The 72089-nt window shown below is 34.7% G+C and overlaps 4 protein-coding genes, 1 long non-coding RNA gene and 1 pseudogene across 10 annotated transcripts in view; 2 read left to right on the top strand and 4 right to left on the bottom strand.

Moving 5' to 3' along the window:
- Positions 1–7374, bottom strand: part of LOC113699170 (uncharacterized) — an 8312-nt gene extending 938 nt beyond the window's left edge. The window contains exons 1-6 of the mRNA XM_027219315.2: positions 7030–7374; positions 6786–6925; positions 3140–3492; positions 779–875; positions 413–700; positions 1–291 (exon numbers count right to left, since the gene is read on the bottom strand). The exon at positions 1–291 is cut by the window's left edge and continues 938 nt beyond it. Coding sequence (XP_027075116.2) covers positions 1–291; positions 413–700; positions 779–875; positions 3140–3492; positions 6786–6925; positions 7030–7168 — 1308 coding nt within the window. The 5' untranslated portion in view covers positions 7169–7374. The remainder of the gene's footprint in view (positions 292–412; positions 701–778; positions 876–3139; positions 3493–6785; positions 6926–7029) is intronic.
- A 500-nt stretch (positions 7375–7874) lies between these two features.
- Positions 7875–11617, top strand: LOC140010203 (uncharacterized). The gene is made up of 4 exons (XR_011817477.1): positions 7875–8295; positions 9349–9541; positions 10059–10394; positions 10912–11617. It is a non-coding gene; the product is annotated as an uncharacterized lncRNA (long non-coding RNA).
- A 13596-nt stretch (positions 11618–25213) lies between these two features.
- On the bottom strand, positions 25214–26137 carry LOC113699677 ((-)-isopiperitenol/(-)-carveol dehydrogenase, mitochondrial-like; annotated as a pseudogene).
- A 263-nt stretch (positions 26138–26400) lies between these two features.
- On the bottom strand, positions 26401–32572 carry LOC113699399 (probable N-acetyl-gamma-glutamyl-phosphate reductase, chloroplastic). The gene is made up of 13 exons (XM_027219749.2): positions 32210–32572; positions 30301–30462; positions 29758–29865; positions 29549–29635; positions 29317–29367; positions 29154–29225; positions 28799–28918; positions 28052–28112; positions 27879–27959; positions 27654–27733; positions 27477–27566; positions 26855–26983; positions 26401–26727 (listed from the first exon to the last, which is right to left on the bottom strand). The coding sequence occupies exons 1-13, from the start codon at positions 32264–32266 to the stop codon at positions 26620–26622; spliced, it is 1206 nt and encodes a 401-aa protein (XP_027075550.1). The 5' UTR covers positions 32267–32572; the 3' UTR covers positions 26401–26619.
- A 19225-nt stretch (positions 32573–51797) lies between these two features.
- Positions 51798–52178, bottom strand: LOC113699676 (mitogen-activated protein kinase kinase 5-like). Its single transcript, XM_027220040.2, has one exon. It carries the CDS (start codon positions 52176–52178, stop codon positions 51798–51800), a length of 381 nt encoding a protein of 126 aa, XP_027075841.2.
- Positions 52179–60582: 8404 nt separating this feature from the next.
- The window catches only part of LOC113697936 (ultraviolet-B receptor UVR8), a 14865-nt gene continuing 3358 nt past the window's right edge, over positions 60583–72089 (top strand). For 2 of the 6 annotated variants that reach the window (XM_027217560.2, XM_072058355.1), the window contains exons 1-13: positions 60982–61450; positions 61578–61654; positions 63907–63985; positions 65097–65156; positions 65819–65920; positions 66066–66159; positions 67516–67558; positions 67680–67725; positions 67825–67871; positions 68001–68103; positions 70471–70525; positions 70660–70726; positions 71588–71624. In XM_027217560.2, the coding sequence (XP_027073361.2) occupies positions 61156–61450; positions 61578–61654; positions 63907–63985; positions 65097–65156; positions 65819–65920; positions 66066–66159; positions 67516–67558; positions 67680–67725; positions 67825–67871; positions 68001–68103; positions 70471–70525; positions 70660–70726; positions 71588–71624 (1105 nt within the window). In that variant the 5' untranslated portion in view covers positions 60982–61155. The other 4 variants (XM_072058356.1, XM_072058357.1, XR_011817951.1 and 1 more) reach the window with 4 other exon arrangements.

Below are 72089 nucleotides of genomic sequence, written 5' to 3'. Positions count from 1 at the left end.
AGCTCGTTCTTTGAGAGACACGATCGTGGCCACAGTGGCAGGCATGTGCTGGATATCAGCTATTTTTGCCAAAGACTCAGCAGCAACTTGGGGGTGACCCGCAGCAGCTGCAATCTGTGCCCTTGCAAGCAGGATAACCTTGGACTTCTCAGGGAACTTTTCTGCGAACTGCCCCAGTATTTCCTCAGCTTTGCCTGCCTTATTTTCTCTCACATGCACAGCAGCTTGAAGAAGAACAGGCATTACACTGAGAGGAAACATGCCAGGCAGCGCAGTAACTAGTTCACGAGCCTGCAGTTTTTCAACTAATATGTGTTATACAGATGATCCGGGAACCATTAAATGAACAACACGTGTAATTCATTATGCTGTTAACAAGAATCTGATCAATGCAAGTTCCTAAACATGTTACCTGATCCAACTTATTAGAATGAAGCAGTAGCAGCATACGGTTAGTGTATAATGCCTCTCTTTGCATTGTTGAGAGCTTTAGGTCAAGTCCATGAGTAAGCTTATAGCTTTGTGTTCCATCACCTTTCTCAATTAGCCTATCAAGTTTTCTCAGTCCATCAGACACATCTTTAGGACCCTTCAAAGCAATAAGATTGTTTATTGCCACAGCAAGCGATGATTCATCTGCCAGGTTTCTTTTGATAATATCAGTATAAGATACAAGCGCGTCTTGTGTGTTTCCTAGCATCTGTTGGAGAATACCGAGTTACCTTAATAGATGTCTCTACCACAGAAAAATCAAATACTTCTCTAGAAATCATCTTACTTGCTGAACATATGCTAATTGAACAGCTATAGGTGCTAACTCATTTTCTATCTCATCATCAGCAAAGTTCTCATCCATTAGAGTTTCTTGCCCAATTCTGCGAAAATGAATGGACAAATTTAGTGGAACCCAAAGTACTTAAAGTAAACACGATATCAGATGAAAAATGAAGTGAAAGCTACACAAAGCCACAGCATGCTGGTACAAGATAAGGAAGATAAGACTTAAATGACTATGCAAGAATCAATGCAGGCAAAAGGTACAGTAGAGCTCAGCATATTCTATCCCTTCCCTGCAACATAAATTACAACAAACACAAGCAATACTTGGTGTATAGCTAACCTTGCTCTATACTATCAAATTCAGCCACATAGTAAACCTTCTGACTCCACATAACCCTAATTTCAAGTAATGGATGCTAGAACAGTGAACCTAAAACAAATTTTACTGTAACAGAATTATGCCATATAATGAGTTGTGTCTTCATTTGTTCACCAAAATATTTACAGCATAAGTTAAGCTATTTGCACTAGCCTACAAGCCAGTACAAGCAGAAATGAGACAACTTTGTAGAAGCAACTGCAATAAAGGGAATTCAAGGAACAAAAAACCTTCTCAAGAAAATGGATCGCTAGAAACAACGATGCCAACGAAGTCTCAACAATAAAAGTATTCCAAGAACATAATAGATACTATCAATTATATTGCAACTGTAGCTCCTATACAGCCTCCGACGGCTAACAAATTATAGAGCAGCTATGTAGGTGATAATATAGGAAAGGTAACCAATTCAAGTGAACTTGCTTCTTCAAAAGGATACCTCTTATGAAAAGAAATAAAGAAAGAAAGACAAAATCTTAATCAACACATACAAGGCAATAAAAAACAACACCAGATAAAAAATTTGGTAGAAGCAAGCGTACAAAAGGGGAAATTGCTAAATTGGTGTTATACGTTTTCACAATATTTCTGATTTTAGCCTATTTAAACATTTTGGGGGTAGCAGTTTGGCCAAAATTTTCAAGAGTCCTGCATGTATGAATAATAAAAAAGACAGATTTCTGACTTATAGTCCTGATCTAGAAGTCAAATAAATCAGTATGCTTTTTTTAGCCTGAAAAGTCACCAAATCTAAGTCAGCATCTAATTCAATTTTACTTTTGCGAACAAAAGAATTTCATGAACACATCAGGAACTATTTTGGCAACATTAACACATAAAAGTTTAAATAATTACAGATACAGCAAACTGTTTCCTAAAATAGACAGACCCTTAAAAAGTCTTTGAAGTGAAATGATAAACCACTAGAAAGGATGATTAGCAAAATCTCATCTAATCTGTTTAGAAACAATTACAAAGAAGAAAAGGCTCAGTTACAAAAAAATCAATATACAGCCTTGTGATTTCCTACCGTAGACAATTTTAAACAAAATGTCCACCCATTAAGAAGTCTCAAGTAAAAAGGTAAACCCATAGAAACCATGATTAGCAAAATCTTGTCATCTCTTTGCAGACGAAATGAATTTAGAGCAAACTTTGGCATCTTTACACTCAATCCATAGAAATCATTACAGCAAAACTATCCATCCATACCAAACAAGCATCAATAAATCCACAAAAAAGAAAAAGATTATTGCAATCATAACCATCAAGACAGTGCAAACACAAAAAGCAAGGTAGTTTACTTTCTTAAATGCATAAAAAGAACTAGATTTTACAATGTTTCATGGTCTCTGCTACAGTCTCTTCATCACTCGTGTGGAAAACTTGATAATGGTATTGCGAATTTGCTTAACAAGTGGCAGACTAACATATGAATATTTTAGTCTGGCTTGAAAAATATAAACATTACTAATCCCTCCTTTCCTTTTCATTTGTCATGGTTAATTTAGCACACTACTTTACACACTTCTTATTTGACCGGCTAGCAACATAATTTTTCTGTGATTCCCCCTCAATCTAAATTCAGATACTGTTTGTTGCTCTTGGAATTTTAAACGTGAAAATGGTTTGTTTCATTTTTTTGGAAACTGAGTCTAATGTTCCTTTTGGAATTGTATGAAGGACAAAATTAGAATATTTGTCTATATCTATGTCCCTTCTAAACCATGACAAATAATTTGGGACATAAAATACAAGATATCATAACTAATAAAAGGGGATAGACAATCCTGCTTAAGCTCTAGATCTTCATTTTACCACTTAGGTCAAAGCAGATTTTGATCCACAAACACACTGACAATAAATAACTAGCTTCTAAAGGCATAAAATATTGAAAGAAAATATAGACTCATGGAAGCAACTTCCCTCTCTATTGTCTAATTGAGAAAATGAGCTTCAGAATTGAGAAAGTGACATGACCTTCTAGCTGATAACAGGAGTTGCTCTGCATCCTTATACTTGCCTCTTTCAATCAATGAGCAAGCTGTGTTATATGCCAACTCAAAACTGCTAGTTGCTTTAACTCTGAGTGAGTCCATCACTCCTTCCACTTCATTAGCTTGACCAGCAGAAACCAAACCCGCTATAACATTTATTTCTAATGACTGAATTTTGGACTTAAGGAGCTTCTGATAAACATCCACACAAGCATCAACTTTCCCCAGACGATATAAAATCTGAGATTCTAACAGCATAGTCTCAGTACTCCCTTCCAGTCCTTTCAAGGACTCCAATGCTTCCTCCAGCTTATTTTGCCTATACAAGCAGTATGCCTTTCCAAAGAGAAGAAGCCAAAAAAAAAAGGATCAGTAAAAAAGGGCAATATCTACCTTCAGAGGAATATTGAAAATTTAGAAAAAAAAAAAAAGGGGGGGGCTAATAATGCCATCTGAACAAGGAAAAAGATATCATCGTCCATCCACATACTAAAAATAACTACACAAAAGATTTATCAAAGATGTACTACCAGAAAAACAAGACCTAAAAGCAAAAAGGTGAAGCATTACACAAAATTCATTGTAATTTACAGCATTGACTCAGTCCCTTTTACATATTTAGCATCCTCTCTTTCCAGGAAAGCAGAATATCCCCAGTTTAACTGAGCCCACAATTATCTTAAATAATTCTTCATCAACCAAACATCTATCTTTAAAATGGTACCTAGTTAACAACATCGTGTACCTGCTTCTCTATTCTAAAGTTTTATGCCTCCCCCAGCCAGAACCAAAGATGGCAAAAGTCTGAAGTAAAGGAAACATGTAGGCAAATTTTGACAGCTACAATAGTAATCGGACATAGAAAGGGAAGAATAATAAAGGCCCAAAGTTTAACGCAAAACACTATTTCTACAATTAACTGTACTCATTGGTTTGAACTTGCAGATGTATCCACCTAAAATTGGCTTGACTTGCTTAAAATGGTTCTATGTATTTCCTTTTCTTGCCAGATCATAGAGATTTTACCAGCTTCCCAACCCGCATCTCTGTTACAACACTCCAGGAGTTAAAAACTAATGAACATGGAGGGCCTTGATGTGACTCGGAAACTTGATTATAATTACTTACTCTAGATATGAAATCACTTTCAAATGGCTAAATTCTACCTAGTGCATCAATTGAATCACTTGTTTATCTAATCAACATAAACCAGATAGAAAAAAAAAGCCCTACTGACAATCTTTCTAATTTCCCGATGCAAAGGTGCAGCCTCAACTCACTGAAGCTCTCAGTACATTAGGCAAATCCAAGAGACATTCAACCCGGTTCAGTGGAACCCACAAAATCTTGAAATATCTAAAAACATAAAAATTTCAATGGAAAGTTGCCACTTTAGAAAAAATGATGTTCACAAAGAACATCCCATGCTCAGATAATCTATAAGAACCAAGTGCAAAAAACTATTCCTGAGAATTAAAAGGAGATAAATCACTTGGCTGTTAGCCGTTAGGAGGAAATACAACAGTGAAATCTTGTTAGAATTGTTATAAGAGAATCTATGCAATAATATACAGCTTATAAGCAATGCTTTTGTCAATTAAATATGGGATATAATCCTGAACAGACATAGAAGGACAAGAGAAAGAAGAACAAACAGTTACTTGTACAGCTCAGCCAAGTGACAAACATATGAAGGATCAAATTTAAAATTTCCAAATGAAGGAAAAGCCAAGAAATATACTCAGTTTGCAGACAGTATTACCATCTGTATTTCTTGTAATGTTTTAACAATTTTTACTCCTTCAATCTCATTAAATTATCATACTGATTGTGCAAAATTATCAATTCTACCCTCATATTAACTGCTATGAGTTGAAATGTTCTCATAAAGAAAAAAGTCAGTGGCACCAATATCTAGAGCTGCTTTCCAGAAACTGTAGGATTGCCCTGTGCAGGCATGTAACATGATTGGCATGTTTATTCACGCACTCACAATATTGTTTCAGGTTGGACCGGAAATGAAGGTATCAAATTATCTATCGGGCTGACAGAGTATCTAAGTAAAAACTCTGACATTATGAGTTAACCTCAAAGTATATCATCCTACAAGTTATTCTCCAAAGGGGGAAGAGAAAAGGTTTATACTCCGGCCAATAACCCCCTCCCCATCTAACCAAAGCTACCTAAAACTACATGTCAATGCTGAATGTAACAACCACCAAATATTGACTTATGCAGACTCGCGTCATTAGCTCATGCAAGACACACAAGGTGGTCTTTACTAATATGCGTTATCCATATTAAAAATGTAAATATGAAGCCAACAAAGTTTAGGAAGACAGACAGGACATTATCATCCTAAATGCAGTCAATCTAAGTAAACTTGGACCCGCGACAAACTGTCTGATCTTCCATCAAGTTTCCCTCTTCCTCCGAAAAAATTGAGATGGAAGTTAATCTAGCCAATCAGAAATTGTCATCTATTTCTTCTGTTCTACAGGTAAAACAAAGTTGTTTAAACGTTTCCAGAAGTTACAAGTAACGTAATAAGCATAGTCAGCCACTCCAGTAAATTGTTAAGAAGTTTAAAACCGTCAGGTTAAATAAAATTAACAGTAAGCCAACATTGGCAAGTTATGTTTTTTGAACAGTAAAGAGTTAAAGACCAACTTTTCCAGTTAACTGCAGTTCAGCATATAACTATTCAGGACTCAACAGCAAAAAATTAGAATCCACTGTATATAGAATGACATCTCTTCAGGACTCAACAGAAAGAAATTAAAATCCGTTATATATAGAATGACATTGAATATCAAGACTAACAGCATCAAACTTACCCCATCCAAAACAGAAGAGCAAATGAAGCAAAATATCTAATTAACTGAGGAAAAAAAACCTTAAGCAAGGCCAATACCCTGCATCAATTCAAAAGTAGCTCCTGAATCCAATTCTTATATATGAACCTTCCAAAACATAGAACTAAACATTTGCATCATTTCATCTTCTCACTAATTAATTAAGTCACATTTTTTTAATCCCTCTTTGAAAAGAAAAGAAGTCGTTTTGTTACGTGTATACACACTTTCTATGAAAAGTGGCATAGACATAGTGGACTGGTTGTCTAAGGAGATACCACACATAAGAGGAATCTCCCTCAGGCAAGTCACATATTGCATATTCACCACTTGTTTTATAATTTTAAGAACTTGAATTATACTTTATCAACTTCCATTTTATATTATGGTTGAGGCCATAAAAATTGGTGAAGTTTACTATTCCTTTTAGAAATTCGAGAAGTGCCTGTGGAGCTCCTGTTTCTGGTTCAATCAATTACTTCTTCGGAATGTTTGCTAATGATTTTATTAAAATGTAGCCCACATCCTTTTTCCTGGATTGATTTTATGCTTTTCTTTCAATAGATACCAAGTTCAGATTGAAATTCATGAAAAGTCTAGTAATTAGATCGATGGGACATAAGAGCAAAGAAATTATTTTAGATTGATCGAAACAAATGCAATACAAATACATACAACAAATAAATCGTACTGGGAGCTATGTCAACTCCACCCACTAAAAGAAGCTGAAGTCACTGGAAAATTTAGACAAACTGGATAATGCAAATAAATTACCTTTAAAAAGCTAAAATCCACAGGAAACTTCTTGGCAGATTCCTGAATTGTCGTCAAGGCTTGATCGATCTTATCATTTTTTATCAACGCCACAACTTTACATCGCAAAGCATCCTCGTCACTAGGTGCAACCGATAGCACTGCATCAAAAGTTAAAAAAATGATAAACAGATCGAAGTTCGAAATGTTCCATAAATATCAGCATTGCATAACCAACAAAGGAAAAAAGGAGAAAAAATTGCACCTTGATCTGCAACTTTGATGGCTTGATTAAACTCAGACCGCTGGATGTGGCGATCAAGAGATGTGAAAAGATCCTCTATCGCGATTGTCGGAGTCGCCGCTGCCGGCGTCGGCTTCATCTGCTTCTGCTTTGGAGCCATTTTTGAATTCTATGCAATTTTTCTTGCTTCCTGAGACTTTTAATAATTTTAATTATGCAGTTGTATATTTGAGTACATATATTAAGTACAAGAAAAATACATTTGATTCGTTGGTAAAATATTTCAGAGAGAATCAAAGAGATTTTGGAGAGCTGTTGGTTTCTTCTGCATTTTCAGACGAAAGAGGGAGAAGGGTTTTTTGCTTTCGGATCCAAATTTGGGCTGGGGTCTTGATGTTGGGCCTAACTTAGAAACAAAAGGCGTTCGGGCTTTTTAGTGCTTGCTGTACCAAGAAACCAATACCATTTGGTCAAAATGACTAAATGAGCGCTTGCAGGAGAATGTTTGTAAATGGAGCAAATCATCCGGTTATGTATCAAACTTTTGAAATGATATGGTTTGGCCATTCCCAATAAAGGAGTTGGCCACCACTGTATATAGTGGGGTGGGAGGTCAAGGGTTCAAATCTTGCCTCCTATTAATGTGCCTCAATATGAGGAGTGTTCTAAATCCATGTGGATGAGTGTTCTAAATCTGTTTGGATAGTAATTTTGGTTAGCGGAATTTACTACAGCAAGTTAATTTTTGAAATTCTTGTTTGGACACCTCAGACTACAAGTTTTGGTTAGCGGCGTTGGTTGACCCCACAAAAGTTTTTAAAGGAAGAGAAATTCTTTCATTCACGTGAAATGGTCAGAAATGCGAATTTAATATCCCATCAAGGGCCAGACACCCATGCTTTGTCTGCCCCGTGATCCGTTCGTTGGTCTTTCTAATAAAACGACCTGCAAAACCTTCGTTTAACTCTTTTCTCCCCCAAAACTACTCTATGCAGCTCTCTCCTCCTGCAGAAGCATTTCACCCCAAAATCTTAAATTGCCTAACTTGCTTGTGCGACCAAGTACCGAAGAAATATATTTGCAGAAATCGGTTGGCTGTCACAGTGGGTTGATTAAGCGCTTGGTTTGTTCTAAAGGGTTTGAACGAAGAAGGAGATCGTCTGGGTTTTTAAAAGCCATAGGCGCAGACGGCGTTGTGGATACCGAACGCAGAAATCAGAAATCCAGAAATCTTTTGCGGAAAATCTAAAGGCCAGATTTGTATAAAGTTAAAATCAGATTTGGCAGGTATAATTTTGATATTATCATTTCCTGTCTGAGATTGGTAATATGGTTGTGCGACTCAATTTCATGATTTGGCCGGGATTCTTAAGTGTGTATTTTGTAGGTCTCTATCCCAAAGCCCCTCCCTCGTTTGCCCAATATACATTCACCCGCCCTTCAAAATTTTTTCCTTTACGCATATATTCGGACATTCCCAAATATTCACAGAAAAGAGACAATTTGGAAGCCATCCCAATTCAGTTTTCTTCTTAATCTGGGGCCCTTTTTTCTTTAATTTATATCAGGCCATTCATACGATCTTCAAAATGCTAAAAATGTTGGTGCTATTGCTGGTATCCGTACTAATAGTCTAGAAAATTACGACTTACGATTTCATAGATGTTGTCAAATAGGTTCCCTTTATATAATTCAGATCCGGATATAGGATCTACTAATCATGTTAAAATTTCATATTTTAAAATTAATTCCCCGATCACCTAGAAGTACCAGTGAGCATATTTGATTCTGCCGTGCTCGTTACTTTTTGGTTGAAGCTGCTGGTACAACTTTTATTATGCGATTCTCATTTACCCTAAACTTCCCCGGTTGTCTTTTGTCTTTCATTTCCTTCGGTCTCATCTGGTTTTATGATGAATTCAATAAAGAGTAGTGAAGAGGTTAGAATATTCCTCGGTTATAGCTGCCCTAATGTTCATCTGTCATGCTTCTTCATGCCTTTGTTGTTGATGTAATCCATTTATCACACTTGATGGTTACAACTATATCCCAATATTTCACACTCAACCCCTTATTGCCTTCTATTGCCTTCTATGTAATCCACTCAACTATATCCATTTAACGTTTTGAAGACTTTGCCTTCTATTGCCGGCCATATTAATAATTACAAAGCGACAAAATAGTTTCCCAACTGATCCAAAATATCGAATGGATGCATAGGGAAATATTTGAAACCCAGTAGTAGTTCCCGATCCTTTCTTTATAATAATTTGACATTCTCGGATATTACCTCCACATGTAACAAAAGCATATCTGCCTGCTGCAATAAATATTCCTCAGGTGGTTTATGATCTAGTCTGAGGTCCATACGTGCCATGACCTTTTGACCGAAGTATAGCACCAGTAAATGCCCAACAAGCGGAGGAGATCACTGTCCGGCCCTACTACTCCACCCCGTCTTTCTGAAGCTTCATCCGTCCACTCCGTCACAGACTCGAACGACTACATCCAGTCCCTTATCAACTATTTCAGAGTAAGTTTGGACTCTATCCAAGTTAACTGGCCGTTGTTCTCAAATCAGTCCATTCATCAATCCCAAATAAAAATTTTTGAGTAGTAAAAGCTAATTACCTGCGCTCTTATATTCTTAGGCAGACTAGATTTTATCTCGAACCATTCCCGAGTCCATGGATAAGTATTGCTATTTGGTGTATGCGACCATGATCTCTATAATTGTTACCGTATAATATAGTTTGTATGAGTACTTGTACACCAGCTTTTTTAAGCCTTAATATTCTTATCACTTTGTCCCATATTTAAAACATGTCTATGAATTATAATGGGTTCAAATTTATAGAGATCGTCTCACTGGATAAACCGTATTTCTGTTTCGGTGGGCATTGAAATTCGTACTCTAGCTTTGCACTTGCTTTGCTGCAGTGGCTTTGATAAACAGGATGAATTGCCATGATCTTGTAATCTGTCAATTGTTCTTCCTTCAACCAGATTGTTATTAATGCTTAGCAATCCATTTGGTTTCCTTTTTTCAGATGCCACGAGACCACACCACGGCAAAGGCCCATTGGGATGAAAATATGGAGATTCATTTCTGTATGACATTCGTCGAGTGGAAACGGAGTGGGGAGTGAAATCCAAACGTTGCATCAGAGGCCAATTGGATGAAGCTTGCTGCGCACTTGAATGCCACCTGGGGGAAGCAATATGCATGGACAGTGTACCATTCTAAACTCGCACGGTTGAAGAAGATTTGGCGCTGCTTTGTCAAGTTAAAGGGTCTGTGACAAACTTCCGAAACTGGTATTGGTTGGGACGAGAATAGGAGGTGCTTCTTGGGAGAACCCTCTCAATGGAACAATTTGTGCCTGGTATTTTTTCCTTTCGACGTAAAATTCAGTTCCAAAGCAGAACTAAAAACTTTGGCCAATTCTTTTTGCCATCATTCACTATTCGGTTACCTGTCCATGACATATTTTTTCGCGTATCGATGTATGTTAGACTGCATATTCCATAATAGGCTGTAAAAGAATAAAGTCACGACAGATTCATCTTCGAATTGTGCTCAAAAGAAGTCGTGACCATGCATTTTTTTCTGAGTATTCGTCACCTAATCTATAATAGTATTCTTAAAAGTGGCGAAACTTACTTCTGGACAGTGTAGCTGCATGCGTGCATATCATATGTTAAGGCTGGATTATTGTGATTTTGTCTACAATTCTGTTCCAAAAAAGGATTTTTGTCGAACTCAAATTCTATCTATTAGTTGATTAAGGAAACATATACTACTCTTGAAATGTACCTGTTGTCCTCTCTAGTTTAAAAAAACCAGTTTACATCAGATTTGTATACTCTTGTTTCTCAGTCCTTGTTTTGTCTTTGATTCAGGAGAACAAGGATTATGGATACTTTAGATCCGGCCAATGCGTCGACAAATACGCAATCCTGCACGAGGTCTTTGAAGCAAAAACCGCCACAGGGAGTCAAGCTTAAGCATCTTCAGTACCGCCTTCAATTTACAATCCACGCAAACGAGTTGGGCAAAGTTCTGGGCAGGTTTTCTCATCGCCCCTGGGAGATGAAATGTACAATGCCAGGCAGGGGACTGGTTTCGATGAAGATGCTCCAATTGCTGGAGTGAAGCGAGGTTCAAGCAGCCAAGGGATAACGAGCTCGGGCCCGAGTGCATCCCAGGGAAGCAAGTCAAGTAGAACTACGTCTGATCCATTCGTCGAGTGTGCCAACTCGCTATCCACCCTAGCGAAATCTAAGCTGCATATCAGGAGTCGCCGAAAATCTGAAAAGGAGAAATTTGGACCGGAAATGGCAGCCCAGGTCGTGGAATCGTTCAAAGAGCTGGACAAAGGGGTGAAGCTGGCTGTAGTTTTGGCACTCCAAGATGACAAGTGGCGGAAGACTTTCCTGAGTCTCAGTCGCGAGATGCAAGAGTTTTGGTTGGAGACTCTACAGAGTGCCCTTCCTAAGGGACCCGATGGAAAGTAGACTACACTTGGCCTTGCTTGTGTCCCTTCGGCTTAGCTTACTTTCGACTGAGTAAACTGGAATGAAATTGCGCTATTTCATTTGACTCTAATCACCATTGAAAAAAGATTTGTTTGGGACTTTTGGTACCAATGCAATTGATTTTCTATCTACTGCCAAATATTATTTAGTTTGTATAATTTGTCGATGTTGAGTTGCCATTTTCCCGGTGGAATGAATTGGAACTGTTTCGTTTAAAACTTTGGCTTGGAGTTATATATATTATCGTTACTCTTGTATTAAACATTTAATAAGTAGCTAGTAGTTGCAGATTGATTGCTATGTACAGGAGTAAAACACGAGAGCTTGCCGGACTTGCCGTCTGACATATATATACTTGGTTCGCATATGTAGAGAAGTCAAATACATATATACATATCATGCCTCTGGCAAAGGAAGGAATTATGGTTACTCAATTGCCGGTTACATTCTTTGCCAATTTTCATATACTACTCTTCTACTGCCAAATATAGATGCCACGAGATTTCGTTCCTATCCTGGTTGGAAAAAAAAACTCTTGAAATGTCAGGACTTGGTACGCAGGAGAAAATAGCAAATGAAGCACGAGTGATTTGTAACAAAAGCAAATGAAGTCATGTGTTATTTTTTTTTACTCGATTTTTCATATAAATGAAAAGATCTTCAACATATGAGTCAAGCATATGTAGAGAAGCTCTGCACATACTCAAACGTTACCATATTCATTATGCAAGGCCACCATCTACACAAAAGTCCAAAAGGGAGGAGCAAGAAAGTAGATACTCCCAGAACGCACGTCAATTTGTGCCTGGCAAAAGCTGCCTACAGGTCATTTTTTTGGCATCCAAAGATGACTTATCGACACGGTGAAATAATTGCAGACAATTATTCACGTGATGTTAGGCCATTGGACCCCATGCAAAAAAGACCATAGTCCGATAATATGCTATGCCTTTAAAAGGAACTTAAGAATAACAAAAAGGAAAGAGAGCATGTGATAATTCAGACCTCACACAGCTCTCATATAGCATCCTCTATTTGGGCTAAGCACTTGTTCCTGGCAACATATTTGGTGGGAAAGGTTCCAAATGAGCGAATTCGGGGATGAGCAGGGGACCAGCTCGTCTTCGGACGAAGAGGATGTTCTGTTTGCTGCGGGTGCTGCGCTGCTATTTGGACCAAATGCAGAACCATACGGAGGTCCAATCCAGAAGGTGCCATGCAGGACGTCTGCGCTGTCAGGACGACACTGGGTTGAGGAAGTACTGTCAGGCCACCATACCCGGATCATAGATGCAACAAGGCTAAACGTTGATTCTTTCATGAGGTTGTGCCAACTTTTGGCCGAATGCGGATTTGTTCCCCAAAATTATCAGAAAAGGGTTACAATAGAGGAGGCACTTGCGATGACATTGGTCATGATGAGCCACAACATGAGAATGCGTATGATTGCTGATCGATTTAACCATTCGACGGAGACAGTGCATCGAAATATTCACGAAGTCATTCGGGGCCTATGCACCTTCGCGCAATTCGCAATTACTCCAAGATGGCAGGATGAAATTCATCCGAAAATTCTTAATGACACGAGGTTTTATCCTTGGTTTGAAGTACGGTGACATTCAAAATCCTATCTCGTTGATTCAAAAAATCCTTTGTTCCAAATGCTTTGTCCTCTATATATAAAATTCTTTTTTTCAAGTATGGTGACATTCTAATCTCCCAACTATTTTATTTATTCATGTTCATAGCTTATAAATAGACATGAATATTTTAATTTACGTCAAGGGAACCACCTAATGTTGTTGTTAAGAATTTCTACTTGTTATTGGTTGGATATGTAATTCTGTCCTTAATATTTTAGGTCATCAAATAATTAACAAAATAAGGAAATGCCATATCTTTTCTTGTTTTCGCCTGGTTGTGGAATTTTTGGCTTGAAATTTTGTCTAACAACACTAGGAGGATGAGCACATCATTTTAAAACCAAATGGGGGCTACTAGTTGGCCCTATTATCCTAATTACACTCAACCATAGCTATTACCCTTTTTGATGACTTTACTTCTCTATCCAAGTATATGCCTTATTTTTTACTCTATGAATATACTTCATGAATTGTCTCTATAGCCTTCTTGACAGTGTTAAATGCCTTTTTTTTCCACACGTAATAGAACTAAATGCCAATTTTTCACACTGTATACCCTTCTTTTTCCTCTTATGCATCCTCATAGCTTTCTCACTTGTCCCTCTTTGAACCTGAACTTTTTTCTTCTTTAGCCCTTTCACCTATTCCCATGCGTTTGATGAACTTTGGCCAGAAAAGAAAACAAAAAAGTGATACAGGAAATCTTTTGTTCAACGTTTGGGGGATTCTTGATGTCAAAAACAAATTGGGTAGATTTGTTTTGACGCTGCAGTAGAGATAAGTCTTCTGTCAGAAATTTTGGGTGTGACATGGACGAAGAGTATGCCACTGGAGTGTTTTTTTTTAATGACATTTTAATGCAGATCCATTTCAATGAATCACCACAATATGTCCATTTTAATAATTTATAATTTCAGGACTGCGTTGGAGCTATTGATGAGACACATATACCTGCTTATGCCCCAAGAGAACAGCAAGTGGCATACACTAATCGACACGGTGTACAATCGCAAAATATTTTGGTTGTGTGCGACCATGATATGCGATTTGTGTACGTGTATGCCGGTTGGGAAAGAAGTGCACATGATGCCCGAGTCTTAGATGGGGCTTTGACCGGCCCAAATCACTTCCCCATGCCTCCTACAGGTAATACAAGTAATCCCTCCCTTCACGTAAATTTGGAAAGCAATTGCATATTTTTATCCCAATCCTTAGCAGACCGAATGATATATATATTGGATCTCTTAAATTGCTGTCTTAAATTTGGCTTAGCAAGTATATTTGTTTTGCCTTTTTCAATTGAAAAATCTGGCGTAAATGGACACTTCAAATTGTTTATCAAATCGTACCGATATTCAATAAATTGTACGAATGATCCGAAAGTTAGAAATGGTCAAAACTAATTCGGTCGTATCTCATAATTGACTTAGGAAAATATTATTTGGTTGACTCCGCGTATCGAAACTTGCCCGATTTCTTACCACCATATAGGGGACGCTAAGCTAATGTTAGTGGTCGCAGGAGGGGGAGATTTGCAACTGCGAAAGAGCTGTTTAATTACCGGCACTTTGCACTACGGAATGTCATAGAGCGTAGTTTCGGTGTCCTAAAAAGGAGATTTGCCATTTTAAGGGGAGCCGTTCCGAACTACATGATGACAACACAGATAAATGTAGTTATTGCTTGTTGTGCCGTGCATAACTTCATTAGGGATCAACAGCCGAATGATATGTACTTTGCTGACGCGGAGGAGGGAGATCTAGATATTCATGGTGCAATTCCTCCTTATCCCGAGATACAGCCATTGCATTCTCCGCCTGAAGTTGTTGAGCAATGGATTGCCATGAGAGACACACTGGCGACGCATATGTTCAATGCCTATAGAAATAGACGACAACGTGCATGAAACAGTTGAACCCATGATTTGATATTCGCTAGAGGCTCCTACAGTAATAAGTGTACCTTTAATAATTTGTCATGCCCAACTATATATCTTGTGATGCCAAATATGGTTGTTGTCTGTCGTTGTAATTCTATATTTGTAATTCTATATCCCGTATGTGCCAAATATAGTTGTTGCATGTCGTTTGCTATTTGTATCAGCAAGTAAAGAGTTTTATATGTCGGTCTCTAGACAAGCGTTGCTGTAAAACTTAGGGCAAATTTTCCTCGACTCAGACACCTTTCCTAATTCTTTTAAAATTGTTTAATAGTTACAAATTAAATAAAACAACGCGTCAATTGTTTAACTCATGCTTTAAGCCGTCCCGCGAATTATAGGTGATTGCAAACAAAAAAAAAACCGAAATCATCAGGGTGTGGCATGGGCCGCGCATACTAGAGAATTCCAGCATTCTCCTCCATAGATGGTGGACAGACTTGCCCGAACGTGGAAATCCTCTGCACCTGGCCGATTTTTCATGTTACTCATAGTATATATCGTCCTTTGTAAATTTGATGGGTTTCCCCCAGAAACCGAATTGTTAAATTTGACCACTGCAAAGTAGCTCAACAAAAATTCATCAGGTGCCAATTCATCAGCTGCCAATTGCCGTGGATTGTCCTGTCACGTTCGTAAAGTGAATTGAAACTGTGGGACCCGGTCAATTTCATATAATTGGCCCATACACACCACTCTGGTGAAGTGCCAAAAGCATTCAAGAATCCATCTCTCTCCTGTAGTGGGACCGCACTCCAAAATTTGACTAAGGAAGTGAAATCTGTTTCATTCCTGACAATTTCATAATTACGCACTAAATTGTACTCCCTCCGGACTGCCACAATTCAAATTACAAACATCCAAAACAAAACATCTTCACATATTACAAATCATACAAAACAAATTTGCAATCCAAATCACACAAATTCTTCCTATCCAAACAAACTATTTTGGAGAGCTGTTCGTTTCTTCTGCATTTTCAGACGAACGAGGGAGAAGGGTTTTTTGCTTTCGGATCCAAATTTGGGCTAGGGTCTTGATGTTGGGCCTAACTTAGAAACAAAAGGCGTTCGGGCTTTTTAGTGCTTGCTGTACAAAGAAACCAATACCATTTGGTCAAAATGACTAAATGAGCGCTTGCAGGAGAATATTTGTAAATGGAGCAAATCATCCGGTTATGTATCAAACTTTTGAAATGATATGTTTTGGCCATTCCCAATAAAGGAGTTGGCCACTACTGTATATAGTGGGGTGAGAGGTCAATGGTTCAAACCTTGCCTCTCATCAATGTGCCTCAATATGAGGAGTGTTCTAAATCCATGCGGGTGAGTGGTGCACCCGTCTGGTCAGATGGTGGTTAAATCCCCATCAGATTCCCCCGACTCAATTGGCCCATTCCCTAGAGTCGCTTCCCTTAAAAAAGTAAGTCCCCCCCCCCTTAGGAGTAGGAGTAGGCTAGGCTAGGTTAGAAGTTGCTGCTAGTGGAAAAAAAAATTTTAAGAGTAAGAAGTTATTAATTCAACTTCCAAACATGCATATTTTTGGGTCATTAATTCAACTTCCAAACATGCATATTTTTGGAAGTTATTAATTCAACTTCCAAACATGTTTTGGGTCCTTCTATTTGTTTTCACTGTCAAATCTACATCTGAATCTCGCTTATGTTCCATGATTTATGAGAATTCTTAGATGTGACAACTTGATGGTGAAATAGATCGAATGACTCAAAATATACATGTTTAGGAGTTGAGCGAATAACTTCATGTTCTTAAAAGTTGAGTAGCAAAAACTTATCATTTCAAAAGTTAGGTGAGTTTCTCGATAATTTGATATTATATATATAGAAGTGTTGCTTGCATTTTACCTACCTTAGGTTTGGCCAAATTTTTTTAACCCTTACTTTTTTTCCATCAAATCAAAAACTAATAATTACTTTCAATTAGATTAGGACATGTGGATGAAAGAAAGATAAGAAGAAAATCATGTTTGAAAATAGGGGTGTTCAACTTTCAGGAAAAAAAAACCGAATAACTAGCCTAGGTCGGATATCAGATATTGGTAAAACCGAATTTTAAAAAAACTAATTTATATCCAATTTTTAAAAATTAGTAAAATAGTTTTGGAAATGGATATTGAAATTTGATTCTTGAATTCTTGAATTATATACACACACATACACATATATTGTGTGTATATAATATTTATATATGTGTGTGTGTGTGCACGTGTGCGTGCGTGCGTGTACACACTTATATATATATATATATATATATGTATGTATGTATGCATGTGCATGCGCAAGTGGCACATTTAATTGAAGAGAATTAATGGGTCAATGAATACTTGGAATTTACCTATTTTTCATCTAACTCTCTTCTAATCAATTTTACTTAAAAGTAATCTTTTTTCTAACAACTTCTATCTTTTTTTAATAAATTGAATTAATCTTTTTATCTATATATGGTAACTTTGATTAGTGTAAATTTAATCATTACATAGTAAATCTATTAAATTTGATAAAAAAAAAGTAATAAAATATTTGTGTAAAAATATGTTGCTGCATTTTTTTTCATCTTGAATTGAAAATGAATATGAATAGTTTTATAATCATATTCATGAGAAAATTTAAATACTACCCCAAAGAATACCTATTATTTTATTTTTTTTATCATTATATTATATAATGAATATTATCACATTGTAATAAATTAACATATATAAGTCTTTAAAGACTAAAATGGGAATTAAATAGTTGGAATGCAATAGTTTCATGACGTAAATATGAATAATATGTAAAAACATCATCGATGAATTATTTATATCTTGCACTGATCATAACTAATCACAATTAAAAAAAAGGGTGATACTAAATTCATACCTCTATATCCTAAATCCAAATCTGATGTAACTTTTAACACTAATAACACAAGTTATCAATGCTCGTGGTACAAGTCATTAATGTATTAGGGTATGGATTGAAGCTATAAACATGTGACTTTAGTCCATTACAAAAAGAATATTTCATGATAATGCACATGCCAAATACTAAAGATAACCAATGGGATAAGAATCGTATCTTACTTTTTTTTTTCAGCAATAGACAGTATGGAACTTAAGAAATTGGTAAGAGGGCACGGGAATTTGAATTCAAGATCTCTAATTGGAATGATTTCATAGAACTTCATTTGATCAAGAAGAGAAGAAGAGTGAAAAGTCATTGAATGTTCTTTGAATCCTTTTATTTATAATACTCCGAAAGGCCTTTAATGAATTAGTATCATAGATACATTTAAATTGACAAGGACCTTGCCATTTATAATAAAAGATGTATCTCCTTAGAATTAACCCCTATCAATAATTACTAATAGTTAAAATATTTATGTTAAAGTCATAAAGGGTCTGTCTAGCAGGTGCATATAGTACAGTCATTAAAATATATTTCAATTATCATATTTTTGAAAATGTAAGATTAATTAAGGAAAGTATATAAATATAAAAGCGGGTAGATAAGATTAAATAGGAAAAATATAGAAATACAAAAGAATGTAATAATTGTTAATATGTGTATATACATGATAGTTTAGAACTTTAGATGAATGTTAGGTATATTAATGGGTGCCCTATAGGCACCTATTAGAAAAACCTAATCATAAATATTAATTTTAGATTTTGAAGGCCCAAGACCCAGAGTGCCCCAAGTTCCCATCTTTGAGCATGAAATAAAGATTAATCTAATGGTCAATAGAAAATAAACCAATATGAAATTTTGGAGTTTCTTTTCAACATTTCTCACCACCATGATTGAATGAATTGGTGTAATGTTTAATATATATCTTTTCATTGCCTCGTAATTTTTCAAAGCAGGATTTTTTTTTTTTAAATGATAGAGGATTTTATTGAATTAACTAAATTTTATAGTATTTGAGCAACGGTTCAATCATCTTTACAAAAGTGTACCTTGACATTTAAGGAGTAGCAAAAATTCTCTCCTTATCTCTAAATATACCTAATGCATTTGAATTGAATCTATTACATAGATCCATATTATCAAAAATTCCTACACAAAAAGTAGTACAATTGAAACAAACTAGTTAATGCATTGATATCTACCTCCAATGTAGACATTTGGATGTCTTTCCTTGTTCTTGCACTTATCAAAGCAATGAGTTGCCTTTTTTCACATATAATTCTAACCGGCTGCGACTGCTACTCTCTTAATTTAATCAGAGCTAATCTTATTGCTTCACCCTCATTTTTGCTTTTAGTTTTGAGCTTCTCTCCACTAGCATTCTGCTAGAATTTGATCTCAATTCTGCTTAGCTACAATTCCTATTCTCAACTTATGTGCCTTTTTGTTGTTTTCAGTAGCTACCTGGAGTTCAGTATTATCCCCTTCACTATTTCCTTCCTTCTCCACTTTACTATTTCCTTCCTCCTTCCCCTTGTTTCTATTGTGCTTCTATTTTCCTTCTTTTTAACAATTTCTTCTTACTCCATGCATCCGTTTACTACTTGCTCGTTGAATTATTCTAATTCCTTCTTTTTGCTTGCCATTGAATTCTATGTCATTTATGTCCTTCCAATTTGCCACAGGATGTTAGCAGTCAGGGCCAAGTGTTTTTGGCCATCCCTTCTCCTTCTTGCTTAAGCTATTGATACCCACCATTTCCTGAAATAGTCAGTTTGGTTCTGAACTCCATCCTACTGAATTGGTGCTAGTTGCTATGTCTACTTGGCTTGATGGTAGTGAAACAGTGTATGTTCTACTGTTTCCAATTGCTCTCCACATCTTGCACAAATTAGAGATCCTTGCTTTATTCTCTTGAATATTACCTCTCTTTCTGGCAATGTATCTGTGATATACTTCCAAATAAAGATCTTGATTTTGTGCTTTGTGTTCAGTCCCCATACAGCCTTCCAAATCTATGCATTGGAATCATCAAAGCTTGTTCCTGCCTCCTCTGTTCCTTCTTGTTGCTTCTCCTCCTCTTTCTTCAACGGACCTCTATAGCATGATTTCACAGTGAACTCCCCTTTCCTATTGTGCATCCAATGGTGTTTGTTTGTCCTTCTTGAAGTACTAATTGGAATCTTTAGAATATTCTCAACATCAACCCTATTGAATTGGTGATCAGCTCCCCCACTTTTTGCTTTTCCCAATCCACTGGTCTCATAGTAGTTGGCCTTCCATTTGGATTGCTAGGGATCCAATTGTCTTTCCTGCTATTGATGATCTTGCCTATACCTACTCTCTTCATTGTTCCTTTCTTGACAATGTCCCTTGCTATCATGATACTTTGCCAGAACCAAGATGAATTTTTTGGGACTTTACAATCAAGAATAGTTCTTGGGGAAGTATTTTGCTTTCATAATCTTGCTAACCAACGAATTTGGGTATCGAATCAATCTCCAAACTTGCTTTCCAAGAAGAGCTTTATTAAAACATTGAAGATTTTTGAATCCAAGTCCTCCAATCTTCCTTTCTTTTTATATTTTAGTCTAGAAACACCAGTGTATTTTGTTCCTCCCTCCTATTTTTCCCTACCGGTAGTTTGCTATTAGCCTTACAATTTTTTTGCATAATTTTGCTATTAGCTTGAAACATGACATTGCAAGTGTTGGCATTGCCATAGTGACGGCCTTTAGCATCACTTCTTTCCTTATTGTACTGCGAAGTCTGTTTTTCTAGTTGTTCAGCCTATTCTTGATGTTGTCTCTTATAAATCCAAACACCTGTTCTTTGGTCCTTGTAACCACCATGGGAAGACCTAGGTATTTACCTTGCTTGATTGGTTGAACATCTCTCATGATTGCACAAATTTCCTCTTTGATATCTTCCTTAGCATTCTTGCTAAAGAAGATTGATACTTTTTCAAATTGATCATTTGACTAGACTTCTGCTCATATTGGTGTAGTATTCCCATCAATTTCCTTGTTTCCTTCTTGTTTGCTTTGCAGAAGATAAGTGCATCATTAGTAAAGAAAAGATGAGTAACTGCTGACCCGTTTCTACTTATCCTTAGACCACTTATCTGTCCTTGATCAGTTGCTTTCCTTAACAGATTAAAGAACCCTTCAGAGGATAGCAAAAAAGGTAAGGTGATAGAGGATCACCTTGCCTTAATCCTCTGGAATGGTTAAGATATTCCTTTGTTTCTCCATAAATGTTAAAAGAGATGAAATAGAATTGATACAATTCATGATCTAGTTCACCCAAGTCTCATTAAACCCCATCTTTTCCATCATTACTTTCAAATAGCCCCACTCCACCCTGTCATATGCATTGCACATATCAAGTTTGATAGTTATATGACCATTCTTACCTTGTCTTTTGTTTTTAAGGAAATGCATGCACTCATGGGAGATAATAATGTTATCCAAAATTTGTATGTTTGGGATGAAGGCTAATTGATTCTTACTAATGCAACATTCAAGCATAGGTTTGATCCTATTTGTTACAACTTTAGAAATGACTTTATAAAGCACATTACATAGGCTCATAGGTTCATAGTGTTTTAGATCAGTAGGGATGCCAATTTTGGGAATAAGGGAGATGGTAGTATGATTCAATGCTTTAAGCATGTGGCCAGAATGAAAAAAACTTTTACTAGCTTTTACCATATCCTCTTTGATTAAACTCCAGTATTTTTGAAAAAAGAGAGAACCCATCCCATTAGGCCCTGGGGCCTTGTTGGGATTCATAGAGAATATAGCAAATTTTATTTCATTTTCTTCCACAAGTCTAGTTAAATTTTCATTAATCTAAGAAGTAATTGTTTCAGAAATACCATCTAGTATCACATCTAGACTAACATGGCTTGTAGAAGTGAATAACTGTTGGTAGTACTTTGTAATTTCTCTTCAGTAACTATCTTATTCTCATTAGTTGTCTGGAAGCCATCTTCCTTTTGTATATTCCCTATTTTGTTCTCCTTTCTTTTCCCTTTCACAACTGCATAAAAATATTTCATATTCTTTTCTCCTTCTTTAAGGCAATTCGGTCTTGCCTTTTGGCCCCAATACTGCTCCTCCTTCTTATATGCATTAATTATTCCTCCATCTTAACAGTGCAACTCTGCATGTCTCGGTCTTCCTTATTAGTCTGAACATTCTAGACCCCACAACTCTCTCATCCCAAGACATTTTGATAATTTCCCATACTTCTTCTCTTTGTGTCCATTTTTTGTCAAAAGAGAACCACTAGGGTTGTTTGCAATATCAGCATACTATGATCAAAAGCCATGCTTTGCATATATGTGCTTTTGGCTTCTCAAACAAGGTGGTCCATTCTCCACTACTTAACCTCCATCCAGTCTTTGCTTTATTTCCCCATTCTCTCAATAATTAAACCAAGTCCATGGATTATCTTCATAAATAATGTCTACCAAACGATTATCATGGATAAATTGTCAAAATCATTAAAGCTCTACTTTTCTCTGACTCTTCCATCCTACTTCTCCTCATTAGAGCACAAATCATTAAAATCCCTATGATTATCCATTTCTACCCCATTATTCTTTTCTTCTTTTGATCACTTTCCACTGGTTCCTTTTAATTTGATTAGCACATCTTGCATAAATACCAATAATGCACTACTCATTTTTCATTTCTTCATCTTTAATCAATGCTTCAATTGTGAATGTTGAGTGATATATTTCCTTAATTCTGGTTTTATTTTCCACATCAAGGTCATTCCTTCAGATCTGTTCATGGCCTTCATCACAAAGCAGTTATCAAAATTCAAAATCCTCTTAACTTTCTCCATATATTTGGCTTTATTTTTAGTTTCACTCAAGAAGATAACATTTGGGGAGTGGATCTCATTCACTTCCTTCAGGTGGGAAATTATCAAGGGGCTCCCTACACCTTGACATCCATACCACAGCTCTTATTGATTCTTTAGGGACCAATAAGGGCTAGTCCATTCCCCCTCTTGTATCTCACTACATTCCTTCATGTTTATGTTTCTCTTGCTTTTCTTAACTTGAGCGTCTTGCCCCTCAACTTCTGTCATAATTTCATCCATGAGTTGGAATTTCCTCTTGATTCCATTGAGATCATCCATGAGTTGTAATTTCCTCTTGATTCCATTGAGATCCTTTAGTGTTCTTTCTCTTTTTGAACTTTGAGCCATTCTTTCTTCCCTTCTTTGTTAATGCTATCCTGGTTCTCTTTCTTATCAATGTCCATTGTGATTAAAACCTCATTTCTTACCACATCTTCCTTTCCACCTGTTCCTTCCACTCCTATCTTGATATTGTTATTCCCCTCTTCTCTCACTTGCTCTTCCTTAATTTCCTGTGACCCCTACATTTGTATGGATTCTGCTTTTTGTACCTTGAATGTCTCAATTGTTCTTCCTTCTCTAGATCTTGCCACCCGTGTTCTGGCATTCTCCTTCTCCTTCCCCTTTCCCTTTGTGTCTCCCTTCATATGTTCTATTTGTTGCCTCTCATTCTCCTTACCATTCACCAATGGAGGAGTTTCACCTTCTATTGCTTGATTCTGGACCTTTCGTAATATCTGGTTTGTCCTGCTACTATTCCCATATACTTGCCTAGTCTCTAATTATTTTGATTGGTTATTCAAATCCTCTCATCTAATCAGTTCCTCATCCTTCACTCCCTATACATGTCTACAAGGAGTCCAAAGTTTTTGACTACTTTCTTTTTGTGGAGATCCTTTACCACTCATAGCCCTTAGCCAAGAACCATATTGGTTCTAGTTTTGACCTTCTTCACAACTATAGGATCCTTACAATTTCTCTCACTGTGTCCTACTATTCCACAACTATAGTTGAAGTTTGGATATTTCACATATTTAAAGGATACCCATTTGGTCACTCTATTCATCTACACAGTAGTCCCTCTCAACAAAGGTTGGCTGATGTCTGCCAACACCAGAATCTTCATATGCTTTCCTTTTTTTTCCAGCTGTTTGTAGTATTATAACCTGCCTCACCTCATTAAAAATTGCTCCAATTTTCTTCCCTGCTGGTTTTGATATCCAACATGTTGCGAGATTCCAAATTTGCACCCACAAAGGAGCCAAATTAAAAGCTGTTTCATTTTCTTCTATACCTGCTTCCCACTCTCTAAAGACTAGGATTTGGTTGTCTAATCACCCAAGGACCTCCTACTAATATTCTCTCCTTCTCTTGTTCATCTAGTATGGTGAACTAAAATAAATTTGGTCCCAATTCTGTAACTTTCAATCCCTTTGGGTAGCTACAAGCCACTGTGGCAAAGTTATTCACCCTTTGTAGTTGACTACTTTTCTCACCTCATATTTTCCCATTAAGGCTTGCCTGACATTTTAAAATGCCATCGTTCACATCTCCTAAATCCAGTTGAGTACCACATTTCTCCTTGTTTGAAAGTGCAAATTTCTGCATTATTTCTTCTAATTCTTCTACCATGTTGTCTACTGAGTGGTAATTGTGGTATACCTTACTACCTAGAATACTACTAATTTAGCTAGATCTAGGAAGAAAAACTAAAAGCATATATATTCTCTAGGTAAAAAATCACTCAAACAGACAAACAGTTAAAGAAAAGAAAAAAAAAATGTGAGAGGAAGAAAGGAAGGTTGGAGAGAAGGCAACAAGTGATTATAAAACTATAAACTTACTCACCTCAGCACCTTTCTCTAGAATCAATCTGTTTGTGGATTCCTACCAAGATTTGAGCATATTTAATGCTTTCTTGTAGGTCCCTTCATGGTGTATGACTACCAAGTTCCTCCTTAACTCTCTCTACGTTAACTTTGTCTACCTCATTGACTTCTAACAATTTATGGAATTCAGGCTCTTACATCTGATGAATGGATTTACCGGGCACTTTAGTATTTGGAAGTTCGTTCATTTTGCTAAAATTTGAAAGCTTTTGGCTGGTTTTAAAAAAAAAATTGGAACTCCCATCAATGGGGACCAATTCTCTTCCCAAGAGAGAGGAAAACCCTCTGCCACATGAGAGGACTCATATTTTGCTTAAAGTAGGATTTCATTTCACCATGATGTTAATAAATGATTAAAAATACCGAATACACATTTTTTTAATATTTTGAAACCAAAAAATAATGATAAACTATTAATAAAATAATACCAAAACTATGGCTGATACAAAGAAGGTTTTCTGAAATACCGATCACAAGATATATTTAGATCCCAATACAGATCATGACATCAACTTCATTTGCAAACAGAATCAATCGATTGTTTGAACCAGGGAGACTAAACAATCCTCCTCCACGGACAAATCAAGACCAGTGATGAATGCAACAGCACTGCTTCTGCAAAGTCTACTGTCAAGACAACTCCCTTCAAGCTAGTAAGCAGCCCGTATACATTCTCAACATCCTTTTCACTTGTCCTCAGCACACAATTAGATGTCAATGGCTTTGCAATGCGAGAAGTGGAAACGCTGTTTACTCTAATTCCATGAACCCATAGCTGCTGACTTGCGAACCCGACAAGTCCAAGAACTGCATGCTTAGCCATTATATAATCAGTCCAAGTAACTCCTCTGCTGGCTGCCACACTTGTTGTACAAACAATGTTCCCCTTCACCGCTTGCTCCACCATTACTCGTGCAGCGTGCTTTACGCAGGCAGCCATCCCACGAGCATTGATATCAAACAAACGATTGAATTGTGAGATACTGAGGTTAAGTATGGTCTAATCAGAGGGACTTGCTATGCCAGCGTTACTAAACATGATATCAAGCTGGCCGTAGGTTTGGACTGTCCACTCCACCAAGGGCTCGACTTGTTTTGCATCACTAACATCACAATAGAAATTGCTACACCGGTGTGAACATATGGATTCAGTGACGAGTCGGCCTTTGTCATCTTGGATATCAGCAACTACAACAGCCTTCACAGCATTTTCACCAGAAAGATGTGCCGTTGTTGCTTCCCCAATTCTGCTGGCTCCACCGGTTACTACGGCTACTTTGCCTTCTTGCTTTTTTGTTGGTAAAGTCGAAGCTGGTTCTGTCACTTTCTTTAATCAGGATAGGCCTTTTTTGTAGATGATTGTATGTTCCACATGCTTTAGCTTTTACAAATGATCCTACTAGGTTTTCATGGGGCAGATATAATGCGTCCAGATTCAGATATCGCAAAAAATTTCTACGGCAAGGCAGGTCCAAGCCCCTCCCTTACGTCAATTATATTGGTTTGTGTCAAAAGTATGGGCAGGTGCAGTCGTTTAACATTGTTGGATCCAGTCATTGTGTCCGTTTGATCTAATATTTGGCATACACTTGAACATAAGTTAAACCAAAATTTGATCTAATACAAGTCGAGTCGACCGTCGAGCATTATTCATGAACGATCCAACCCGTTAACAAACTCTAGTTTTGATGTCCAACTTAGATTGAAAAGTTCGGCTGATCATACACTATGAAATCCATGCTGCCTTTGACATGAACAGTATATGAATTACAACTTTATATATTCTTCATCATCAAAATCAAATGGAAAAACAATTCAAGGGAACAGAGGCTGGTAAAGGAGCCCAGTGTTCTCAGGAATTCCCATCATCAAATTAAGGTTCTGCAGGGCCTGACCAGAAGCTCCTTTTACAAGATTATCAATCTGTAACAGGGCATTTTGATTAAAAACCAATGAAAATAATTGCAGCAGATGGCCTCCAGTCAAAGTAGCATCAACGGATGAACAAAAATCATGAAGGGAAAGGGGGGGCAAGAATTAAAACACTTACCACAGATACAATTATTGCTCGTCCTGGAATTCGGTCTGGGAATACATTCAGAAGGCAGTAGTTGGATCCCCTGACATGTCGAGTATGAGGAACTTCGTTTTTCTTCAGCAAAATTACAAATTCTTCATCCTGGAAATTGGAAATGGATGCCTTATCGATACAAACCATTCTTTACAGGAAAGGACAAAAACGGCTAAAAGATATTCTTCTAGTGAGCACAATGAAAATTGTGTGCCATTTGCGTGTGTTTTAAAGGAAATCTTTAAAAACCTCCATACACAAGGAATGTCCACATTCCCCAACCTAATCTATGCCCATACAAATGCCAAGAATGAACAATCTGTGGCAATTTAATCACCTGGACTTTACTGTTGGCTCTGTGTGGCAGATTACACCCATACAGCCCACAGTACAACAAAAGGCTTAATTTTGAGTAAAAAAATGTTCTCAGTCCTTCAAGCCAGTTGCAAGCCCATTGCCACTCACAATGATTGCTAAGATATTTTTATACGTTCTTTTCTAGTTTTTGGTAGTCAGGAAGAAGGCAGTTAAGGAAGAAGGGTTTAGGGACCATGTTGGTCAAATGCTATACCCTAGGAATTCCAATCATAGAATGAAGTACCTCATAGAAGCTCTTTAAGTGCTGGTACAAATCCATTGTAGACACTCCAGGAGCCATTTCCACATACATGGTCGATTGCATACCCCGGCTCTGTAAGATACAACAGTAATGCCAAAACATAGTTGTCAATGGAAAAAGATAGCAAGTAAAGGACACACAGTACTACAAAATGGTTACCATTGGCATTAAATGTGGAGTAAAGCTAACAGTCACTTTTGAGTTTGAGGCATCTGATAATCCTTGTTCAATCTCTGGAACTGGAAATGAACAATAGGAACCATGTCATTGATCTCGATGTCAAGTCTATGTATCCTTACATAAAACTTCCTACTTATGGCATGAATAAAAGGCACCAAATCGTGTATCACCAACAAAATTGTTTTACCATGAATCCTAGCTCACCATGCCGATGCCTGGTGATGCCATAAGAATGTACTCCTTCTGCTACTTCAGTGTACAAATTTGCCTCCTTTGCGCCACGTCCTACATGGCAAGCCAGGTATCAGAATTTAAAGAACTACTCTTTAAGTAGAATAGAGTACGAATCCACAAAAGGCAGTGAAAACAGTTCAAACCAGCTCCGCTAACACCCGATTTTGCATCAATAATAATATTTTTGACTTCAATGAGACCTGCCTGCAACAAAGAACAATACTAGAAGTAGGAAACTGCAGAAAAACATGTGAAAGTTAAAAGCCAAGTTGTCGCGCTCTTAACTCAGGCAATTTAAGAGAAGATCTTCTTCAGTACTAATTAAGCATGAACGGGAAATATTCAGCCTATACACAAAAGGAAAAAAAAAAAAGCATATATGAGCATTAACAGAAATTATGTTAATGCAAGTTATGAAGACCATATCTATAGAAAATTGACTATTCAGCTTTCCATTTCTAATAATCTAGAAGAAAAAAAAATACTGCATTTGATCTTCAGACCGTTAGTCAAGAATAGTCAGTGATATGAGCACTAACAGAAATTATGTTATGCGAGTTATGAAGGCCATAGCTATAGAAAATTGGCTATTCAGCTTTCCATTTCTAATAATCTAGAATAAAAATACAGCATTTGATCTTCAGACCGTTAGTCAAGAATAGTCAGTGATGTTCTGCTAACCACAATTTTCAAAGCTTAGATTGCCTAGATAGACAGACAGACATATATTCTATGCAGCACAGTCCATTCATCACAGTAAGAAAAGTTTAGGCATGCTTTATTCTTATACGTTTTGCTTTGAAAACTTTAGCTCTTTGATTCTTGAAATATGGCAATAAATTGTAAATGGAAACACAATACGAAATAAAATGCTCCGAGCACAAACCAACCTTTAACAATGGAATAAGAGGAAGCTGAATAGAAGTCGGGTAGCATCCAGGATTAGCAACTAGGCGTGCACCTTGAATTTCTTTCCTAGAAATCTCAGTCAAACCATATACAGCGTTTTTCTGCATCCAGGCAACAGTAGTCTTTCACATCTAAACTTGTACTTTAAACACTTATAATGATGTTAGAAATAGACTTAGTGTCAGGAAACGCTACATGGAACTTGACCAAGAAATCAAAGCAGTGAAAATATTGCACTCCTGATTCTTACAAGCTTCACAGAGTAATACATGTCATTGAATACTTACGTGCAGAAGTTCTCTTAGAAGTTGACATAACAAGAAAGAAAAATCCAACCTGCAACTCTGGTGCCTGGTGAGGCTGACCATACCATTCCTCATATTCACCAATATCTCGTAGCCTAAAGTCCTGCACAATCATCATGCAGAAATGGGTAATAATAAACCACTAGAAGTATAGCAGAACTGCAAAACTGCTACGAATTCACCAGTTAATGTACCGCAGAGAGATCAACAACTTTTAAACTGATTGGAAGACCTTTAATGATTTCCTGGCAAAAAAAGTAATCAGCCAAACATGAGCACACCCCTAGGAGCTCATCAAGCAGCATCTTAATTCTTCGATTGGTAAAATTTGAAAAGATATCGGATGTTAACCCCAATAAGTACATTGCATCCAAAGCATAGATAGTGTCAAGTGTGATTGTATGAGATGGACAAGAATGTAGAGACCTGAGTGGTTCCATGCGGCAAGCAACAAAATACTGCATCAACACTGGAAAAGTCGGCATCTTTAACAGCAACCATATCTGGCAAATCCTACAAAAGTTTATTAATATTTTGCTTACTTCAGATTTGTCATTTAAAGGCTATGACGCACAATAAACGGGCTATAAAAGAGCACAAGAAAAGACAGATTGGGAAATCATAAAAATACATGCCTGTGTAACCAAATGAGGAAAAACTGATCCGATTGGTTGACCAGCTTTCCTGTCCGCAGTCATTAGTGTGATTTTAAAGTGTGGATGATTTGCAAGGAGTCTGACAATCTGCCAGTTTAGAAAACAATAATGCATGTTTATCTTCCAAAACATCCATAAAATGAACAAAAGAACCAATAGAAAGCTATGTAACCATAGAAAAGCAGGCAACATTGTCCTATCCAGCAACATCATCAAGAAGGGGAAAAACCGAACATTGCACATTCTCAACATCCAGCTATTTATGAAGCGGAGTATTGAGTAGGAAACATTGATAACTAGCCAACCTCATTTCATTATTAACATCCTTTCTCCCAAAAGTCATTAATGGCCTCCAATCTTCATCTCCACTAGTAATTCATCATTTCATCCAAACCATAAGGATAAACCCAGAAACCATTTACCCCAATATATAGCCACCCACACTCTTTCCCCATAACACCACCATCCCCCCCCCCACACACACACACACACACAAAAGGTTGTAGATGAATTTTGGCATACCTCAGAACCAGTATAACCACTAGCTCCAAGCACACCTATTCGGAATTTGTCTGACTTGTTGTGAGCTTTATTTTCTGCAACCTGCAAACTTTGTGGTGGTGCTGACGAAGCCACTGAAGCCCTGATGCAAAGGTTTCTAACTGTTGCACATTTCCTATCATCCTGCAAATATAACTTATCTCAGAAGTATATATATACACACACACACAAAAAATATATTACTACATAATATTACACTTTCCTGCAAGTAATCAATAGTCATCTACTCCAACGATACCAAAGGAAAGGGATAATTACACTTTACCCTTGAAATTTGGGAGTAGTCATACTTTAACATTACTGTGATTATAAAGGCCCCAACTGCCAAAGCTACATTGTTCCTCAAGTGCCATACAAATTTGCGCTTTTTTCATTGGCAAATTGTTACTTAGCGGACTTGTCAAGAAAGAAACAAGTAACAAACATGATTATCTCCGGCGATCCCAGGTACACTTTTCAAGAATAGCAACCTAGCAGGATCCTAAAAGAATTACCTTAAGAGATGGAGATGACTCCAGTGCTACTGTTCTCAAGATCCAGCAACAGCAGCACCAACAAGAAATGGAAGAAAAACAAAATATAGTTTCTTCCCAAGGGCAAACTAGGGCAATTTGCAAATGAAAGAAACTGCAAATGCAGGCATAGACAAGTATTTGATAACTGATAAGGTAGTGTAAAGAATGAGCTCAATGAAACCGTCAAATGCTCTATCATGAGGGAAACTCTTGACAGGTTGCAGAGAACCATCTCAGAGTTGTTTACCCTTGTCAATAACATATCAAATTTCAGCTTTGCAGACTCTCCTGAATCTCCAGCACTCATATTCATTGCACACAACATTTGGGGCTGGGTAAATTTACATATCCCTTTTGGCTTGACACTTACAATGTAATTTTCCATCCGTCTGCATGATAAAAATCCCTATGTAACGTGTAGGATATCATAGCCAAAAGCCACATTTATATGTCAAATGGACTACGCTAGAGGTATAGGAACAAGATGTTCCAGAGCCGCTTCTTTTATTTGAATTAATACATTACTAATGATGGAACAAGCAAGGAGAAAGATTAATGTAAAACCAAAAGTTCTGTCATCTTACTCATGTGAGCATCACCAATTAAAACTGTTATTTACTGCCAAACATAAAAAAGCTGTGCTTTTCCAACACAAGGAGAACATACATAAGTTTTGTCATTTAGGGATGTGGGATTTCAGTGCAATCTCTTGTCATAGGAACTGCACAAAATGGGGGCCAAAAGCTTTTTGTCCCCCCCCCCCCCCCGGGGGGAAAAATGGTCAAGGAAGACTAAAAGGTGATCTCTTAGCAGCTGAACAAAATCCTAATTAACCAATCAGAACTCGAACAAAGTATCACAAATCACAGACAATACATTGAAACAATTCCACCAAGCTATCCCAACATTTACAGTCTGTGCAGTAATCAGCTGGCATTACTCTCATCATACATTTCTTATCAAGTTCCTATAAATTAACCAAGAAGGCAAAAGAAAAGGAAAAGCTACTGCACATGGTGCCATGTATCTCAAATTTGACATAGATTACACTAAACCACCAAAGAAAAAAGTATAGGACTTTGGAAGAGCCCATTTTATCCTTCAGAATTTAGAGAAGGAAATGCAGAGAAAAAGAAAATAACAAAGCAAAGCAATTTAAGTAAAACTACACTTAGCCCAGTGAAAATGGGACAGCTTTTAGAGTTTTCTCCACTGCCAGGTTCAGATTCGATTCCTGACTTTGTCAGTTGGAGGTAAGAAGGGTGTGGAAAGGGCTGGAAAGTTAAAATAATAATAAAAAATAAATAAAACTACACTTGAGATAGGAAGAGGAAAAACTGATAAGGTGGCTTCACCTTGGAGGAAAACGCGTGGGTTGTAGGAGGATTGAGTTTCAGAGCCATCATCTTCATTCAGCATGCCCTATTACTACTACAATTACGCGAAAACACCCCACACTCAAAGAATGATTTGTTTCTACTCTTTAGCAGGCAAGGAATGAAAGACTAGGCAGAAACAACACCCACGCACAGAGGAGAGGAGAAGACAGTCGGATAGGGGAAGGAAGATGGCAAACAAAAGTTAAGCACCTTGCAATTAAGCCCAAATGATAGGCTGAGAGTTGGGGATCGGGCTAAGGGAGGCGGCGTTCGGTGGGCACAAGCCTAGTGCAAGGCACTATGTACAATCCAGATCTGTCAGTTTCGGCCTTTTTTTTTTTTTTTTTTTTATTCATGTGTTCTTTATGGAGTTCAAAACAAAAAGAGCATTTTATTTATCAAAATTATGGATAAAAGGTTATTTGGGAAAATTGTGTACCAATAATAATATCTCAAATAATATTTCACTTGCATCATAAACACATTTTCCAACTCATCTTTTTATATTCTCAATTACCTTTTTATCTCACATACATCACGTCACAAAAAGTGCTACAGTAATTATTCCAAATAATATTTCAAATAATATTTTATCCAAACAAAGGATAGAATATTATTTGAAATAATTACTGTAACACTTTTTGTGATGTGATGTATGTGAGATAAAAAGGTGATTGAAAATATAAAAAAGTGGGTTAAAAAATATATTTATGATACAAACGAAATTTTATTTGAGATATTTTTGCTATCAAAACACTATTTAGGAGTTCAAAACAACAAGAATGTTTTATTTATCAAAATTATGGATAAAAGGTTATCTAGGAAAATTATTTACTAAAAAATACTGTTTCACTTTTTACGATGATGTATGTAAGATATAGAAGTAGTTGTTGGGAATATAAAAAGATAATTGAGACAAAATGCTTACGATAAAATCAAAATATCTTTGCAAAGAATAATCTATCCAAACAAAGATAATTGAGACAAAATGTTTACGATAAAATCAAAATATCTTTGCAAATTATAATCTATCCAAACAAATCCAGATTTTTTGTGCTTTCCGAAACAAGCCTCATTCTCATGAACATATATATATATATATATATATATATATATATATATATATATATATATATATATATATTAAGAAAAACAAGAACAATATCGATAATCTTTTCTTCGGCACAAGGTACGAAGCTAGAGATGAGTGGTTGAAAAAAAAAAAACCATGGAAGAGAAAGAGAGCCAAATTGGGGGAAAGAAAACTATCAGCAAATTTTTTTAAAAATTTTTTACGCGGCAAGGGCAGTCCAATTGGGTTTCTATGGGGTTAGAGTAGATGAGACAAGTGCCCTACTGCACTCTCTAAATTTTTTGACGAAAAAAAAGTATTATGCTTCCCCTTAATACACGAAGCCATATTTAGAACAAATTAATTTTTAACAACAGTAACAAATTCACATTGTAATGTCATAGTAATTAATCAACTACACATAAAAAATTAAATAAAAATATTAGTTACCTTATTTTTTGGAATATACTTTTAAATATTAAGTAATTTAAAGTTCTAGTTTGCTAATATATTTTTAAATAATAAAATTGCTAATGATATACACTTTTTGATTAAGACAAACATATATTTGTTTTCTAATAATGTCAATAACTAAAACAAGAATGAAATCATGAATAAAAGATAATTACAATATTATAATAAGCATGGAATTAGTAATACCAATAGGAAAGTGAAACAAAATAGTGGTATAAAAGAAGTAAAAAGAAAAGAAAATAGTAAAAAAATGGAAAAATAAAATATAAAAGAAAGTAGTGGAAAAGATAAACAAGGGTGACTACAAAAGAAACAAAATCAAATAGTAAGGGTTCTTTTGCCTTAAAATATTAAATAGGAGAATAAAGTGCCTATTTAATGAGTTCAAGGAAACAAATTTGTATTATGAAATTGAATTTATATATTTTTTAATTTAGAAAAATTTGTATTTGAGTAATTTTCAATTTTTATCAAGTTATCTAATACACATATGGAAAGCATTTCCAGAGTATAAAAACTACTCCAATTAGCTTTGCGTTTATTCACAGTCAATGCCACCTTTTTCGTCCATGAATTCACACCAACTCCATGAGCATCTTTTTTTTGAAGCAACTCCACAAGCATCTTTAATTCAAGTAGACTCGACAAGTCTTGTAATTCATTTCCAAGTTGTAAAAAAAGTGACAAAATAACAATGATTAGCTCATTAGTAAATTTGGTCCTTAGTTAATTGTACGTGTTCTGTTTGGTCCTTGGCAGAAAGTAACAATGATTAGCTCTAGAGTATACTATTTTTTTTTTTACGGAACCGTTAAAAATATTATTAATATAAAAAACAAACTATACAAACTTGAGTGAAGACTCATGCTGAACTTTACTATAGTATTCCTCATCTTGCACTAATTTAGTAGCATAAGAGCTAATCATTCAAGTATACTAACAACAATGATTAGACAAGATAGAAACATTCCAAATTGACATCTAGTTATTAGTTTGAAAACTTACAAATATCAAACCTTAATTGATTTTGTATAGATATTATATAAGGTAAGCTTGAAAAGAATAATTATGCATTATAAAATCGGTCTGTCTAACAATAAGGCATTCGTCAAGATATATTTCGTGTGTTATATTTTTGAGATATAAAATTAATTAGAAAAAATAAATAAATACAAGAAAGAATAGGCAATATTAAATAGAAAAAATATATAAATGCAAAAAACGATAATAATTATCAGTATATGTATATGTATGGTAAGTTAAAATGAAATTTAGATTTGTTAATGAGTACTGGAATGGCACCCATCGGAACGACCGTATAGAATTTTGTTAATTTGATATATATTCTACATAATTATTGCCATATCATTATTCGTTAAAAATGGGAAAGTAAACCTTGTTCCATGTCATCACTCTGCATAGGTCATAGGCGGTGATAAACCGGTGATGTACATTATTGTTCTACATTAAAAGGTCCAAAACAAGCCTGCATACAAAAATAATAGGGCTTTTTTGAAGGTATAACTGTTTTGTAGTTTAGTTAAAAAAATGTTTTGTGACTTTTATTTCGGATAATTTCAGAAACCTCCCTTGAGTTTTTATTATCATATCACTTAGCACCTCTTAATTTTAAAAATTATCACTTACCTTTTTTATTTTAACTTTTTTGATAACATTGTTAAAAAATTCCTAAATATATTATTAAAAACTTTTTTTTGGATAAAGAGTATGTTTTCATTCCAATCTTGCCATTTTCTTGTGAACCCTTTTATTTTCATAACAAACCAAGCTAATTCCCTAATTTTTAAAAACTTGGTTGATATGGTTTTTTAAATAAGAATTATAAGAAGTTAACAAGGTTGGGGAACCTTTTAATAGTTTCCATGTCATCAATATGCACTAGAAATATAATAAAATTTAGAAATTCTAAACAATTTCAAGAAGTCATAAAAGTCACCTGAAAAAGTTTACCATGATGAAACTAACATTTTGCACCTTGAAAAGCACCTGAAATAAGTTTTTACAAATACAATTGAGAATTTTATCTTTTATTAGTTTTCAATCCATTGATCTAAACAAAAATTAGAGCCCTCAGGGGCTTGGTCTGATGGTTGAGATTGCTGAAGATGGAGCCTCAGGTCCCTGGTTCGAACCTTGCTGCCAGCAAGTTGCTGAGGGTGGTGAATAGTCTGCGGGGTCCACTCCCTGCGGGACACACCTAAAAAAAAAAAAAAAAAAAGATCTAAACAAAAATTAGAAACTTTAGAAAACTTGTACACAATTTATAAATCCTTGAATTCATATGAAAATAATTTCCAATAAAAAATAACTTCTTAGTCTTTGAGAACACCTCAAATGAGTTTGTAGACATAATTTTAAACATTTTGTTCTTTTTCCTAGTTTTTGAGCCATCAATCTAGATAAAAAAAAAATAAGAAATTCCAAAAATTCTAAAAATTTGAAAAAAAATTCTAAATTGACCAAAATCACTTTGTAATAACACAATAATCTTTTTTGGCTCGAAAAACCTTAAATATAATCTTTAAAATAAATTGTTTGTACCTTAAAATACCTACTACTATATTGTGTTCTATTAGAATTACACATTTGCATAGTTTGTCTTTATTTTCAAGCTTTTATTAATATACTTTCAATTTTGAAGAAAACAATAGAGGACAACAAAGTGCATTTTTGGAATGAAAATGTCTTCTCCATCCAAAAATTAGATTTTTGATAATATATTTTGAAATGGGCTGACAGCTTTCAAAAAATTAGAAAAGGAAAACTTGATATTTTCAAAGTTCAAAAGTGCTGAGTGACATGTCAGAAACCTCAAGATAGGTTTCTAAAATAATCCTTAAAAAAAACAAAAGACACATAGCTGACGCATTTTACTTATACATCGACCATATATAGCATTAAAAACATGGAAAATAAAAAACCAACTACTAGATATATGGGTTGAAAACAATAATTGTTGCATGAGACCATTGGTCTTAATAACCCTAAAAGGCTAAAACCTAATGGCAACCCTAGTCTCAATTTCAGCTAGTAGATCAAGGCCTTCTGGACTATGTTACTTTTAATCTATCTTTTAACATGCAATTTTACTTTCAAGTCAATTTACATTTACTTCTAGCTCTACTATTGAAGACTTTATGGTTTTGATATCTGACAAATAATAATGTGAAGTATTAATGATTTAAGCTAAATTTTTTTTTCATCACTGTGGGTATCCGGGTCTATACCCGACTAATCCCACAGCGCTCCAGCAGAGCGGACCCGACCGATGCTGAAGAAGATAACAACTGGGTTGCTATCCGGAATCGAATCCCCGTGAAACTCATTTAAGGAGGTTACTTCTACCAGTAGACCAACCCAGCGCGAGCAATGATTTAAGCTAAATGATGCATTAGATGAACACGTGACCATGTCTATAGTTTATTATTGTTATGACCCAAGTCAACCTAATAATAAAAGGGCAAATTAGCTGCCTGCTTGGTTCTCACCAAGGGTTTGAAAACTAAAACCCTACTGATTTACATTTAAGAGTCTAAATTTCTTAGACGAATCATATTCCCCAACAAACTATAACTACTCAATTTGAGCTAATAACCAAAATTTTTTATTATTGACATATATCAATAAATAATTTCGGAACAAAATCAATAACTTGACATTTTTTTCGGATAACTATACATTTGAACTACTCCTTGAACGTTTGGCTAATCAGATCAAATTAGTGAACTTCAACCATCTTAAAAAATTTTAAAAATAAGGTGTGAGCTAATAAGCCCAATTAGAATCGTGTGCGCATTTGCAGTTAATTTTTTTTTAAAAAAATTATAAATAAGTCATTTTCTTTAAACAAAATTTGTACATATAATAAAAAGATATTTACGAATTCTATGGAAATTCAAATAAATTAAAAAATTCAGCAACTATCCAATCATAACTATATAAACGGAGGTAAATAACTTTTACCATTGAGGGCAAAATATCGTCCTTACTTTTCTTGACAAATTTGCATGCATGACTTGCTCAACCTATTAACTTTGCTTAGGGATACATAGGTCAACATTGATTTAGATCCTCCATTAGTCCGTCACTTTCTGGGCGGGGCCATGCTAACACTCGACGAGAGTCTAACCTCCCCAAATCTACTTTGGATTCACAATCTCCCCAAATATTAATTTGGGTTCACAACCTCCCCAAACTTAATATTGGGTTCGCGAGAATCACAACTAATATACAGAATAACCAATGAAAAACATAAATCCTATCATTATACTAAGAGTGCACAAACACAAATGTGTGCAAATAATCCAAAAGACAAGTTGCAAAACTTAAAGACCAAGACTCATCTCAAACTGACAACCAAACAAAATTCACCAAGGAACAAGTTTACACATCAATTAGAATGAATTTGTGCTAAAAATTATATTATTTTCTTAATCTAATGGTTTTGATCATCCATCTTTTCTAAAAAACGAACGGTGTGTTTCGATATGTGATTATTTGGAAAAAAAATATTTAGAAATAACATTGTAACACTTTTTATGATATGATATATGTGAGTTACAAAAGTGGCCGAAAATTGTAGTTATGATGTAAAATATTTGATTTTTTTTTTGAAGTTATGCTAACCAAACACATCTAAAGTATCCACTAGCTTTAAGATCGATTTAAGGTTATTAAATTGTCAAAAAATTTCTGTAAATTAATTTTCCAAGAAATTTTTTCCAATTGTCAATGAAGTAATATATTAAAACGTAAATCATAGATAATAGTAGAAAAAAAAATCTTTAAGTGACAAAGCATTAAAATTTGGTATAAATACATATTGATAATATTTCAAAAACAAAGAATAATTTTGAGTTGGTAAAATAAAGATTTTGCTATTCCAAAAAAAAAAAAGATTTTGCTACTTTTCTTTTAAAATCTTTTAGAGAAGTTCAATTAAATTTGTAGTACTCAAGTTGGGAAAATGATTTTAAAACAAGTACTCTAATCACCTTTAATAGTTAATCAGAATCATTCTTATGAAATTGAAGGTAATATTTTCCTTGTCTTGAATGCTGAGGTTTAAAATAGATTTTAATTAGTTAGGTTCATACCAAAAGATTGTACTATAAAAATATGCAATTCCAACAAATATCTAAAAAGATGGAACATTAGTTTGTACAAAACAATCGTGAATAATATCAAATTAGTTTCAAGCAAACTAAAATCTAATCTACAAAAGTTTTTCATATTACTGATTTTTGATTAATTTATTAATTTCAATCACTATCCTTTGTTGAATATTTTAAAAATAATTTTGAAGTGAAAGAATATTAAGTTACAAATATTTCTCGAAAGAAAATTTTCATCTAGAACTTATCTAGTTACATTGAAAACCTTTAGCTTAAGACTCGTAAATCTTAAAGTCAGAATCATACACAGATTACAAGTGCAAGGTTTCAGCAACAACCTAATATTTCATTGGCATATTTGCATGAAACCAAGTTGAATATAAGTTTGAACAATTTGCTTAAGATTTCATGAATACTTATACATCTACAAAAAAATCCTGAAACCAATAAGATAAATCTCAAAAGTTAGCTAATGAACAAGATCTAAGTTTATAAATTTGTTTTACAAAAATTTAACTCTAAAATATGTAGATATCTTGTAAAAAGAACATATGTAAGATAGAGAAATATCAAATAAAATATAATAAATTTCCTAATGACCTTATCATCAATAACAGGACATAATGGGATTGAATTAATAACTAAATCAAATAATAGGAGTAGAAAAATAGTAAAAAAAAAGTGACCAATTGTAAAGTTCTGTAATCACAGATAAAAGAAAGAACCTTGTGATTGAAAAAGAGAATTAAAACCATGAGTTGATTGATTGATTGACTAATTGATTAAATAAGAGAAAAGGTATAATTAGCACAAACATATAAAGAGCAAGAGAGTAATATATTCGTTGGAACTTGGAGAACATAAAGGTATAGTAATATAAGATAGGAAAAATAGTAATATATGATTGGATTGATCAAGACGAATAGGAAATTAAAAAGGAAAGTTATGAGTTTATTGGAAAAAATAAAGTCATAATTAATATAAATGCATATAAGGTAGGTAATTGATAATTGATTGAAATTTACTATAAATAATAAAGTGAAAAGGAGCGGTAATTAAATGTTACCAAAAGAGAAGAAGAATGAAATTCACCAAAAAATATAAACAAAAAATTTTTTTTGCACATTTACTTTGTAGAACGTAGATTCATCCAACTTAACAACCTATCATATAGAAGTTGGACATTATACATACATATGTGTGTGTGTGTGTATATATATAATGTGTGTGTGTGTGCATATTATATGTATGTATATATCATACGATGAATTGATGTAGCTAATAGCTCTAGTGCAGCCCGTTCCTGATAAGTGTGTTGGATAAGCACGTTGGAAATAGTTAGTTATGTACTAACATTATAGTGATATGAAATTCAACAATGAAAAGTTACAAGAAAATGAAAGGGCATAATTTAAAATTTTCACCAACTCGATTCAATTTGGATGGGGAAAAATTTTGAAGAGGAATTCCCAAATTTCATATCAATTTGCTTTCTATTAAGTATTAAATTAATCTTATATTTAATGCTGAAAGATGGGCACTTGGAGCAAAATTCAAAATTAATTTTTGTTAATTTCAACATAATTATTTTAACAATTAGCAATTATTGTTAGTGGTTGATTTTAAGAAAATATGTCTCCTTGTTTATCATTTACTCAAACAATTTCCTTACAACAACTTAGAATATACTTGGACAATCACAGGCAATGTGAGAGCCCAATTAAATAATAATTATGACACCTCAAATTTTTCTTCTTTGAATTTTTAGTGTATTTGTACATTCTTTTTTATGATTGCAAAATTAGTATGCTTATTAAATCAATGTTTAGTTTTCCAGAAATACAAAAATTAAAGTAACTTAACTATTTACTTGTTAGTTGACAAGGTGATTTCTAAGCGGACGAGCCATGTTGACAGCATGAGCTCACATGCCAAAATGCAAGAGTGGCTGAGGTCTTGTTCCCCAATCTCACTTTGATGCTAAAGTCAATTATAGATCGGGGGTTAATGGTATGAATAGTTAGGTGGATTGTTCTGTGTACTTAACTTGCAGATGATGAGGAGTATTTATAAGGGAGAATTCAAAGGACAGGATGCGACACCTACACTTAGCTAATGGCTAGATGACATGTTATGGCGGTGGGTTTAAACATAATCCTGACCACTAGGGCGGTAAGCAGTCATATCAACCTGTCAACCACTAGTCGTCTCTTCTGCCAAAACATTGTATGTTGGGGTCCATAACAGTGCTCAAGGTATGAGCGAAGTTGGGTTAAGCAGTCGAGGCGATCATTCATTTTGAGACAATGAAGACGGTCCTTGAAGAAAATAAAGAGTCAAGACAATCACCTCGGTATCAAATAGTAGAGGTGGTGACCACAATAAGCCCCCCAACCTCGGGGACGGGAGGCTTAAACGACTCCCTTCTCGAGGTTGAGTTATACGGTGAATGAGGGACACATGTTGCGATGCTAAACGATGAGAGGCCAAATGTCAGTCGAAGGTAACTGATGGAATATGTTCTGAAGGGACGTTAGATGAATCGGTGCACATTAATGAAGAGAAAGGAAGGCGGGTGTTTTAAAATTCGAAATGTCTGCCTTTTTACCTTTCATCCCCCCTATAAATAGGAGATTTTTACAATTCATTTTCACCGCTAATGAAAACCATAATAGCAAATCCGAGATGCCCATCTGAATTGTCAAAACAGCCTTCTTTCGATCTTGTAACTCAGAGATAAGAAGACAGTAAGTCACCTCTCCCTCTTTAAATAAGATACGTAGCTAGGGTAACTTGGATGCATAAGGAAATGGTTAGATCGGATTTCGAGGAAGTAGGGAGGCCGACCATCAAAGGAAAAGAGATCGTCCAATTCTGAAGGAGAGACCTCGGGGGATTTAATTGAAGCAGCTAGCGAGAAGGCAATAGTTCCTAGGGATCCGAATCTACTAAATCGGAGATATTATATGTCAATACTTTTGGCTCAGAAGTTCCCCGAGATGAAGGGGTAGTAGTTCCTGTAAATCCACCCAACCTCGATCAAATAGAGTTTGGCGAGTTTCTTCTCTTCAAGAGCACAATTGGGGAACTTAGTGGGAAAGATCTGCTGCGAAAACATCCTTTCTGTCGAGGCTACAGCATTAATTGGGCCAAGACAGACCAATTAGCAATTGTTCGACCAAGGTCGCAAGTGATAGTGTATGCTAACTAGATGGAGGCCGGTCTAAGGATGCCGATGATGAGGTTTCTCTAAGATAACCTCCGATACTGGAAAATTCGGATAACTCAACTTGTCCCTAATTCCATCGAAATTCTCGTCAGATCTGAGATGCTGTGCTGGAAACAGGAGGCTACTCTTTCGACGATTTTATACTATCAAGAATAGTGGAAATAAAATGGGGTGGTTTTACTATGGGATCTGAAACAAAAATATGCCAAAGTTAGTGGTGGACTCCCCGACTTCAATAAAGGGCTTGAAGAATAATTTTGATTTTGTCCCAATCAAAAACTTTTCTAAGGGCTTTTAGTGGAAGCCACATAATACCCCAATCGATCCATCCCCAGAATTTGTCGATAAGCAAAACTTCCAAAAGATTAAAGGGTTGGATTTCAGGATCTACAGTTTGTTTTACTCGAAAGTGGTTTTAGTCGATGAAAAAAATCAGCTGAACTCTCTTCAACCCCAAAAAAGCCCTTACTTCTCTCTAAATTTAAGAAAAATTATAATATTCATTTCATCGCTTTTGTATCTTTTTTGTTTGATTAAATAATAATGCATATCTTCTGTGTAGTGGTAAAGGTATCCGACCTTATTATTTCGATGACCAGAACAGTAGTTAAGAGATAGAAGTGTAAGACCTCAGTTGAGACATCAAGAGCGCGAAAGAAGAAAAAAGATAGCTGGGCTACCCTCTGTCTTCTAGTAGACGGCTCAACTCATGATTTCATGCCTCTTCAACCTCCTGTGATCATAGTTGAGAAATGAAGTTCAGATATTCACAATATTTCATGAGGTGTGACTATCCAAGGTGTTACAGTGGCCTCGACAATGCACGGAAGGGGCAAGTCACTATACCCCCTCCTTCAGTTATAATGGGAGCGTTTCTGTGGAATAGATATTCGATGGCATCGCATCCTACTATTGACGAGATAAGACATCCTAATGAGCACCACTGTTTGGATTGGGACATCAACGTGAATGATCGATATCAAAATTTGGAGCTGTCTCGGAAGTTACTGGTGCATTCATTCTTGCCATGGAATGTGGAATACACCAAGGAGCTACCACCTTCCAAATTGGTGGACCATTTAGCCATTATTTAGGCATTGACGTTAACTTTCACTCCCTAAATAACCAGACACTATGACTACCTGCTCGAGACACATCAGTCCACGGCGGAGTTTCATGAGAAGATATCCCCTCTTGGGAAAAAAAGGTTGGTGGTGGCCAATCACGAGGAGAATCATACCTGATAAAAATGGGATCAGGTCGTTGTCGAGGCGAACTCCTATAAGACAGTCCTTGAGGAAGAATAAAAACAAAGGCACCGAAAGGAATTGTTCCATAAGGAGGCTCTCAAGAAGACAAGGACCTCGACAGTGGAGACCTTTCTTAAATCTAAGAAATTCAACAAGGATCTTGGTGAATTGACTCTGCTGAGTTTTATGTTCGATTATACCTCAACTATAAATGAGGTCGGTCCCTTACTGTTTTGAGAAGATCTTAACATATTCAAAACCAAGGACAGTTACAACAAGGATGCTAAGTAGTTATATGACTACATGACTACAGGCATCGAAGAGGAGCGAAACCTGATCGAGAATTCAATCAGTGGCTGATCGAATTTGAAATTCAGGAGCCCGAATTTGAGGGAGACGAAGAGGGCCAAGAAGATACCGAGCTCGTAGGGGACGCCAAGACAGTTAGGGGTAATGATGGGAACGAAACAAAAGATACTTAGAAGTGTTCCTGAATTCGGACTTTTGTACTTGAATACGACTTGTGTAGTCTATTGTTCCATTATACTATTTATAACATAACATTGCTTTCTTTATTATTGAATCAGTTCTTATTCTTGATCATATTTATCTTGTCTGCTTCAACCCCCCCATCTCTCTTTATTTTTGATAACAATAGTAAGTATTATTTTGAAAATAAATCTACCATCATAACATTACGGATGATACAATTTAAGATTTTATCATGTCAAGTCCGAAACGCAAGGGTACCATCTCAGTAGGTTAATTTATAATAGTTACCAAGGATAGATTCGATGACATGGTAGAATCCTTTTCATTTAGGAATTAGTTTTTCCTTGGATTCGAATCAGCTAACTGAGTTCTTTTTCAAGACTAAATCGACTGGTTTAAAGCGAATTTTTTAACCCGAGCATTATAATAATGAATCAGGATATTTTATACAAAGTGAGTCTCATTGCCGCGGCTTCCCTTTTTTCTTCCAATAAATCCAAGTCCGCTTGCAGTTCTTCGTCATTTATCTCAACTACATAAACAGTCATTCGAGGATTTGGAGTGAGATCCATAAGTTAAGGAGAATGGTGTTTTTGGATTACCGACTTTGGAGTAGTTCAATAGGTCCAGAGAACGTTGGACAACTCGTCCGCCCAAGCCATTTCGACTCGGTGAAGCCGTGTCTTAAGATTATGTAGGAGAGTTTTGTTGAAATTCTCGACTTATCTATTAGATTGAGAATAACCTGCCGAGATAAAGTGTTATTTGATACCAAAATTTTTGCACCAATTTTTAAATAGGTTGTCGGCAAATTGCTTCCTGTTATTTAAGATGACAACTTTCGGCACTCCAAATCTATATACTATGTTCTTTTGAAAGAACTTCTGGATGGTCTGATCCGTAATACTGCTCAACGGCTCGATCTCCACCCATTTGGTGAATTAATCAATTGTCGCTATCAAATAGGTGTAGTTACCTGATATCCGAAAAAAAAGTGGTTGATTAAGTTTATTCCCCACTGCTCAAAGGGCGAAAGAGATGTGATAGAAATCATGGGATTGGTAGGACGGTGGTGTTTAGGAGCGTGAAATTGACAAGAAAGGCAGTTTATTACAAGAATTTGAGAATTTTGTTAGATAGTTGTCAAAAAATATCCGAGTAATAGGGTCTTTTTAGCCAACATCTGAACTCCGACATGAGTTTCACAGTCCTTTATGGATGTTGTTAAGTACCTGCTCCCCTTATTCAACAAGAATACACCTTATCTATGGTTTGAGGTAAGATTTTTTGTACAGTGATCCATCGTGTAACGTATACCCAATTGATCTACACTAGACTCTTCTTGCCTCAGATCGGTCATCAAAAAGAATTTCTTGATCAAGAAACTTGATGATAGGATCCATCTAGGTTTTCATTGAATGTATTGGATATACTTTCTTTTCTAAATAACCAGGCTCGATTAGAATCTCAATTGGGATTGTTTTATTCAACGGAGAGAATGAGATAAAAGCCAACTTGGAGAAAGCATCTGCCCACTTGTTTTAGGAACAAGGTATGCAGTGACTTGTAAATGATTCAAAAGATTGGCTAGTTTCTAAACTTGCGAGAGATACTTCTGCATGGTATCTTCTTTAGTTTTGTATTCGTCTAGAACTTGTTTGACCATCAATTGAGAATCACTGTATACTTGAATTTAACGAGCTTCCAGTTTCCGTGCTAAATGCAAACCAATGATCAACGTGTCATATTCAGCCTCATTATTAGAGGCAGAAAAACTAAAACGGAGAGTATATGAACACTCCTCTCCGCTTGACCCAACGAGAAGCAATCCAGTTCCTTTGCCTTTGTTATTGAAAGAGCCGTCTACATAAAGGGCTCAAGTCAAGGGCATTCAGGCCTTTTTAGTGACGTCTCGATTTACGGCAGGGGTAAACTTGGCTAAGAGGTCAGTTTAAACCTGTCCCTTGATTGTCGTTCTAGGTTCGTAAATCAGGTTGTATTCTTCTTATTCAATCGTTCATTTTATCAAGCGTCCTGAGGCTTCAGATTTGGTTAGAGTCTGATGGATTGGTTGATTAGTTTGAACGCAAACGAGGTGAGTCAGGAAATAAGGCTTCAATCGCCGAGTTGCATGAATTAGGTATAATACTAATTTTTTTATCTGCGGGTATCCGCTTTCAGGCCCACAGAGGACTTGGCTGACATAATAAACAGGTTATTGGATGCCACCCTCCTGCACTAGCACAACACTAATCGCCTCTTTAACCGAGATAAAATATAGATTGAGAGTCTCTTCAGACCTTGGTGAGACGAGGGGTTGAGAATAGATAAAGATAGTCTCTCATTTGGACGAAGGTTACTTTTATTTATGATTCAAACAAATGTATGTAATGGACCAATTTACTTTAAATGTGCTCCAAACTTTTCAGTAGAACTTTTTAGTAGATTTAACATATCCACATGTTTTGAATTCAGTCATATTAGATATTCATTTATAAGGTGATGAATTTGAGAAACATACAAAGAATTTTGCTGTAATCTATAGAATGTATTACAGGCCTTTATCTTCACAATTAAATCCAAAATTTATTATGACTCCTACTTTAAAAGAAGCATTATGTGGTTTAAGGAGAAAAATTTAAGAGAATCGAAGTTTATGATATTCCTAAATATAATGAAGTGAAAATGAGACATTCAAGAGCTATTGTTAACATTAGAGAAAGATGCTTTGCAAAAAGAAGAATGATTGATTATACTATATTACAAAGAGAATGGGCAACAAGAATTAATGGAGAAAATGATGAGTTGATAAAAGGACACAATGAAGAAATCAGAGAGAAGAAACAAAAATTGAGTTGTATTATTTGTTAATTTTGCAGGATTATGGATTCAAAATCAGGAAGTTCTAAACCAAAGACTCCTCAAGACTATAAGATGAGTCTTACTCCTGTAACTCAAAATAGATTTCAACTATTGCAAGACTTTCCAGCATTGACTTACAATCAAGCTGCTCGTATTCCTACTTCTTCTCAAATAAGACTAATTCAACAAATTCCAAGAACCCTAGAAAAATTCAATGAAAATTCTTATTTCACGAAACCATTTACTCAACATATTATTTTAACCAAATTCCAAGAAATATCTCTTTACAATGCACTTAATTCTTTTACGTAAAAACTTTTCCCTTCAAAATATTTCTGGTAGCTAGATGATCCATCAAAAAATTTGGATTATTATGAATTGATTCTCACTGATACTCAATTTGTTAAGATTTTCCCTATTCCAGATAAAAAAAATCCAGATATAATTAGCTATTCAAAATGCATTATAAAGAAAGTTTGTTCTCCTAATAAATGGACTTCTCTTTATTCAAGAAAATCCTTCTCAGTCAGATTCATTCCAGATGGATGGCATGGTATCGTGCTTTTTTGTATAGATCATTCAATCATTCATGATTTTTTACATTTAAAGAAAGCTGTATTAGAGAATTCCCAATTTGGTTCAATCATTGGTGGCAATGGTTTGGTCCTCAAAAAGAAATTCTACCTCCAAATGTTCTGATGGGATTCCAAACATATCTCAAAAAAGCGAGGGGGAAAAAATATACAAGACCAATAATATTTCACATGAAATTCAAAGTACCATGGATTTTTTACTGGAGTTTCAAAGTTCATCAAGAACTAGAAAAACCACTTCCAATGTCATTAGTAAGAGAATTTAAGATCAAATGGTGGATATGATTCAATCAAGAGTTCTGCGATTAAAAAAATGTTTTAAGATTTTTAGAAACAAGAGAAAAGCTCAAATGGATAAATCCAAATCCGCAGACTACAAAAAGAATTAATACCCCAACAACTCCACAGAAGAAAGAAAAAGAAAAAACAAGCAGCTCAACATCAGAAACAATTGCAAATGATTTCTTAATGAAGAAGATGATGCAAAATCCGGAGATACTCAAAGAATATTTGAATTATTTGTAAAATCAAGACAAAAAAGAAGAAGACAAAAAAGATGAGTCAGTTTGATTATCATCGGAATCTACCTTTGATCCTTTTGGTGGTCCTTGTGCTCAAAACCTGACAGACTTTTGATAAAGATGTTGGCCAATTTCAAGATGTCAATTTCAACATAAGGATAAGAATCTCAAAAGCCACCAATCAGAAGAAGATAAGGTGTCAGCAAATGAAATTCAAATGAAAGAGTCGACAATCAAATGAAGATGAAATTTAAAGATAGAAGACTCTATAAATATGATTCAAAAATAGAAGAAGGGTATTGAGTTTGAAGTCATCTTAAAAATCTCTTTATAAACCCCTTCTTTCTCAGTTTTTAAATTTTCTTGTACGTACTTTTATTCAACGATATCAATGAAGATTCAAAATTGATTTGGCTTTAAGAAGCTTCCACTTCGAATAGGCCCTTTAGATTTCAAAACAGCTTTATCAGTTAAAACTCATGAAGAGACAATATCTATCCAAGAAGAATATCAATCCATTCCATTATTGAATCAATATGCTGATGGTAACTTGATTCTTTTTATACCAAATGCTTCACAAAATGATCCTATTTCCTTTGTTTTAGAACCATACTTAATTTGAAGTTTTAATTCTGAACATAATACTAAACCTTCTTTTTTTACAAAAACAAATAATTGTCCAAAAGTAATATTTTCAAATGAAATAACATCTATTCCCATTTCTTTTTGAAAGTTATCCATTATCCTTTGTGAGAATAAACTTGATAATTCTGTAATAAATCTTTCTTTCCAAAATGAAGCATTACAATCTGGTCTCCTTAATAAATTTGTTAAAAACATATTTTTGTACCACTTAAAGTCTGACAGAGTTGGGCATCTTAAGTTTGTTAAAAATGTTTTATTCGCATTTTAACTCTTCTTTTGGATTTCTTACGAAATATATTACTATTGTTACAGTTAAAAATTCTGCAGCATCTGATTATATTCTACTTTGGTAAATTTAAACGTTACTTTCCAAATTCAGAATACTATTTCGGAAGAGGTAGCCGATTGTCGTTCTGAGGATTCGGCCTTCTTCTTTCTCTTTCTCTTGAAGAACCCTAACTCTTCAAAAATGTTAGAGTTTTCAACCACGAACTCTGCCATCTTCGTGAGGTCCTCTTCATTCATGGGTTGAAGATTTTTTCGAGATTCTTCGAGATTTTGATCAATTTCTTGTTGGACCTCGACATCAGTTTTGGACTCAGTTCATGGAACCCGATAACTTCGGGAACGTATAAGTATCCTATTGACGTAACTATCATTTCCACAAACAATGCCAATTGATGAGGTGATTTCTGGACATACGAGCCGAGTCAACAGCATGATCTCACCTGTCAAAATGCAAAAATGGCCGGGGTCTTGCTCACTGTAGACACCAAAATTTGAGATTTTCTCTTTTATTTTAAAAATAGGGCGTGGCATTCTCCTATTTCATTTCGATACTAAAGTCAGTTATAGGTTGGAGGTTAATGGTAAGAGTAGTTAGGTTGATTCTTCTGTGTACCTGACTTGCAAATGATGAGGAGCATTTATAAGGGAGAATTCAATGGACAGGATGTGACACCTACACCTGGTTAATGGTCAAATGACAAGTTATGGCCTGGTTCAGACATATTCCTGACCATTAGAGCGGTGAGCAATTACATTAATCTGTCAACCACTAGTCATTTCTTTGGCCAAAATGTTGTATGTTGGGGTCCTTAATCGTGTTCAAGGTAAGAGCGAGATTGGGTCGACTAGCCGAGATGATTCTTTATCTCGGGACGATGAAAATGATTTTTTTAAAAAAAATGAAGAGTCGGGGCAATCACTTCGGTATCAAATAGCCGAGGTAGTGACCAAATTAGTCGTACATATAGTACTAAAAAACCTAAACTAGTAGAAATATCAACAAGGTTTTTAGAAGACATTAGTAGCAATCAAATTCATATGACTTAATTGCTAAAACTAATTAATAATGGGAGGTGATTATCATATTTGTATATGAACATTGATGGTCCATCTTGTGACTAATCTCCATTGTGATATTGATGGTAAAGGAATAAATTAAGCACTAATAAAATTGAGTTAAAATAGGAATAAGTCACCTAGTAGAACAGATAAAGATGAATTATTTGGTCTTATAATTGATGACTTGAAAGGCTACATCATTAACATGGTTTCATAAGCTTTTGATAGATAAGAAAGAAATGCAAGCTTATCACTAAGATAAACTTATCAATAAGATAATACAAAAAGAACATGGAAAAATTTGGAGACTCGATTTCATTATTTATTGAGTGTAAATGAGGGGGTTACAAATTTCTCATGAACTTAGGAATTGAGAAGAAACGGGATTAGTTCGTGAAGCTTTTAGCACAACACTTGATATGAGAATCAATCTTCATTAAGTCTTTCATACATGAATAAACAATCAAGATTGAGGCTATAGGGATCTAATGACTAATAAGATACTAGTAAAATTTTTGTTGTCATGCAAAACACTACCGAAATTGGCCAAAATTATGTTATAACTGAATGAATTTGAAATGCCGAGTTCGAGTAGTTCGAGCTACTTGATGAATCAAGTTCAAACCTAATTTGTGAAGTTTAAAAAGCCATCGAGTTTAATTGAACTCAATCAAGTTTCACACACACACACATACATACACACGCATATATATATCTAACTATAATATAAGAACAAGTTGCTTGTTACTAGTTGCTTGTTACTGTAATTGCTTTTCATGCTGCCACGTGACTGTAGGAAGGAGAAGCTTGCGTTTGTTTTGCTGCTTAAATGTTGTTCCCTTATTATGGATGGGAATGGATGAAAATGCAAGTGGGCTACAACATAAAGGGTAGGAGATGTCCTAAATCATTGTCTACGGGGGAGACAATTCAAGTTTAGGTAGGGACTGGAATAGTGTAGCTTTCTATTTCCACATGTTTTCTCTACCTAAACCCATCTTTGTCTACCGAACCAACATGGTCATGAATGACTTTATGTCTCGATTGTCTCGGGCATCCAACTTTTTTTCCAAAAATTCATCATAATGTGATGTTTACTTTTCTAAATCAAAATTTTCTTATATATAAGAGAGAATGCCCAATTATTTGAGCCTTCTGGTCACTTGGTTCTTTTTAGCGCTTTTGTTTCGGTAAGCTCTCTGTCTTCTTGCTTCTTATTTTGACGTTAAAGAAGTAATTGACATATATTTTATGTTTGACTCTTTTATTTGCATGCTTGAGGAATCAGATTTGTTGGGATATTTTTCCCTTTTTTGATTTTTCCTTTTTGCTATTTTTATATAATCAATAAAATTGTTTTCTTTTGTTACGTTCTTATGTTTGATTGCTACCAAATTGCTCTATAAGTTGATTCTTTTATTTATTTATTTTCATAGATGAGTTGATTTTTTTTCTATTAAAGCAAACTTTCAACATCAGATGTCTATAAAACAAGCTCCTAGTAAGAGAATCAAATGACTCTACAATCAACATTAAAGTAAGTAGCATCAACAAAAGAGTAACTTGTAAAAAACAACTAACACTAATCCCAAAGAAGGCTAACTTCTTAAAAGAACAATCACTAGACAACAGCACAGGGGACTAACTGGCAAAGCTGACTTGTTAACAAAACAACCACCAAAAAAGAGCCACATCCTAATGAAATATATGCAAGAAATTGTGACCCAATAGATCATCAACAGATGCCCTGGAGTCTATATCCCTAATCAAACATCGCTGAACAAAATCCCGGAACTGTGAGGTAGAATTGGGCAACTCAGGAACAATGAAGTCATTAATAATCTCGTTGTAAGTCTGAAGCTTATCAATTCGGGGAAAAAGGAAATGCCCCATATAAATTTCCAGCAATAAGATCCCCAAACTCCAAACGTCACTCTTGTCTAGTCAGTCGATTTTTCGCAGTTGATGTTGCAACATTTCGGGACTACAATATTGAATAGTGCCGAGGACTGTCAAAATGAATTGCATGTTGCCGATGTCCAAACTCCTACTCAAACCAAAATCTGCAATCTTAACATTGTCGTCATTATTTCTCAATACGTTCGCTAGCTTCAAGTATCTGTGGACAATTCTCTTGTCCCGTAGATAACTCAAACCCATCAATATTTGTTGCGCAATGTGTGCGATCACATTCTTTTCATCAGTGTAAAAATCTTTCAAAGATCCATCCATCAGCTCAAACATCATTTGAATCTCGGTTACGCTAGCCCAACTGGAAACCAATTTCATAGGGTTAGGATGATCAAACTGAGCTACAGTTGCCATCTCTCTCAAAATCAAAGAGTGTTATTTCTCGCATTCATCCGCCGTACCAACCGAAATGCTTATCCTCTTCCTCGCATATGCATGACAAGTATGTTTGTTCCTCACCCTATCAACACTACCCGAAATGCCATTCCCAAATGTGATACAAACTCATAATCAGCGGGATCGAATGGTTGCACGGGAGACGGTATTTTCATCACTTCGGGAGCAGTTGCCTATGGGATCTGAAGGCTAAGGTTTGTCCCCGAACAAGGATGGTGGAGGGTACGAGCATCGTCAGGAGGCGGACCGAGTTGATGTTATTATGATTTTGAGACGACAATACCGAATTTTTTTCTCTCTCTATTTTTTTAAAATTCTTTAATTATTAGTTGTTGTTTTAGTTTGAACCACTACTTGCTTGAAAGTGAGAAATGGATTAGTGCGGGAATTGCAACCATTGCAACTCACCTTCTTTGCCTAATTTTTGTCATGTATAAGCCTCTATCTCCCTAGTGAAATTCTTTCTATAATTTTTTTCTAACTAGAAAATACTTTGCTTGGATGTATTTTGCTCTAGGCATCATAGAATGTCTTCAAATGGTAGGTCTAGCTCTTAATGGAAAAAAAAGTAGTTCTTATTAACGGACAAAAAAAGTAGCTCTAGTTAGCGTGCAATTTCTTCAGCCATCATAGAAATTGATGCAAATTTCTTTTTTTTTTTTTCAATAAATTGGGGATACATGTATTTGTATTTTCCTTATGATTGCTACAAATTTTGGCCATGAATATACTGGATATATTTTTTTCCTCCTCAATTGCAGGTTTTGTGCAAGTTATAATCGATGAGATTTCCGAAAGGAGTTGGATTATTTTCTATTTCATAACATCATCAATTGAACATTCAACTCAGTACATTTTTTAAATTTGATTTTTCACTTTTAACAATTATACAAAATTTTCAATTTGAAATAGATACAAAATTTGCTTCTGTATTCGATCCTTTGAGGTGAGAAACATGTGAGCCCAACCAAAGGCAGTACTACTTTTCTGAATTATATTTTTTTTCCCTTAACATGGACTGTAACCATTTTTCACCTTTTTTTTCTTGGAAATATTTTAGAAGAAGCACTTTACTTTATTTTCTAAGTTTCTCTGAACAACTGTAACTTATTGTTGAATCTTTAACGAATATCTATCTCCAAATGTTAAATGGCACCTATCAGGAATGCAAAAAAGTTAATATAAAATTTTTATTCTAACTTCTAACAAATCGGAATAGTTTTGGCAATTTCATCATTGGATTATAGTTGATTTTGATTTAATTATTTTTATATCTTGATAAAAAAGTAAGTGTGATGATAATGAGACTGAAGATTGAAGATTCTTTAGTGTGCAATTTTGTAATTAATCACATATAGCTTAACTTTGCCTTTGATTCCAATAAATTTTCTTAACTTATGTTTTTTTTATTTGAATGCAATGAAGATGCTTATTGCTACCTATTCATGTATGAACTTTATGCATGTAGCATTAAGGCTATTACTTATGATTATAAAAATCAAATGAACAAGTGATATATATGCTTTTGAAAGAAAATTGATCACTTACAAGTCCTAAATTTTATTGTGACTTGTAGATTTTTTTTGTGTATATAGTAGCATTTTCTTCTTCTTTTTTCTTTTTTCCCTGATATTCTACTGGTTTTTGAAGAATTGCCTTCAGTTACTGACTGCAGTTATTGATGTTTGGGGTTAGGGTTTAGGTGTTTATGGCTTTAATAAGCTCAACATCATTATGTCAAATTGAAAATTCATGTTTGTCATGTTTTTACAACTTAGGTTACGTATTTGGAACCTAGTAGGAGTCAGAGATTGAATTGAAAAATGATTTATTCGTTAAAATTCAGGCTACTGCAGGACCAATTCTTCATCATCGGTGGCACACCGAAAATGGGACCAGAAAATAGATAATGAACCGAACTGCCAAAGAAGTAGAAAATAGAATAAACAATGGAGTAGAGAAAAAGACAAACTTAGATGGAGTGAAAAGGACAAATGAATGGTCTTGAGAGAATTCACTACATTTCTCTCCATGGCAGGTGCGAGGGCTGCATACATGAACTATGCGCATTGGTAGAGGAATCAGCTAATAAAGGTTGATGCTTGAATGTTTTAAAATCATTGTTTGCACAATCGTCGTTTTAAAGGTAGATAATCTAATGATAGAGAATTAGTATGTAGTGTTTGGATAGCACTATTATCTCAAATAATATTTCGCTTGCATTATAAACACATTTTCCAACCCACATTTTTATATTCCCAACTACCTTTTTATTTCACATACATCACATCACAAAAAGTGTTATAGTAATTATTCCAAATAATATTTCAAATAATACCCTATCCAAACAAATTAAATTAATGATCCAATGGACTATATTACAACAACAACAATACTCTTTGGGTCTTAAAGGTAATAGTAGCATTTTCTTCTTCTTTTTTCTTTTTTTCCTGATATTCTATTGGTTTTTGAAGTATTGCCTTCAGTTACTGACTTCAGTTATTGATGTTTGGGGTTAGGGTTTAGGTGTTTATGCCTTTAATAAGTTCAACATCATTATGTCAAATTGAAAATTCATGTTTGTCATGTTTTTACAACTTAGGTCACGTATTTGGAACCTAGTAGGAGTCAGAGATTGAATTGAAAAATTATTTAACCGTTAAAATTCATGCTACTGCAGGACCAATTCTTCATCATCGGTGGCACACCGAAAATGGGACCAGAAAATAGATAATGAACCGAACTGCCAAAGAAGTAGCAAATAGAATAGACAATGGAGTAGAGAAAATACAAACTTAGATGGAGTGAAAAGGACAAATGAATGGTCTTGAGAGAATTCACCACATTTCTCTCTATGGCAGGTGCGAGGGCTGCACACATGAACTATGCACATTGGTAGAAGAATCAGCTAATAAAGGTTGATTCTTGAATGTTTTAAAATCATTGTTTGCACAATCGTTGTTTTAATGGTAGATAATCTAATGATAGAGAATTAGTATGTAGTGTTTGGATAGCACTATTATCTCAAATAATATTTCGCTTGTATCATAAACACATTTTCCTACCCACCTTTTTATATTCCCAACTATCTTTTTATCTCACATACATCACATCACAAAAAGTGCTATAGTAATTATTCCAAATAATATTTCAAATAATACTCTATCTAAACAAACCTAATTCAAATAATTAATGATCCAATGGACTCTATTACAACAACAACAATACTCTTTGGAGTGAAAAGGATAAAGGAATGGTCTTGAGAGAATTCACCACATTTCTCTCCATGAGAGGTGTGAGGGCTGCACACATGAACTATGCACATTGGTAGAGGAATCAGCTAATAAAGGTTGATTCTTGAATGTTTTAAAATCATTGTTTGCACAATCGTTGTTTTAAAGGTAGATAATCTAATGATAGAGAATTAGTAATTCAACTAATTAATGATTCAATGGACTCTATTACAACAACAACAATACTCTTTGGGTCTTAAAGGTAATACTAAATCCACAAAGCCCAATCACTTTAGACTTGACAAGAAATCAGTTTTGAACATGTAAAATTAAATTGTTACTAATGTATTTCTTTATAAATACCTTTCTATTTTTCAGATTTATATTTTTTTTATGGATTATAGTTTTGTGACGTGGTGATACTACTAGAGACTATTTTTTACGTTGTGGTTTTTCTTGGGATAAACAAAGTGGTTGATGAGCTTTTTTATTTAGCAAAATGAGCAAAAGAGTAGTTTAGGATTTTTGAAAATTTTGTTACACAAATAACAAAAGTAATGGAGCTAAATGATGTTTTGACAACCTTAGAAGTGGTAAGCGATATTAAGAGAAATCTCAAGGAGGTTTTTGATATTATTCCAAAAAAAACTGGAAAATCTTTATAATCACAGAAGAGATCCTATATTAAAGATAATTTATTTTCTGCTATCATATATATTCAAAAACACTAGCAAGAAATGGAAAGTTTTTCTTCACCAGCTTATAAAACTTTAGAACAAAGCAAATTTATAAATTTGTATTTTACTCGAAATTTAATAATTCTGCAACTACCCATCTATATATAGGTATAGAAAAAATAATAAAAAATTAGTTTGATGATTTTATCTTTTTTCTTCATGTAATTACATTAATCTGTTAAAAATATAACTTCTGATTATTTCATTTCTTCACAATATAATCCAATAGTAAAACCTCATACAACAAAAAAAGAATATACTATTCCAACTGAACAAAAAAAATTCATTGAATAATTGAATAGTTTTATACTATAAAAATACCTAGCTTAACAATCAATAAGTGGTTCTTCATAAATTAAGTAAATGGTTATATTTTTTAAACAGCCATGCACATTTTTCCTTTTGACTACTAAAAACTAATAGAAATAAAATATTTATCAAAAGATATACACATTGTTCTTTTTACTTTTAAACACTAACTACATTATCGACTCCAAAATTATAAAACTATTTGTATGCTAAATGTAAAAGTGAAAGCTCAAAAACAATTCATTGTATTTTTCAATTATATGATTTTAATTAATGATCCAATGGACTCTATTACAACAACAACAATACTCTTTGGGTCTTAAAGGTGATACAAAATCCACAAAGCCTAATCACTTTAGACTTGACAAGAAATCAGTTTTGAACATGTAAAATTAAATTGTTACTAATGTATTTCTTTATAAATACCTTTCTATTTTTCAGATTTATATTTTTTTATGGATTATAGTTTTGTGATGTCGTGATACTACTAGAGACTATTTTTTACGTTGTGGTTTTTCTTGGGATAAACAAAGTGGTTGATGAGCCTTTTTATTTAGCAAAATGAGCAAAAGAGTAGTTTAGGATTTTTAAAAATTTTGTTACACAAATAACAAAAGTAATGGAGCTAAATAATGTTTTGACAACCTTAGAAGTGGTAAGTGATATTAAGAGAAATCTCAAGGAGGTTTTTGATATTATTCCAAAAAAAAAACTGGAAAATCTTTATAATCACAGAAGAGATCCTATATTAAAGATAATTTATTTCATGCTATCATATATATTCCAAAACACTTGCAAGAAATGGAAAGTTTTTCTTCACCAGCTTATAAAACTTTAGGATAAAGCAAATTTATAAATTTGTATTTTACTCGCAATTTAATAATTATCTATATATAGGTACAGAAAAAATAATAAAAAATTAGTACGATGATTTTATCTTTTTTTTTTTCATGTAATTACATTAATCTATTAAAAATATAACTTTTGATTATTTCATTTCTTTGCAATATAATCCAATAGTAAAACCTCATACAACAAAAAAGAATATACTATTCCAACTGAACAGAAAAAAATTCATTGTATAATTGAATAGTTTTATACTATAAAAATACCTAGCTTAACAATCAATAAGTGGTTCTTCATAAATTAAGTAAATGGTTATATTTTTTAAACAACCATGCACATTTTTCCTTTTGACTACTAAAAACTAACAGAAATAAAATATTTATGAAAAGATATACACATTGTTCTTTTACTTTTAAATAGGGGTGGGCACGGGTCGGGTACCCGCCCCTAACATGATTTGGCTGACCCGACCCTAATATATCGGATCAGTTATTTTGCGATCCTAATCCGCTCCTAATATTTTCGGGTACCCGAAAAAAAGGGGCGGGTCATAGGGTACCCGCCCCTAAAAAAAACTATTTTTCAATAAAAAAAATTTCTTTTCTACTTAATATCAACATGTTTTTCAATAAAAAAAATATGTTTTTCCAATTAATATTGGTAGAGATATTGTAATTAAAGTCCATACATCACCATTTTCACACATTTCATCCAATAATCAAATCGATCTCATAAATTTAGTACATATTAGAATATCTAATGGACAAAACGAAGTTTCATAATAATTTTGAGTACATCACCATTTTCACACATTTCATACTTCTACAACACAACAAACACAAGGATAATAAGTATTTGGTAACTTCCCCAAGGATATTATGGTACAAGACCGCATCTCAAATAAGTCAATTGTGAAATCAAGTTCGGAAAAGAATTGAATAGAACTAATTATTTTTGAAAAAAATATAACCAAAATAATGTTAAAAATCTTCCCCAACTTCTTTACATCTTTGGAATAGACCTTATGGTATTAAGGTGATGAAAAAGAAAAATAAATTTCTTACACTAAATAAAAGAGACAAATTTAAGAGATATAATTGCAAATGAATGACACAAATATTTTAATTATCTAGCTAACAGAAAATTGAGACTCCAAACAAAAATCTTTGATTGAATTGATGCAAGATTTGCAGGAAAGATCGATGGAGGTAGAATAAAAATAAAAAAGATGAAAGGGGTGAACAATTTTTATAACAGAGTTTCACAAATTTTTTTTTTCATTTTGTTCATGTTTCACCGAGAATATTCACTTTCTTCAAAAAAAAATGAGAAGAGTAGATCATATAGGATTAGAATATGAGGCTGCGAGCCACTTCACTTGCACTTAGGGTTAAAAATTACAAAATTATAAAATGATCCCTACCTTTTTAATATTTATAAAATATACCCTGCGGGTCGGGTACCCGCGGGTTTTTATTTTTCTGATCCGTATCCGTACCCGATTTTTCGGGTACCCGACCCTCATCTGCCCCGCTAAGAAAAATCGGATCGGGTATTCTATTTTTCGGATCGAATCGGATCGGGTTCATCGGGTTTTCGGATCGGCGGATTTTTTTGCCCACCCCTACTTTTAAACACTGACTACATTATCAACTCCAAAATTATAAAACTATTTGTACGCTAAATGTAAAAGTGAAAGGTCAAAAACAATTTATTGTATTTTTCAAAAATATGATTTTAATTAAATGCTTTCGGATAGGCACCGTTTATTAGGGGTGAGTATGAGTTGGGTACCTGCTCCTAACATGATTTGGCTGACCCGATCCTAATATATCGAATCAGTCATTTTGTAACCCTAACCCGCTCCTAATGTTTTCGGGCAAATTTTCAATAAAAAAATTACTTTTCACTTAATATTAACATGTTTCTCAATAAAAAAATGTTTTCCAATTAATATTGGTAAAGATATTATAATTAAAGTCAATACATCACCATTCTCACAAATTTCATCCAATAATCAAACCGATTTCGTAAATTTAGTACATGTTAAAATTATAATATCTAATAGACAATACGAAATTTCATGATAATTTTGAGTACATCACTATTCTCACACATTTTATCCTTTTACAACATAACAAACATAAAGATAATAAGTATTTGGCAACTTTCCCAACTTCTTTAAGGATATTATGGTACAAGACTACATCACAAATGAGTCAACTGTGAAATCAAGTCCGGAAAAGAATTGAATAGAGCTGATAATTTTTGGAAAAAGTATAATCAAAATAAGCTTGAAAAATCTTCCCTAACTCTCTTATATCTTTGGAATAGACTTTATGGCATTAAAACTGATGAAAAAGAAAAATAAATTTCTTTCACTAAAATAAAAGAAACAAATTTAGAAGACATAATTGCAATAAAATAAATCAAATAAATAATTAAATGAAAGACACAAACGTTTTAATTATCTAGCTAATAGAAATTTTGAGCTCCAAACACAAATCTTTGATTGAATTGAAGAAAAATTTGCAGGAAAGATTGATGGAGGTAGAATAAAAACGAAAAGGATGAAAGGGATAACCAATTTTTATGATAGAGTTTTACAAATATTTTTTCGTTTTGTTCATTTGGTTTAGGTTTCATCAAGAATATTCGTTTTCTTCAAACAAGACGAGGAGAGACGGATCATACGGGATTAAAATATGATGTTGTGAGCCACTTCACTTATACTTAGGATTAAAAATTATAAAATTATAAAATGATTCCTAATTTTTTAATATTTATATAATACACCCTGTGGGTTGGGTACCTGCAGATTTTTATTTTTCTGATCCGTATTCGTATCCGTATCCGTTTTTATGTGTACCCGACCCGCATCTACACGGTTAAGAAAAATCGGATCGGATATCCTATTTTTCGGATCGGATCGAATCGGGTTTTCGGGTTTTCGGATCGCGGATTTTTTTGCCCACCCCTACCGATTATGCGTGGCACAACGAATCTCAACTAGTGTAACACTGTTATGTTTAAATGAACACCACATTGCTGAATTTGAATTTCAAGTGTAAATTTTACTTCTGTGACATTGATCTAATTATGACACCATATGCTATTAGTGTATATAAGATTTATTTAGATATTTCTGGTTTAAAATTATATAAAATATAAATTTATATTTATTAAACTTGATTAGTCTTGATTGAACTTGAATGAAATTGAATTAAGCTCGAATAAGACAAAACAAAACCGACTTGAGACAAATTTTCTAACTCGAGTTGAGGTTGAATAATGCACTACTCGATCTCAACTCTCCAATGTTGACGGATGACAAAAGGGATTTGCTTGAATAAGGCAAAACAAAATCGAGTCTGAGTTTTTAACTCGAGCTAAGGTTTGAGTAATGCACTACATGATTTGGATTCGATTGTACTCCGATTCTGGAGGATGACACAGGAGACCTTCATTTCAAGAGAAAAAATCTTTATTTCTATTGGAGTTGATCCGCCTTGTCTTGTTTAGCGTATTCCATGTCAAAATCGTCAACTTCTCCCATTGTCTACTAAACATCACATGTGGATTTTGATTGCAAAAGTAAAAATTTACGACAAATTTAAACCAATAAAGGTGCTTGTAAACAATTAAACCTTGAATGAATGGTCAAGATTGAGACTATGGTGATCCTATAGCTAAAAAGGGAGCTTCTATTAAATAACAAATAAAATTTTCGATTGTGTCAGACTGGTGTCTGCCGTACTTTGAATTTTCGTCGACTTTTTTTAAGTTAAATTTTCTTGGAATTGGAATCTAATGGCGGTTACAACTTCCAGAGTTTCCGGGAAGAAATTGATGACTTCAGTATCAGTATCGGCAACTACAGTTGGGAGAATTGGAAATGAAGGGTTCAGATTAGGGAGATGGATTTCTTCTGTCATCGACGGTGGAAAGAAGGTTGCGGCACTGTGGGGAAATGGAGATTATGGGAGACTGGGATTGGGAAATTTGGAGTCCCAATGGAAGCCAAGGATTTTGAATTCTTCTGCTTTTTATGATCAGAGCCTCCGCGAAATTGCCTGTGGTGGAGCTCATACCCTTTTTCTAACAGGTTGTTGATAATTTTCTTGAGTTGATGGGATCGCAAAATGTCTCGATTTTTCATCATTTTTATTGTAGTTGATGTGGCCAGGTTTTGATGCATTTCTGATGGGTGATTCCCTGATTCTCCTTTGCAGAAAATGGCCGTGTCTATGCCACTGGTTTGAATGATTTTGGGCAGCTAGGAATTTCGGATGATAGAAGTTATGCTACTGTATGCACTCTCAACCTTATTGTCATGTTTTCTGGTCTTCTCGGTTTAGTTAGTTAGAGCTGTGGGTTTGTTTTCTTGTCAGTTTTGGTCAGTTTGTGATGTTACTCGGGGTTTTGGAAATATGATTGCCTTGTTATTTACTTTTACTGGATTAATTGTTTGTGGGTTCTGCTTGATTTAATTGCTTGCACACTTTGGTTTTGAATTTTGTTTGGATGTAATTTCTGTAACGAATCACGATAGTGCCTTGATTTAGCACTCCATTTTGTTTGTTACGTTGATAGGTGCATATTGCTGGGTACTTAATTTTCCTTAATTTGTCAACTGTTATTTATAATTGCTATACGTTGGATTTGCAATTACTTACTATTTCTGCTGTTAAAATGTTACAAAGACTGAAAACTTGGTTGAGTTCAAAGTTTTTCTTTTCAAAACTTTCCAGTTCAGGAAAGATGAAAATTTGATGGTGGACATTGTCGCAGTTTGAAATTTTTCATGGAGATGTTAGTATTGAATATACTTGTCTCTAGGGGATCAAGGTTTTACTGAAAATAAATACAAGTTTGTTGGTTGAATACGAGATACCAATGGCCTAGTAATTTCCTTATTATGGGGTCACCCTGTTATTGGCTAACTAATGTGGAGAGTTGGTTGTTCATGATCTCTTGTTTAAGTTAATATTGGATACTTTTAAATCCTACTGGCTCTAAGTAATTGTTTAGCATTTGGTATTTTGCTCAACAATTCCCAAGAATTAGCTTGACATCAGTTGCACATATTTTGAGTTATGATTCATGGTTTTCATCCATTTTTGGTGTTCTTGAATATTGTTGACCATGTTGAGAGGATGACTTTGGTATAACTTTGTTAAGTTTGATGTTACTTGTTGGCTCATGGAGATGATGATGGCGCACTGCCATTTGATAATGGCATTTGATGCCTTGTCCAGTGGGTTTTGAGAAAACAGTGGCTATAATGTGTTCTAGAAAAAAGTTGGATGATGTGGTGGTTTTTGTCCATGTCTGGAGTTTTTGAATATTGTTCAACATGCTGAGACGAGTGCTTTAGCTTATCTTTGTGAAGTTTGATTCTGGAGGGATTGTGTAAGAGGAGAAGTGGTGAACTTTTTGATGTTTTTCAAATATCATCTTTTGTATTTCCTTTTCATTAATTCCTCTTGCTGTAAACTGGTAAATTTTGTACAATCAAGAGCCTAGTTACCAAGATCATTAGTTTTACAAATTTTCTACTTATTTTGTGAGATGGAAAGGTATATTTTCATATGACAATTTACTATTTTATAAAATGGATAAAATATGAAGACAGAATATATTGCAATGGTTTTGAATTTTTATGAACTTTTGATTGAAAAATTTCCATGGAGGGTAGCAATATTGGCTATCCAGTTTTTGTTTTTGGTTCTTCACTTACTTCACATTCATTACAAAGTTACAAGGAGGATGCCATGCCAATGACGAAAAGTGCAGTTTCTATATCGCCACCATCTCCCCTATTATTTTCAAAATTGATGTCCTGCATTTCTTGGAAAACCCATGAACCTGGGTTGTCTAAAGATATTTGAATTTACACACCTTGCATGTTCACTGATTTTAGCATGAGCTTGTATAATCCAACCTTTGTAGGTGTACTTATTGCTCTTTATTTTGTAAATTAAATTAATGAATCTTTGGTGCTTGGATTAACCACTGCCACTGCTAAATTCTCTAGGCTTTCCTAAATTGGCTGATGGTTATGAATATGAAGCTTCATGTCTCAGTCCTCATACTTATGATGAGCTACTCTATCCAGTATTTGGCCTGGCTGCTAGGGTTTCGTTAACGTACTATGTGGAGTGTCGTATTTTGTTTCTCCATGTTGATGTCATGGTCATGCTATTGAAGTATTGCATTCTTTTCAGGGGGTATAATTAGAATGTTTGATTTGACTTTGTGACTCAGTCAATAATATTGCATTTCATGGACACTGGTTTCATTTATGACCCTTATCTAGGCTATAGGTCCTTTTGTTGTAAGTGTTCAGAGAAATGATATTCCGCATGATGGATAAATGAGTTATTATCTAGACCCTTGATTATGGCTACTTTTGCTTATATTTCATGTAGAATGTTGTTGTTGGTATCTGACTTTCATTTTGGCTGTTCCTTGTTCAATATATTTAGCGCATTTGCTCTGTTAGGACAAAATGACATGGTTGTAAATTCTGCCTTTTAAGTTCAGCTTGTTCATTTGCAGGAGCCACTTATTGTCACTGGAATTCCTAAAGAAGTTGTAAAAATTTCAGCCGGTTATCATCACTCTTCTGCAATTACAGGTTTTAGATTTGGACCTTTTTAGATGCCATGTTCTGTAGCTGTGCTACATAATGTTGATTTTCCTTTTCACTGAGATTTGGTGATGGTTTCAATTATACTACTGGTATATGTGGTTCCAATTGTTCTGTTTACTTACAGTTTATTTTCTGTTCTTGTTGGTGGAATTGGATAAACTTAATCTTCATGCTTTACTAATCTTTTTATGGGACATCAGCTTCTCATATGCTTCATACACCAGGCTGCTCTGCTTTTTAGTTGTGAAAGAGGAATATAACTGAAACATTGTTACAGGAAAATGTTGATTAACTGAAATATTCTTTTAAACTTGCAGCCCTTCATTTTTTGACTTTCTTTTTGTGGTGCAAATGGTGATATATGCGTCTCTGGAGATCGTGTCCTTAACATTTGTTTATCCTCCGCAGTGTTTTCTCAGTTAACTGAACCCTAGCTGATAGGAAGCAATTGTTAAGTCCAAAATCATACTCACAATAGCCTCCATCATTTTCCTGAGTAGCAACTAGTTGCTCACTGAGATTTTGAGCAAGTCATTACTTGCTCTTTCATAGCCAAGACATCGAATGTCAAAAGAACAGTACTTCAAAACAATTTACTCGAAGAAACCAGATGTCCAAGTTTTAGCAAGCTTAAATAAAATTGGTTCTTGAAGTGATGAAATTCTATATCTCTACATATCCTCTGCAGCAACAAAAATCATCTGAATAAAGGGAGAAAAGGAGCAATAAATGATGGGAAAATAAAATGAAAACGTAATTAACCACTGACCAGTAAGATTCTTATCCTAAATATTAGTGAGGATCATCAATTAAATGTACCTCAACATAGTAAGATTAACCTTGCATGTCAAAAATTCTGTACATCGACTTGTATTGTGATTATTTGTTGGTAATTCTAGTAGAATTGTTGTTAGAGTCAGTTTTGGAAAGTCGAATATGGTGGGTTCTTGAAGAACTGGTTCATTTTTGGATTTGGAAGTTTACAACCTATATTACTACTTAACCTGTATGTTTCACCTTTCCAAGCCAATGTTTCTTTAGCATTCTGGACTTTACTGTTAATGCCTGTCTCCTGATATCTATCCTTGTCTTGTAGTGGATGGCGAGCTTTATATGTGGGGGAAGAACTCAGATGGACAACTTGGGCTTGGGAAAAGTAATAATTTAGCTCACCTCTACATTCTGTTGCCTTTTTGTTTTATTACTGAAGTGCTGCAATCTCATCTGAACATTATACTGGCTTGATTTTGTGAAAGGATGACGTAAGGATGTAATGTGTATCTGTCAATCCATTGTTTGTTATATCTTAACATTTTCCCCCTTTTCCTTCCTCCTTTTTTTATTTCCCAAACCTCTTAAGCATTTTGGGCTTCTTTTTGCATAAGAATTTCTCCGATGTAAACCTCTAATTTTCCTTTCCTGTGTCTTGAAAAATGATGATACATAAATATGGAACTTAATGGCTGATTTTCCTTTAAGATACTTAGGTTCTTCTTTTTTGTTTCCAAATTTGTTTGTGCACAGTCTGACAGCAACTTTTAATTCCTTAATTTATGATGCAGGGAAGTTTCTGCACAATTTTGTGTGTGGTCCAAGTACATGTTAACATTGCTTTTCAATGATTTTTTTCAAAATCCGCTTTGGCTGGCCATTTATAATCTGTTAACAATGTAGTTTATCATCACCATCTGTTGTTAGGCTTAGTATCTTCACTGTCTGTAGTTGTTCTTGTAGTTTTTAATATCTGGCTTTGTATTTAGGCATCTACTATGCATTAAAAAAATGGAAATGATTTCTGAAATTCTCTGTTAACTGCAGAGGCAGCAAAGCTAGTTACTCTTCCCAGTAAAGTGGAATGCTTGAATGGAGTTTCCATTAAGATTGCCTCTTTGGGTTCTGAGCACTCAGTTGCTGTTACAGGTTTATATCTGTATTTCAAGTGTGTTGCAAATGCAGTATTATGCAAACACTGGCAGTCTTTAATAGCAAAGCATTTTTTTTTTCTTCGTCTTTCTTGTCACGATTCTATGCGTTTACTGACCGCTGGTTTGCTGTTAATGTCTAGATAAAGGGGAGGCCTTGAGTTGGGGTGGAGGAGCATCTGGAAAACTTGGACATGGTCATGGATCCAGCATATTGGGATTTCGAAAAAGTAACAGGTTCTTTTATGTGGTTAAGCATGCTTTTTTTGTTCACAGAATGAATTTTCTGTATAACGTTCTTGGAAGTTTGAACTGTTATTCATTCTTTTTTTTTCTCTCTTACATGATTGTCTTTTGAGATGGCTTTTTACTTTTAAGTAGAAACAAAATGTAGGTTTTGGGGATAATTGATCTCAATAATGGTTCATAGCTATGCCTATATGTTCACATTCGCCTCATTTCAGTGTTTTTGGGGCTCAATTTTGATTGTAAGGTTGAACCTTTTTTAGGCAAGTTTCACTCTTGTTTGTAATTTGAATGTGCTTTAAGGTGAATTACTGTAGATCCTTTTAATTTGCTCCGACTTTCACTTTACCCCCTGAAATATTTTTATCAGCACTTTGCCCATTTTAACTAATCTGTTATTGCTATTTGACATCTTACAACAAATTTATTTGTCCTATTTAGCATTTTACCCTTACTTTGGTATGTTTGGACAACCTTACGTCACTCATTTTGATGCTTTTTTGGTTTAATTTTTTCTTCATATTTTACTTTTTTTTCCTTTCTTGCTTTGGTATAAAAATACTGATTTGTGTGGCATTACATATACAGTTAGTTGACTTTACATGCTTTTGGTTTGTTTTTCTTCATCTTTAGACTATGTTTTGAGTTTCATGTAAAGGAGGATTGGTGTCGATTGATGTGCTTTCATTCATAGAAGGTGAATAGTGCAAGTCATTGTCCTTGATAAGTTGACTCTGGTATTGGGTTGTAGTTGTGCGGTTATGCTAAGTTCTCTGGGAGGAAATTTGTTTGTAAGGGAAAAAAAAAATAAACTACTAAAGAGGAAAAGCAGGGTTGGGGAAAAAAAAGACAGAATAAGGAAAATGTGCGGAAAAACATTGAAGGGCAAATTCGCCCACAACATACTGTACGTATGGTCAAATGTTAAAAAGTATTAACAGGGCTAGTCCAAGTGCACAAAGTATTGATTAAAAGATTTAGGGCGCAAGTAAAATTTTGACCCAAGTACTGGGGGTTTAATGCAATTAACCTCTGATTTACAATTGTGTATTTTGATTTCTGAGTGTGGTGCCCTGTAGATTTGAGTAGAAGGGAATGACATGTGAAAGGTGAGATATGACAGAATAAGAAAAACCTCTTCAAGCTATAAACATTTTTGTCAAAATATCATGTGATTAGCAGATCCACCACCTGAAAGTTTCATACATCTTCATTACGTAGTACTGTTATGTATTGCTATTCCTCAATATGCCTCGTTAAAATATGCTTTCACCCTTGAAGAATTTTGAGATTGGCTGCAGCAGGAGAAGCTATTATCTTGATTATATTGGGTTTTCTTTTATGCAGTGAATTCACTCCACGACTGATTAAGGATCTGGAGGGAGTGAAGGTAGTGTATATGTCTGATTTTGTACAAGTGTCTGTTTAGTTTCTCAAGATCACGTTCACTGTGAGTTGGTCAAGGTATTAATTCTTTGATCCTTGTCACTCTGTTTCTTGAGAATATATAGGTTAAAAGTGTTGCTGCTGGGATTTTGCATTCTGCCTGCATTGATGGTAAACTATTGACCTTTTGGAGATGGTTAATGATCATATTCTTTGAAGATTGGAATTGAGCTTTTTTTGGACAGCTTTTTCATTTCTGGGGTATTGCAGAAAATGGCTTTGTATATATTTTTGGTGAAAGAGCAAAGGCGAAGATGGTAGGATGTGGATTGCCACAAGAAAATTGTCGAATATCTTTTGCTTCCTTTATTTTTTTCGTGAACAAAAGCTGCATTTTCACTAGTGATATGTCTCTAATATGTGGCTACTTTTTTACAAAAATACAGGGCTTTGAAGAAGGAAAGAGTGTTACAGTTCCATCTCTTATGAGCAAAATGCCACCATCTGAAGAGGTTGCTTGTGGTGGTCATCACACTTGTATCATTACAAGTAGTCTCTCATTTCCATATTCTTGCAATTATATATTTCTTGTCATGAGCAATAATACGATAAATGCTGTTTTACTAGGGCATAATTGGGAAGGACTTTTCTTTTGAGTATTTGCCCTGATTTTCTGAAGAAATATAGGACTGTTATTCATTTTATGTGATATACCCTGTCCCAATGCCATGATATCAGTAACATTTTCGCAAGCATCTAAGGCAGTAACATGGACCAAGTAGTCCTTGTTTGCTGAAGAATAGTGTTTGTCAGTGCCAGTAAATTTTACTGAAATTTGTCAAATCATCTTCGTATTATCTGGTTGATCTGGTATACTTGTGACTGAGTTACTCTTAGCTGGCTAGTTTCTTGTCGTCAATGATTATTTGCTTTTGGATCATTAAATTCTGTTGATATATCCACAAACATGGATTTTTGCTATTCAGGGACCTTCTTTTCCCTTCTACTTGGATATTGTGAAAACTGGCCCTTGTTGAACATTCCCCAAACTTAGATACTTGAAATTTGGCTGTTACCTATCAGAGTTAATCCCATCTTTGCTGAATCTTGAAGTCGTTGAAAATTTTTTCTGTCTTTCTTGGGTTTATCCCGAAAGCCTGCTTTGGCAATGCGGGTGAGACTGGTGATGTTTGAGAGTTTGCAAGATAGGTGTGTCTTTTGCATTACCTTATTGACAGAACTAAAACCGTGCGAAGTCTTTTATTTTTAGCAAACGATGTTGGCACGCCAAAATTAGCTTCAGAGCTCTCTCTCTCTCTCTCTCACATACATACATATATTAACCAAATTGATGCGGACACAAGTTTTATATTTTTTAACAACTTAAATGCAAAAAATACATAGATATTGAACAAAATAATTTTAAAGTAACCTTTTTGGATTGAGATTGTAAAAGAGCATACATTCTTGAATATAAACTAATAAAATTTAGAAAGTTTTTATGTACTTTCTATGACCCTTTTTGAACAAAAATTACTTTGCAGGATAGCAAATATATCTTCTTTAGAATATATGAACTTTATTACCAAAAAAGTACTTTCCTTTTTATTTTTGTTCAATTTTTACATTTTTATACCTCAGGAAAAGTTTAAGAATTATGATGTATGCTGCTTCAAAATGTATTTGAAGACATTTCATGAATAAACCATCAATAAAATGTTTACATATACAGAAGAGGATGTCATAATATTTAGACGTCATGTTGGTTTTTAGTCATTTAGACTAATGGAAAGATAGCAGTGGAGTGCCTGAAACTTATTTTGGAGTTCCAAAATCATTAGCCTTCATTTTATTAAAGTTCAATGTTGTATTAGTATCTTACATGAGCATTTTAGTGAACCAGGCTAGTGAACTGGAAAGACCTTTTTATATGTATATCTTTTCTCTACCTTTCCTCAATGGTCCTATGCTCAGCGGAGCTCATTACAGAAGCTTTACAAGTGCTTCTAGCTGTCGGAAGTCATAAGACGTTACCTGGCTGACTAGCAGTAAGAGGCCAGTGAGTTGCGTGTGATACTGTTCTGGTAATCAATAATATGTCAACTGAACCTTACCAGACTATGTAAATTACATAGTAAGACATACTCCAAACTCCATTTCCTCTTAAAGCTCCTTTTTTTAATTAAAAATGTGACCCCCTGCCATGGACAAAGTCCTATATTAATTTCTCTAGGACTTTCAATGAGTTAAATGGAGATCTTGAGCCTTTCCACTTAGTGCCAACTGGTTTTAAGCTGGATGCTCATGATCTTTTCCATGGTTTGAGAGCACTGTCTTGGGTTTCAGTTCATACATCTCAATCGACAATTCCCCATGTAACTTCCATCCTCTGTAGGCTGTTCCAATTCAGGAATCTTCGTCTGTACAAGTCAAAGTCATTTGTTTTTTTTGGGGGGGGGGGGGGTGTTGAAGGTACAAATTCTGGCATCGTTTTTCAGGGGAGTTCCAAAATAGTTAATAAAGATATGGTCTGCTACTCAATTGCCACTTGGTTTTGTTCAGTTTGAGAGCCACCCTTTCTCCTTGTCCATGAATCTTTGCTGGAGTTGTACACCAAGAATTAAGCAAATACCAAATGTAATCTTCCTAATTGGTTTCAACTTACTTGGCTGATCGGCTGAATTATTAAAATTTTTCAAATAACATAAATACCAAAGATGAAGTAAAATGCCAGATAGAATTTCCCTAATCCATTTGATGTAAATTCAATTGTCTGCTTGTTAGCATGGCTTTACATAAGATACTATTACAGTTATATCTCTTGGTTGTTATGATATGAAGTGTGATTTCTGTTGTTTCTCGTTTTGGAGATTCTGTAAATTGTCCTTTAATCTGGAATTTTCTTCTATTTCATAGGTGGTGGGGAGCTGTACACATGGGGCTCAAATGACAATGGCTGTCTTGGTATTGGGTATCTTCCTTGTTAATGAACTTAGATCTAAAAGTTTAGCCAATGAGTGAATGTTTTTGTTTCTTATTGACTTCTCTGTGAGCTAATCACAGAACTATTGGATAATTAACTGAAACCTAAATTGTTTGTTCCAGATCAACTGATGTTGTTCATTCACCTGAAAGAGTTAAAGGTCCATTTGTGAGGCATCCTGTTTGTAAGGTTTGTAACACAAATTACCAAATTAGTCAAGTAGCGATTCTTCTCTTAAATTTTCCTGCAGAGAGTTTAATATTAGGTGAAAATATTTCCTGGCCATTAATTTTGCTTTTGGTAAAACAACCTTCTTCTGATTAGGGAACATGAGGTAACAAAGAAGATGATTTAAAATGTGACATGTATGACCCTGGCAAACATATTGTTTCCCAATTTTTAAGTTTTATTTATTTTGTTTTAAATCAAAACCACCTTGGAGTGGTGTTGTTTTTAGCCCTGGGGTTTATTAAGTTGGTAAAGTAATTACAGGAATGGAAAGGGACATACAAATCCGATTTTCTGTAATATCAATTATAAACGCTTGATATAGGCATATCTAAATTCTGCAATTTGATGAACCTCTTTAATTGCATAGATATGGGATGTTGGATATCGTGTTTACAGTGACATCCTTCATTAGCTGGAAAATAAGTTTGAGTGGCTTCTGAAAATATGTTTGAAATAGAAACTTCTCCCTTGAATAAGAAACCTGATTTGTTAAATTGAATACGAATTTACTGCAGTAGATTGGAACAGCCATTAATGTGTTTCATAGGATTTTGATGTACAACCCCCAAGCACCTGGGACTGGTTCTGCTGAATATATATGCAAACTCCACCTGATTGAGCTAAACCCTCAGCTTCCAAGTTTCTTTTGTCCCATAAATTTGTAAAATCCTGCTATCATACCACCATTCTGACTGCTGATAATGCCACCTGGAGCAGCATATGCAAGCTGGTGTTTGTATTGGCTGCTGGCTTTAACTTGAGCTTTTAAGGATTTATCATTTGACTTTTCTTTATGATTCTAAATTTATGTGTTATTAGGTGTCCTGCGGTTGGAAGCACACTGCAGCAATTTGTGGTAAGGACATTAAATGTGAAGCCTTAGACATTTTTACTGTTTCTATAGATAAATTGTTCTGCAATTTGAAAGTCCGAAGCAATTTTATGTACCATCATAGTTATATCCAGAGATTCTCCGCCTCATTTAAATATTCTGCTTTAAAATTGCATGAGATTTTCATTATCATGACCTTTTGCAGGCAATATAGTAGCCAAAGGCAGTTTCTTGGGGAGTATTAATTCTACTTCCTGTACATGCTTTCTATTCTTTGAATACTTTCTTTAGTTTTGGCATGTTGAATCCCTCGGCTTCGCCTTATATAGACAATGCCATTGTGGACAAGTTATTGAAGCTCATTTCTAATGAACCGTCAACATTTTGGTCGGTCTCATGCTACTAAAAAAAATGCTTGAAGAGATTGCCAGGGAAAATGGAATATTTTCACAGCATAGTATGGCAAAATTGCAGGTCTCCAAATAGATT

The sequence above is a fragment of the Coffea arabica genome, chromosome 7c (assembly GCF_036785885.1).
Source record: "Coffea arabica cultivar ET-39 chromosome 7c, Coffea Arabica ET-39 HiFi, whole genome shotgun sequence".
Classification (NCBI taxonomy): domain Eukaryota; kingdom Viridiplantae; phylum Streptophyta; class Magnoliopsida; order Gentianales; family Rubiaceae; genus Coffea; species Coffea arabica.
Note: the sequence above shows the minus strand (reverse complement) of the source record. Positions and strands in the feature narration are given on the sequence as shown.

Bases quoted from the DNA above. Each gene is read 5' to 3' on its own strand.
- LOC113699676 (XM_027220040.2), bottom strand. From the start codon at position 52,178: ATGGCAACTGTAGCTCAGTTTGATCATCCTAACCCTATGAAATTGGTT.
- LOC113699399 (XM_027219749.2), bottom strand. From the start codon at position 32,266: ATGAAGATGATGGCTCTGAAACTCAATCCTCCTACAACCCACGCGTTT. The intron at 28,113-28,798 runs GTTGGTTTGTGC...TCTTTGTTGCAG, and splicing joins CTCTTATTCCATTGTTAAAG to GCAGGTCTCATTGAAGTCAA. The intron at 26,728-26,854 runs GTAAGTGTTTTA...GCCCTGTTACAG, and splicing joins GAGCAATAATTGTATCTGTG to ATTGATAATCTTGTAAAAGG.